Source organism: Eschrichtius robustus, chromosome 21, assembly GCF_028021215.1.
Source record: "Eschrichtius robustus isolate mEscRob2 chromosome 21, mEscRob2.pri, whole genome shotgun sequence".
NCBI lineage: Eukaryota > Metazoa > Chordata > Mammalia > Artiodactyla > Eschrichtiidae > Eschrichtius > Eschrichtius robustus.
Window position 1 is genome coordinate 3,205,622 of NC_090844.1, and position 72,089 is coordinate 3,277,710.

General features: G+C 35.9%; 4 pseudogenes; 2 read left to right on the top strand and 2 right to left on the bottom strand.

The window, feature by feature from the left end:
• The window catches only part of LOC137756098 (uncharacterized), a 21,475-nt pseudogene extending 16,062 nt beyond the window's left edge, over positions 1-5,413 (top strand).
• Positions 5,414-12,523: 7,110 nt separating this feature from the next.
• LOC137756099 (uncharacterized) lies at positions 12,524-54,911 on the top strand (annotated as a pseudogene).
• Positions 54,912-67,148: 12,237 nt separating this feature from the next.
• LOC137756100 (uncharacterized) lies at positions 67,149-68,114 on the bottom strand (annotated as a pseudogene).
• A 13-nt stretch (positions 68,115-68,127) lies between these two features.
• LOC137756101 (uncharacterized) overlaps positions 68,128-72,089 on the bottom strand; it is a 7,984-nt pseudogene continuing 4,022 nt past the window's right edge.

The window sequence follows — 72,089 nt, forward strand, 5'->3', positions numbered from 1 at the left end:
TTCCTCCAGTTTCTCTTATATAGCTCAGTGGCTTTATCCACAAATTCTTTGTTTTCATTTGTCTGAAAATTTTATTTTGCCTTCCTTCTTAAATGATATTTTCCTTTAATGTAGAATTTAGTTAACTTTTTTTTTTTTTTTTTTTCCTTTTTGCACTTTAACAGTTCTGTCCCTCTGTCATCTGGCCTCCATTCATCCTAAGGAGAAGTCAGCTGCCATTCTGAATGTAATATGTCATATTCCTCTGGATGTTTTTAAGATTTTCCGTTATTGTTGTTTTCCAACATTTTAACTATACTTTACCTAATTGTGCTTTTCTTTGTATTTATCATTCGTGGGTTTTGATGAGCTTCTTGAGTTTATAAATTTATGTCTTTCAAAAATTTAAGAAATTTTCAGCCATTATTTATTTAAATATTTTTCCACCCCATCTCTCACTCCTCTTCTTCTGGGCCTATAGTTACACATCTGCTAGAACTTTGAATATTACCCCACAGCTTATAGTGGCCTTGTTAATTTCCTTCCTATGTTTTTTCTCTTTTCTTCATTTTGGATAATTTCTATTTCTTTATTTCGAGTTCACTCGCTGAATATTTTATAACAGATTTTCTATTATATAGAATATGGAATTTCTAAGATTTTCTATCTGTTCATTCATAATAAGCATATTGAATTTACGTAGTTGATATAGTTAAAATAGCTGCTTTGTAATACTTAACCACTATGCTCAACATCCAGACAATTTTGGTGTTGGTCTACATTGATTGTGTTTTCTCTTAAGTGTTGATCATACCTTTGTGTTTCCTGTATCTACAATTTTGGATTCTGTCCTGGTTATTGTGTCACTGTGAATAATATTTTTCAGAGATACAGGTTTGTTTTAATTACCTGAAGAATGATATTGGTTTGTTTGTTTTTGAGAAATTTTGCTTAATTCAGACTACAAAGACTGTCTCCTCTCTTGTGGGAAGCAACTGAAATATCTTTTCAGTTTTTTAATATTTGGCTATGTTCAGTTGGAGTATACCTTGAGTATGTGTAGTTCAGGGGTCATCCAGACATCTGAGCAAAATTTTGAATTCCCCTTCTGTGACTTTCTCCATTCTGAAACTTATCCTATCCCTTTCTAGCTGCTCTGGTAGCAACTAACCCTAGCTTCTGCTTCTTAAAACCAGGAAGACTGTGGTTTTCTATATAAATATTAGCTGCCTCTGCTAGAACTGGCTAGCTCATGCCTTCAGGCAAAAAGCTATAAAAATGGGAAAATCATCCAGTGCGTTTTCCTTTTTCCCAGGCATCTAATTTCTACCTGATTTTAATTGCTTTCAGAGGTCTACATGTAGTTTTATTGTGGTTGTTATTATTTCATTTTATTTTTCTGTTCAGAGTTCATGTATTATCAGTGGGAAGGTCTGTCTGATATGAGTTATTCTATGAGTACTGAAAATAAGAACACAATTTTTGTACTTTGACATTTTTAATTCTAATGCTTAATATATAGATTTCTTAGGAACTTCTAAGTAAACAATTATTAATTTTCAATTCTTTCTTTCTTTCTTTAGTCTTTCAATTCTTTTTCTAGTTTTGTTTTATTTACTAGGCCCTTTAGAATAGGGGTTGACAAACTGTGACCCATAGGTCAAACGTGGCCTGCCATCTGTCTTTATAAACAAAGTTTTATTAGGACATATAAATACTGATTCATTTATGTATTGACTCTGTTTTGCACTACTAAAGGCCAAATTGAGTAGTGTGACAAAGACCCTATGCCCTACAATTGTTTACTATTTGGCCTTTTCTGGAAAAATTTGCTAACCTCTGTTTTAGTACCATGTGGAATACAGTTTGTATTAGTGGGCAACTATATCTAGATATCAGAGGTAAAACTTTAAAAAAAAAAATCTCTTCTTATACGACTTTCCCTTAGTTTTCTGTATATACTTTAGACATACCCCTCTATTTCTTGTTTCCTAGGAGATAATATCGAAGAATGTGTGTTGAATTTGTTTCAACTGCACTTAAGAATCTGTTGAGAATATAATATGATATTTCTCCTTGTATTTGTTAATGTAATGTCACAAGACAGCTCCCATAGGATACATATTCTGAGATATAGATTTGCCATTCAGAGTATTTGTAAAGAAGTGTTCTTAGGATCAAAACTGTAGACAAGTAAAGAAAGCAGGGATTGGGCTGTGGGGCAATTTGAGCTGCAATACAGTGAAAACAAAGGTTTTAGACATCCCATAGGAAGATGTGGAGCTGTAATGACCTTATAGAATTTTCCTGAATTGAGGCAAAAGTGACATAGGCTTTAAGAGGCTTCTAAAAGGGGTTTTGAATAAGGTGACTCTCTACATCCAAAGGCAATTTTCATAGAGGAAGACAGCTAAGATCTGTCAGCCATCAGTACTGCCAGCAGCTGGCTAGATGAGTGCTTTAGTTCGGTGGATAGATATATTTAGAGGACTCACTACAGTACACATTCTTATACTGACTGGTTTACAAATATTTAACCAACCTCACATAATGATATTAAAACTCTAAATGAATATGATATATTATTCTTTTTATACATAATTGGAATTATATTTTCTAATATTGTGGGTATCATTATTGCCTCTATATTTATGAAAGTAATTAGTATATAATTTTCCTTTTTTGTTGTTGTTCACATTTTCATATCAAACATATATTTCCTCATAAAAAGAGTTGGAAAATGTGTTTTCTATTTTTGCTCTCCAAAAGGGCTTGTATATAATAGCATTGGTTTTATTTCTTCCTTAGAAAAGTTTGAGAGGAATATACTTATGAAACTCTCTGGGTCTGGAGTTTTCATAATGGGAATATTTTTTTAAGTTCAATAAAAATAAACTAGTTTAAGTTAACATAACAAATTAGTTAATTTACATATGTGTAAGCATAAGCATACTAATTCCTGGAGACCCAAGACATCAGAGTAGGGACTTATGAGGATCAGTTGATCAAGGAACTTTAGTTCAGATCAGTCTCGTATTGGACCCAGTTGGCTCCCAAACTCATCCTGTGATTACTGGCCCAGTTCCAGAATGCACATTTGGAGTAGACACATGGGCAACTGGCAGAATCCCCACACTATTTTAATCACTTGTGCATTAAGGACTTATTATGATAGGAAAGGCCAATTAGAAATTAATACAGCTTCCTTTACCTACCAAAAAAAAAAAAAATAGTAAATCAAAAGCCATGGCACATTCCTGGAGAGACTGCAGGGATGAGAAGCACCATGAAGAAACTGAAGGATGTGGGGTGGTTATTCTCAACATATTCCCATCTCAGTGATCTGTTTGGCCTGTGCGGAAAACAGATAGACGTTGGAGAATGATAGTGGACTATTGTAAACTTTGTCAAGGGGTGTCTTCCACTGTAGCTGCAATTCCACATGTGGCTTTATTGCTTTAGCAAATTGACACATCCTCTGCTACCTGGCATGCAGCTAGTCATTTGCCAGATCTTTTTTTTTTTCTCTCTAGACCTTTAACTAAAGACTATCAGAGGCAGTTTGTTTTCAACTAACAAGGCCAGTAATACACCTTCATCAACCTGACGTGGGGCTATATCACCTCTTCTGCCCTTTTTATCATAATTTAGTTCACAGGGACCTTGATTGACCTTCCCTTCCATAAGATGCCAAGGTAGTCCATTACACGGATGATATTTTGCTGATTGGACCTGGAGGCAAGAAGTAGCAACTACTGTAGACGTGTCAGAGACAGGGAATAAAACCCAGAAGGATCTGGGACGCTCCACATCAGTGAAAAGTCTAGGGATCCAGCGGTGTGAGGGCATGTTGACATTTACCTTTTAAGGTGAAGAATAAGTTATTGCATCTGCCTCCCAAGAAAGAAGCACAGCCCTTTTGGATTTTGGAGGCAACATATTCCTCATTTTTTTGTGCTACTCCGCTCCATTTACCCAGTGACCCCCAAAGCCGCTAAATTTGATTGAGTCCCAGAACAACAGAAGATGCAGCAACAGGTCCAAACTGCTGAATAAGATTCTCTGCCATGTGAGGCAGAAAATACAGCAGAACCAGTGGTACTTGAAGTGTCAGTGGCAGATAACGCTGTTTGCATCCTTAGCAGGTTCCTATAGGTGAATCACAGGGCACACAGTTAGGATTTTAGAGCAACACCCTACCATCCTCTACGATTATTATTCTCTTTTTGAGAAACAGCTCTTGGCCTGCTACTGGGCCTTGGTAGAGACTGAATGCTTAACCATAGGCCACCAAGTTATCATGAGATGTGAGCTGCCCATCATGAACAGGCTGTGGTCTGATACACCAACGCATAACGTTGGCACACACAGAAGAACTCCGTTATCAAATTGCAGTTTTTTGTTTTTTTTTTAATTTAACCCTATTATTATTATTATTTTTTAACATCTTTATTGGAGTATAATTGCTATACATGATGCGTTAGTTTCTGCTTTATAACAAAGTGAATCAGCTATACATATACATATATCCCCATATCTCCTCCCTCTTGCGTCTCCCTCCCACCCTCCCTATCCCACCCCTCTAGGTGGTCACAAAGCACCGAGCTGATCTCCTTGTGCTATGCGGTTGCTTCCCACTAGCTATCTATTTTATATTTAGTAGTGTATATATGTCCATGCCACTCTCTCACTTCATCCCAGCTTACCCTTCCCCCTCCCCGTGTCCTCAAGTCCATTCTCTCTGTCTGGCAGTGGTTTTTATGATATTGGGTCTGAGCAGGTCCTAAAGGCATAAGTAAGTTAAATGAGGAAGTGGCCGAAATGCCCATGTCCCCACCACGGTTGTGGCGTATTTTCATAATACAGTGGTGGAATAGTGTAGGCATAGAGTAGTCAAGAAGTGAAAATTAACCCGGTATGGTTTTGCCAAGTACATGCCATCTCTCATATGATGGCATGAGAGAGAATGATAATAGAGAAAAAGAGAAACAGACAGACACACATAGATAGAGAGACAAAGAGATAGAGATGGGGAGAGAGACAGGAGAGAGAAAGAGACAGAGAGAGATTGGAAGCAAAGTAATGATTAAAATAGTGGTTGGCAGAAGTATGGTTGAGAAAGATGTTTCTGTTTGGAATAAGAATGTCAATGAAGTGAGAGTCCGGGCATATTAAGTTCATTAACGATCTTGAAAATAACAGTGGTGGAGAGCGTGAGTCACTTGTCAAAGCCATGAGTGAATGACGGATAGTAACCAGGAGATCTGTTGATACCCACAAGAATAAGTTGTCATTGGTAAAGGCTGATGATCCTTGTTTCAATGTAGCTGGGTTTTTGAAGGAGGAAGATGAAGATGTGTTTTGGAAATGGAAGGAAGATATCAACTGTACTCAAGCCTTTGAGAGGACTGTGGCAATATGGGAAAACCTTTAATAATCCCTCTGTGATTTGGAAAGTTTAGGTAAACGTCTTCTGAGATTAGCATGTGCATTGTGAATGAACTATTTGTGTCTCTCCAAAATCAACACTCTCCGTATAGACTTACGTTAGTTATCAAGTTTCCATTTGATTCTTTAGCTTCTGTTCTTTTATGAAGTTCAAGTATCTTATCTTTCTCCACATTTCTTATTATACCACTCAAATTTTTAATTTTCCTGTGGCACAGTACCTTGTAAATCTCATTGCATGATAAAATTATTATATTATTTACTTTTCATATTTTATTCATTCATTTAATATTTATTGAATGCTTACTCTGTGACAAGGATTAAAGTAGTCAGCGGAGTAATAAATACACACCCCTTCCCCTTACCTATATTGGTGTTAATCCAAATTATTAGTTGCAAGCAACAGAAACTACTGTGGTTGGTCTAAACTGAAAATAATTTATTAAAATTGTGTGGAATCACAAGTTTTATTGAGGCATGGGTGCTACAGAGCTTGAAACAGCACCCACCTTCATGACAGACATCTACTACTATGAGACCATTAGTAGAAACTGCAGTTTGATCATCCATACTGGATCCCACTGGATGTTGTAGCAATCCATGCCGCTGCCGGAGATGACTCGCCGTTGTTCCTGTATTTTTACACACCGTGAGCGCATCTGAGTGGCAAAGCCTGTCGCCTAGCTGTCAGGGAGTCTGGGAATGTGAGCAGAGGAAACTGAAAGCTTCTTTAGTGGGAGGGGTCTCTTTCCCCAAGTAAAGGCATACATTTTATAAGAAAAGCTATGTAAATAACTAATGGTCACACAAATGCCAGATAATGTGTGACAGTGTTTATTCTTTCTTTTGACTAGGTTTTCTTCCCTTTCTGTTCTGACGATCTTAGCTTATTTTTTCCAACATGAACTCTTTTTTCAAAATAAATTATATTAATGGAGAATATTGAATTCATGGTTTTTAGCAGTGAAGTACATACTATCCCATCATTTTTGCTGCATCCACTCACCACTTACATGTTGCTTAATTAATGTTTTATTTTAAAGTAACATATGTTTATTACTTATAAAGACATATAAGTAATATGTCTTTAAAATGGTTAAAGAAAACTGTGAATTGCTAGTATAAATAAAAAACTAACGTATTGTGCTGTAAAGTTAACTCTGAAAACAAAACATTATCACATTTATTTCAACTAGCATTGCCCATGGAATGCTCTTCTCCGGTGGCTGTCTCTCTCCCTTTTCATATTCCTTAGTAGAATATTAATTATTTATTCCCTGTTCATTTCTGCCCCCTCCCCAAATATTATTGTAAAAGGCATTGTTTTACTTCAAGATGTATCCTCAGAACCTATATTAATGCCTGACAAGTAGCAGGTCCTCTATCAATATTTGTTGATTAAGGTAATACAAAAAATGGAAAATAATGTAAAAGGGAGGAACTTTCTCAGTGTGTAATTCACATCTTTAGTGTTGGGGGTTTGGCACTATGTACTATTATTGTCTACACATATTTTGAGAAAAACATATTCAAATTGTAGGAAACACTGAAGTATTTGGCATAATATGTAGTTACTTAGTACCTTGTGCTAAGTGAAATATGAATTTCCACAGAAATCTTGATATTTAGGTTAAGTTCATATTTCTTTGACATTACAAGAATATAAAATCTGTTCATCTCCTCCTTAATTTCCTAAGTAATTATGAAATACCTAATTAATTATGGATTATTTATGTATGACAATATTATGCATCCATATGAATATCTTACAACTTCAACTTATCATTCCATTATTTCTTCTTATAAGAAGAATAAAAATTAGTGGGTGTTGAAACCATGAACCAGATAAATACAAATGCAAGGCAACACTTGGATAAGGGCTGAAATATGTTGCCTTTCCTAGGGCAAGCATTAAATAAATATTTGCCAAATAAAAATAAAAATATGTTTTTCTAAAGGTAACAACTTTGAAAGGCAATGTTCATTGAATGTTTAGGTTTATGTTATTAAATTGCTGATCTTGACACCTTAAAGCATCATTTTACATGTTTTTTTGAAATGTATTATGCTAGATTAACACTTTGCCTCTAAGTACTACTTATACTTACTACATTAGAACAAGTGAATTTGTTAGGATATCAGGAACAATTAGGACATTGAGTGTAAATTGTGTTTATAAAAGTCATTATATTTGTTCAGATTTAGAATATATATTGATGAGGTTTAACTGAGCTGAAACATTTACGTTAGGAAACACTAAGGATAGTATTTGCTTTATGAATTTAGAGCAAGTTGTCTCTATATATAGAATTCCAGGATCATTTTTTCAGGGTACTTTAAGGAAAAAAAAGACTACAAGTTGTGAATTTTTTCCCTCTGAATTGCTCTGCCAATCTCTTTAATCCTAGTGTATCTGAGACAATATAATAACTCCCACATAAAGAGTTGTTTGGATAACTTACTTGCGATGTGACAGGTTCCAATTAAATAACGGAAGGAAACCCTTGACAGCAGATGCCAGAGAGCATTCTTCATAATAAATGTCATGATTTCATAGAAGATGTATCATGGAGGCAAAGCACCTTTACATATTAGTGTGTTATAGTCCTTTAGTGAGATTGTCACCTGATTAAGTGACCTTGTCTACCTTCAGCAGATCTTTAAGTGAATTGCCTTTTTATCCTCAGATGTCTTTTCCTATTACCCTCTTATCCATTAGACGGAATATTGAGATGGAAGTGGAGACGACTTGAAATTTGAGCTCAGCCACTTACTTATGGAATTACTTAGCCTCCCTTAGATTAGTATCCTAATCTGAGACTCAAAGGTAAAATTTGAACTTGTGAAATTATTTCATTTCTCATAGTCTCAGTTTCCTGAGATTAAAAAAAAACAGTTTCTTTATTGAAGTATGGCAGATTTATAACACAAGTTAAATCTAAAAAAACCCCAAACAAATGAATGAATGTAACAAAACAGAAACAGACTCACAGATACAGAGAACAAACTAGTGGTTACCAGTGGGGAGAGGGAAGGGGGGAGGGGAGAGATGGGGAAGGGGATTAAGAGGTACAAACTACTGGGAATACAATAAATAAGATACAGGGATGGAATGTACAGCACAGGGAATATAACCGACATTTTATAATAACTTTCAATGGAGTATAATCTATAGGGATAACAAACATTATTGATAGGTTTGTTCTGAGGATTAAATGAGATACAGCTTGAAAAGCATCTCCTGTGTGCCTGGCACATTATAATTGACAAATCAGTATGGGCTACCAGCCTTTTATTTCTTAAGGCATAAGGAGAGACTGTTCTAGGTTAACCAACCAACTGACGTATCCAACCAGGATAACTGTAAGTGATATGGTTATTTACAACCGTGCGTGTGCATCAAAATTACTTAGAGAGCTTTCAAAAAATTCAGAGGTCTAGATGTCACATCAAATACTCAACAGAGTTCTTGAGAAAACAGTAGCCACCAAACAAACAATGAAAACTTGCCTGTTGGTTTAATGTAGAGTTTACAACAACTATTATTTTTTTATTATTTACTATGTGCTGAGCACTACATTTGAACTATCTCAATGTATCTTCCCCCAAATTAAGAGGAAGGTGCTGCAATTATTCCCATTTTTCACATAAGGAAACAGCATCTCAGAGAGGTTAAATGTCTTCCCCACATTCACACAGCTAGAAAGTAGTTGAGGTAAGCTGGGCTCCAGAGCCTATAAGTTGTTCCATTCTCAGAAATATGAAGAATTTGTCATGAATATGGGCCCAAAGGAACAGAACTGCCTAGCTGGACATTAGGTTCCTATTTTTCCTCAGCGGGAACTCTGTTAGCTAATATCACCGTTTTCTCCCCATTCATTCCCAAAGCACACACAAGCTATAAAAACTGCAGCAGCTTTGTCACGTTGGAGCATGAAACGGTTCCTTCTCTTCCTTCTGTCTTGTTTTACTCATATTGTATTCCAGCCCTCCATCTTCTATTTGCATATCTGATTTTTTTCCTCTTCACATAATTAGCCCCTTCAGACTGTCAGTGACTTTGGACAACTTGACTGAATTACTGACTTATGGTAGCCCCTATTTTCTGTCTTAAAGTCTCTTATTACCTCCATTCTTTATGGCTCAAAGACACTAGGTCCGTAATTATTTGCAAAGTTATTACATCAAATTTCTAAATCCAGTGAATTACTTTAAGTCTCATTTTACTTGGTTTTTCTGTAACATTGCTTGATGTTATTTTCTTTAAGCACTGTCCTACATAGATTTCTTAAATACTTCTCCCTGCCACCTAAATCAGTATCTGAGGTTTTCAGACATCTGCAAACGATAGCCTACTGAATGCATCCTAGACGGCCTCCTAGGTCACTTCATGTCCAGTTTCATTATTATTCAGCTTTACTCTTTATATGTTCAACACATCGGCTGCCCATGCAGATGCTCAATTTACAAACCTTGAAGTCCTCTTCATCTCTCACATACTAAACCCACCTCTGACTCTGGTTCCGTTTATCACACTTTTAATACCACTTTTTCTGATCCTCTTATTTTCAACTTTACCGATAGTGACTGGTTCTTGACACAAGTTGCTTAGTACGTATTTATTTGAAAAATGAATAAATAATATATTACTGAGAGAATACTATTGCCTCGAATTTGGGTTTTAAAAAAAAAAGTGTTATTGGTGCAAAGGAAGGAAAGTTAAGGAGGGACAATAGAATTTCTTAAATTCTCAGTAGTGGAAGTACAATAAGAGGGTGGATGAAACCTGTTATCTATATTATCACGGACAAACATAGTTTTAAGGAACATGATACTGAGTTTATTACTTAATGTATTGTTTCCAAATATTTGCCAAAATATTTACTTTTTCTGCCTATGCATCTGCTGAGCTTCTTGTGTGGCTGTAAGGTTTATTTACTAATGTTTGCTGCCAGCTTCCACTTAATATTTATTGAATCAGATACTTCTCAGTGCCTGTGTTCCCCCTGGAAATATAATAGGTCATTCATGAATTTTTCCTTATTAAAGGTATAATTTAGTTCAATTCCACACAAATATATACCAGTAGTGACCTCCTCCTTTTTTTTAGTCTTCTCTCTTGCTTTCTCTCTCCCTCTCTCTTTCTCTCTTTCTCCCTTTCTCCCCGCACCCCTTCTTTCTCTCTATTTAATAACACATACATCATTTGATAGAAGAGAGTTTATTAAATATTTGATACTTGCTTGGAAATCCCTAACACAGATCTATTAATTTTTTAACATTCATTCTTCTAACACATGCTTGTGAATTCTTGATCATATAGAGAATTTTAAGAGTCTTTGAATATTACCTTTCTTCTTTCTTCAAATGATACAAATCAGTATTTTAGTCTCTTTTAAGCTCCAAGACAATTTCTCATTTGAGAGACTCAAGATATAGATATCTCTGAACAACTGGGGTAAAAAGAAGATCTGATACATTATTTTTACATTATTAGAAAACCTTGTAAAAATCTTCCAGTCTAACTTGGATTGTTAGACTTCTTGTCTGAATATGAGAAAATACATAAATAACTTCAAAAGGATCATGCTTTTATATTTCAGGCACTCTTAATCATTTAATATTACTTGCAAACTCTTTACTCTGAGCAAGTCACTGTGTTTATGGCTGGTACTCCATGTGGACCAATAAAAGATATAATTCTTACCTACATGGAGCAAATTGTCTATTGGGGAAAGATGGGCATTGATTAGAGAATCATATGAGTAACTGTGGACTTAGAATTAAGATGAATGCAGTGCAGGAGAGGTACGCAGTTTTGTGAGAGCGTAATCATTCATGAAGCATTTATTGTGTGTCTTGCGTGTGTCAGGCTCATCTGAACCCTGTGGCTACAGAAATGAACCCCAGATTACCCTCCCTTCTCAGATAGATCAGAAAAGGCCCTACTTGGGAAGGAGTAAGTGAGCTAAGATCTGAAAGAAGTGTCGGATATAACTAGGTGAAAGGGGTGGAGCTAGGAGAGAAAGTGTTATAAACAAAGATAATAATGCTTGAAATGGCACAGTGGAAGAAAGAAACCAAGTGCCTGGAGTGTAAAGGATAGTCAAAGTTGCAGATGGAAAAAATAGGTAAAGGGTAGACTATGCAGGGTCTTAAATAGCTCATTAAGGAGATCTGTCTCCATCCTGAAGGCATTGGGAAGCCAAGCCATTTTAAACATGATGAAAGTTGTTTTTCTTTTTCACTTATGACTGCCTTACAATGTAGCAAAGACTCGAGAAGGATACAAGTGGCAGTGAAGAAACCCTCCCACATAATACAGTACTTGGTCAAGTGAGAAATGACAGTGGTTTGGACAAGGATGTTGGTATTGGAGTTGAGTGAACTAAAGAGATTTTAATATATTTAGAAGATAATGACAGGATCTGGAATATACTGGATGTAGAGAAGAAAGAGATGGTGTCAAGAACAGTTCTTAAGTTTCAGACTTGCCCTGCTAGATTAATGGGACTAAGCTTTACTAAGAGATGGAACAGCAGAAAAGGACTGTATTTGGTGGGTGAGGGCAAGGAATTCGAATGTTATTTTTTGAGCAAGTTAAGTCTGAGAGTTCTTTTGTGTATTTAATTCAAGTCGTTATATAGATAGTTGATTATCCAGGCTTGTGACTTGGAGCAGCTGTGTAAGCTAAAGATATAGGGAGCCAACCATGTACATGTGGCAATTGAAACCATAGGAGTAAATTAATGGAAGTGATTATCTAATAAGGGGAGAAGATAGATGATGATGCCTAACTGCAAAAATCCCACATGCAATGGCTAAATAGAAGAAGACAAGATGCCAAAGCACTAGCCAAAGATAGAGGAGCAAAACAACAATAGTGTGAGCCATCTGAAACAAAGACATGGGAGACACGATAACCAAGGGAATAGTGTTTAGAGGAAATGGGACTAGTTATGAGTGTTGAATGCTATTGAATGATCAATAAAAAAAGAGGGCTGAAGAATGTTGATGGGTTTGGAATGGAAGTCTATGATTGAGCTAAGTCCTAAATAATGAAAAGAAGCTTTCAGGAGGAGGGGAGAGAGTGAACATGTCACAGAAGAAATACTATGTAATAAAATACAGGGATGAAAAATCTCATGGCATGTTGGTGAGTTACATGTGTGTTTAAGTGAGTGAAGCTCAGAATTATGGTATTTGACTGCAGAAAATGAGTGGGGGGTACAAGCAAGTGACAGACTATAAAAACATTGAAAGACATGCTAAATACTTTCATGTATATAAACCAGTGTGTGTGTGCGTGTGTGTGTGTATGTATGTATACATATATATATATATACATATACACATATTCATTTATATATTCATTATGTACTAGCTTGTTCTAAACAGAAATTAAGTGATAGATCATACTGAGAGATAGCTATTATTAAAATAACATTAAAAGTTTGAGAAAACCAGGACAATAGCAAAAAATAAGTGCATAAAGATACAAAGGAATAGTGATATCTGAAAACAAAAATGAAAATTCTCTCTAGGATGGCACGCTTACTTGCCAGATGGTGACTAAAATGTTTGTTCAAGTGTTCTGGCAATCAGTATTAAAATAGATACACATCTATGTATGTGATTGAAGAGCATTTATAAGCTGTAAACAAGCTTAGACTTTTATTTTAGTTGCGGCATTGTAATCAACCTTAGGGGGACGGTTGGTGTTACCCTGTCATAATCTCTGACTTTTCTTTCCTTTCACCCCTCATATCCCTTCCATCCAATAAATTCTGTCACATCTACCTCCAAAATACATCATAAAAACCACCAACTTCTCTCCGTATCCTCTGCCACTATTTTAGTTGACAGTACAAACTCTATAAGAGTTGTAGTAGACACAATTCTAAGATGGGTACCCAATATTCCCAACACTTTGCATATAAGCCCTAGATGATGATATAGATGATAATATTGTAATTGAAATAACAGTATAAGATATTTTGTAGCTTATAACATCCTTCCCTTGAGTGTGGACACAACACTTACATATGATGGATCATCTTTACTATGATTAGGTTACATTATATAGCAAAGCTAAAAGAATTTTAAAGATATAATTAAAGACCCTGATCAGTTGATTATAATATAATCAAAAGAATGAAGATTACCCTGGGTGGGTCTGCCCTAATCAGATGATTCCTGTAAAAGGGTAACGAGGTAAGAAACAAGAAGCAGTAAAGAAGCTTTCCGGACTTCCATGGTGGCACAGTGTTTAAGAATCCACCTGCCAATGCAGGGGACACGGGTTCAAGCCCTGGTCTGGGAAGATCCCACATGCCACGCAGCAGCTAGGCCCGTGAGCCACAACTACTGAGCCTGTGCTCTAGAGCTCTCGAGCCACAACTACTGAAGCCCATGCACCTAGAGCCCGTGCTCCACAACAAGAGAAGCCACCGCAATGAGAAACCCACGCACCACAACGAAGAGTAGCCCCCGCTCGCCCCAACTAGAGAAAAGCCCGTGCACAGCAACGAAGATGCAGTGCAGCCAAAAATAAATTAATTAAAAAAAAAAAAACAGCTCTTCTATTGGCCTTGAAGAAGCAAACTGCCATGCTGTAAAGAAGGCCATGTGTTAGAGATTGAAGGGCATCCTCTGGGGGCTGAGGGCCTCCGTCAGTCCTACAACCATAAGGATTTCTGCCACCAACCAGTGAGCTTGGGAGGGGACTCAGGTCCCAAGTGACATCACATCCCTAGCTAACACCTTGACTACATTTTTATGACCATGAACAGAGAATACACTTAAGCGTTACCAGTGTCCTAACCCATGGATACTGTGATATAGTATATGTATATTGTTTTAGGCTTTCAAATCTGAATTCGAAATTCGAATCGAATTTTTTACTCAGATTTTGGTACTTGGCAGTGGAGGCAACTGTAACAAATATCTAAAACGTTGGTGCAGTTGTGGAACTGGACAGCAGGTAGAGACAGGAAAAATCTTGAGGAGTGTGATACACAGAGTCTAAATCACTTTAGAGAAGGCCTATATCATCTTCATCAGACCTGTAGCCATAATCTGGACCTTTAAGGATGCTGCCAGTACAGGGTCAGAAGGAAGTAAGGAACATCTTCTGTTACTGGAAACCAGAAGAAGGGGGGTACTTGTTACATGGTGGCAGAAAGCTTAGAGAAATTGTGTCATGCAGTTACGTAGAAAGCAAAATTTGTGATACATCTGGATATATAGCTAAGGAGATTATCAAGTAAAACGTTAAAGGTACTGTTTCTTTTCCTTTTTTGCTGTTTATAGTAAAATATGAGAGGAAAGAGACAAAGTCAAGGAAGAACTGTTAAACAAAAAGGAACCAGACTGGATAATTTTAAAACTTCTCTGCCTCTCCAGATGACAAAGATGCTAAACATCAGAGATGTCTGCACAAATTGTAATATAGAGGGAAAAAAAGAGCAAGTGTAGTATAGAGAAAAGCCTACAAACTTTTGTTAAAATGTCAGATTGATCAAAAGATCAGAGTAGTCAGTCGCAGAGAGGATCTTTTCAAGAGACTAAGGACATGGCTTCTACCTTCTTACCCAAACCAGAGGGCCTCTCGAAGCTTAAGGGCATTGTCCTTCAGCCATTTTAGCAGAAGCCTAAGATAGAATCAGGATTATCTCAAAAAAGATCTGTGAATATGACTTTTACCTAATGCAGTGAAACCCAGTGGAATATATTGATACACAAGACCCACAAGGATTTTGAGAAATTTTATTTCTGCAGAAACACTGCCAGCTTACACAAAAATAGATTGAGGGAGCACAAAATGAAAGAAGGTTTTTGGACCCACAAGAATTCTACTGGCAGGAAACAGGCTGTGAAAATTACTCACCTGCAAACATGTTCTTCCTTTCATGAAAAAGAGAGGATGATTCAGAATTCAGGACGATTGAGCCCAGCTGAGAGCCTAGAGGATTATACCCAAGCATTGAAACCTAATGGAGAGAAATACGACCCTTATCCACTGGATTTCAGAACTATTATGGATCAGTGACTCCTTCTTACTCTTTATTTACTCCCCTTTTGAAGTGGAATATGTACAACTGCTATCCTAGGTCTTTCCCCTCATTGCTGTTGGGAGTGTTAAGGGCATGTAAATTGACTTTTTAGTCTCATAGATGTACAGATAGAGAGGAGTCCTGCCCTAGGATCTGAACCTATATATTATCCTTATGAGCCTCATCCACACCTGATTTAGATGATGAGATTTTGGACGTTGAGTTGGTAAGATTTAGGTGAGATTTGGGACATTGACCTAGCTGCTGCTATAACAGTATACAAGGCTCGGAATCTTGGGAGGGAGTGAACATACTTTGCATGTGGGAGAGAAGTGAGTTGTTGGGTGCCATAGGGTGGACTTTAGTTGCAAAATTCTCAGATGGCCCCCAGGTTTGAGCTGCCTCGTGTACATGCCTTGTATAATCTCCTCCTCTTGGGTATGCAAGGAACCTGTGAATATGATAAGAAATCATTCTCATGATTAGGTTTTGTCCTGTGGAAAAGGCAAAGGGATTGTGCAAATTCAATAAATGTCCTTGTCAGTTGATTTTGAGTCAATCAAAAGGTGGTTATTTTGGGTAGACCTGACCTGATCAGTTGGGCCCTTAAAAAAGTGTCGAAAATAGACTCTCATGCTGTCTTTGTAAAAGCAGACTGCTGTAACTTCTACAACTTCATGGAAATTAGTTCTACTAATGAACATATGAAATTGGAAGAACACCCCAAGCCTCCGATGAAGTCCACCTTTATTTCTGCCTTGTTGAAACGGAGCGGGACCCTGTGGTCCTTGCCACCCAGGCCCTCAGCCTGCCTTTTTGTCTGTGGAAGAACTTTAGCCAAAGAATAAGTTTAATCAGAGAAGTGAGAAAATGTAGAAACAAAGGAAAATAATCCAACAAGACTAAATAATAATATTTAGCCATTAAGCATAGTCAAGGACCTTTAGTTCCTGTTTAAGGGCTATAGATGATATTCTGAGCCGTGTCCTGTGAGCTGTCTTATAGATACTAAACCCCACCAGATGGAAGAAGTTAACTACGTGATGACCAGGCTGTAGCCATGATGTAAGCTGCCACAATTCCAAGAACTGGCCTCAAAGAAACGGGAACAAACCGACCCTGGAACTGAAGATTAACTGTACTTGAAACAATCAAGATGCTGCTGATTAAGACCACCGATGACCAATGTCAAGATGACGTCAGAGCTGACTGCTGTTTCTGCAGGTAGCCCCTCCCTCCGCCTATAAAAGCTCTTGCCCCCTGACTGTCAGTGGGGGGGAGTCAGCTTTTGGACAGGGGTCCGCCCTCCCCACCAAGGCTGCGGGCATCCAAAATAAAGCAAGCTTTCCTTTCCACCAGTCTGGCCTCTGTATTGGCTTTGGAGCTGCGAGCAGCCGGACCCCGCTTTCCGTTACATTGTGAGACTCCTCGCCGAGGATCCAGCTAAGGCACGTCCTGACTCAAGGAAACAGTGAGATCATGGCTTAATCTTCTTAATTTGTGGTAATTTGTTCTATGGCAAGAAAATAACAAATAAATGGTGGATTATTATAATAACTTATTTACTGGTTTTCCCATGGCCATTATCTATTTTTACCCAATCTACTCCTTATAAGGCAACGTATTTATGCTGTGAAAATAAAATGAACGTTATGTCACTTCCTGCTTAGAAGTCTTCAATGGCTTTACATTGAACTGCAAATAAATCTTATCCATGAGAAAAACCGCGAAGGTCTAGCTTTCCAGCTTCTGCTGACCTGCCCAAATTTAGGTACAACTACTATTCTCTTCCTTCAATGCTTCAAATGCAGGTAAGTTACATTCAGTTACCTGATGACAGTGAACTCTTTTCCAAAGAAGGACTTTCACACAAGTATACCCTTTGTCAGGAATGCATTTCTTAATTATTTGTTGAGATATTTCTGTTAACCTTCTAATACCTTTTCTCTGCTAAGTGTTACCTTTTGGAGAGCCTTCCCTATCTCCTGTATGTAACTAGATATGCACCAACAATCAAAGTCAGAAACTTCTCCTCTATCTTGTTCATTTCCTTCGAATCACAATCTAACAGTGTGTTGTTATTAGTTGTTTCATTTACTTGCATATTGTCTGTCCCTCTACTACATTGTAATCATATACCCTGTCCTTTTTATTGGTAACTATATAGTAAAAAAAAGTATTTCAATTGAATGAAATCAATTTTTCAAAACAAAAATTACTGAAACCAGAGAGAAATTTTGTCTGTGAACCTTAATAGAATGGAGAGTGTGCTGCAACGGACCATGTCCTCAAAAATATTCTTAGAGTGACTATAAAGTCACATGTTTCTTGTAATGTCATTTAACATAGGTTAATGTTATCATGGCAAATTTCAGTTCTGTAAAAGTGATTCCCTCACACCCTGAGGTGATAATTAATATGATTCTATGTAAGTGTCAAGCTTACTTATACTTAATCAAAGAGTGATTCCTGGTGAATCTCATTGAGCTGACAGAGTATATAGCCTTCATAAAATCTTTAATATTTTTCTTCTCATTTGAGATTTCGTTAAGCATTGTGTGCCAGAGAAAAATAAAGTTCTTTTATATTGTTAGTTAAAGGTAGAACACCTGATTTGTAAATTAATGATACTGTTGACATTTTTTTAAACATCTTTATTGCAGTATAATTGTTTTACAATGGTGTGTTAGTTTCTGCTGTATAACAAAGTGAATCAGCTGTACATATACATATATCCCCATGTCTCCTCCCTCTTGCGTCTCCCTCTCACCCTCCCTATCCCACCCCTCTGGGTGGTCACAAACCACCGAGCTGATCTCCTTGTGCTATGCGGCTGCTTCCCACTAGCTATCTGTTTTACATTTGGTAGTGTATATATGCCCATGCCACTCTCTCACTTCGTCCCAGCTTACCCTTTCCCCCTCCCCATGCCCTCAAGTCCATTCTCTACGTCTGTGTTGACATTATTAAATTAAAATTTAAAAGAACTCATGCTTGATTCAGTTTCTGTAAGTGGGTCACAAGGTATTTATAATCAAAGTCAAAATTGTCTTAAAAAAGTAAAGGTTTAATCTATCAAAGGAAGAGGGTTTCAGTTCCACAACATTAAAGCAGTGCTCTGCAAATATTTCTGAATAAGTACTAATATTAGTAAAACTTTGACCACAGACTCCCAATACAGCTATATTATTAATATTTATAGATTAAATGTATCTGTGGCTCTGCTAATATAAATTGAAGATGGTATGTATTTCATGAAGGATTAAAATATTAAAATAATGTCATAAATATAAAATGAGACATTTAAATAAATGTTTAAATTAATTTAATTAATTTATTTACAAAACCCTTTCACTCTATTTTGTATTTGTGTTTTGGATACTTGGTTTTTAATGGGCATGCCTCATCATGATACCTCTGTCAACTTATATATGTCAAGGAATGTTTTGGGCCTTGACCAAGTTCACCTCTAACAATAAAATATTTAAATCTACATTTCAAATAGACTTTTAGAAATGTTTACCATATTGGCAGACTTCCTTTTCAGATCTAATTTTATTGTCATTATTTTTATTTTATAATATGGCAAGAAAAGAGATAATTTTAGGAAGAGAATAATTTTCATCGAACTGCACTCACATCATTAATATTATATTTTCAATTTGCCTTTTTTTGGTAAGATTATTAAGTCATTTGGCTACTTTGTTATGAGTAGTTTAGCTAAACTAGAAAATGCAGTCCACACAGCCACTTCAACCTTGATAAATTAAAATATGCTAAAAAAAAATTACAGTCAGAGTGCCACTGTCACGTACTGTCCATGGCACATGGCCATCTGAAATAGGCCAAGTGTACATCTCTGTTTTGATTACTGTTTTAAACATCAATAGATATTTTTATTGTCATTCTCTTTTAGGTAAAATATCAATATAGATTAAGCTTCTAATACTTTGTGTTTCCTACAAGGGAATGAAATAGAGTGTGAGAGTCTGCAGGGCCTAACACACTGTGGGGCTGCTCCCCTTAAGTGGGGTGCCAGTAACATTCCCTAGATACCAGTCTCTAGTGTGCAAACTTTCAAGTCAAAATTCGAGAGGTCCCTCCCACGTTCTTCACTGGGGCCCTACTCTCTGCGTTGTTAGCATATGCTCTGGGTAATTATGATGGAATAGCTCTCTCAACCACAATTTGAGAAGTGTTGCTACAGTACCGTTGAGATAAGAAAAAAAATGTCAATAAGAAGAATATTATCAGTTCTTATGCAGAGAATGGTTTGAAGGAGAGCACCATGGAAGCTTGAAACATCAATTAGGAGGTTATAATAACAGAATAGGATATGAGAAAGGATGAATCCCTGGACTAAGGAAGTTACTTTTGTGTGGCAAGAAGTATATCTGCAACATTTAGGAGGTAAAATAAACATGAACATAGGATTGATTAATTTTGAATGTCAGGGGAAAAAATGGTCAAGAATGTCTCCCAGGTTTCAAGCTTGAGTTGAGGCACACCACACTGTCAAAACTGGAGATGAGGGAACTTGCCTATGTTAGGGAAAAAGAATGAGATTACAAAAGAAGAACGTGCAAAAGAGAAAAAGATCAAAACTGTAATCTTAAATTGCTCCAGTATTCCATTGGATGGGATGGAGGAAGATAGTGGGTAAGAGTGTGAGAAATAATTTTCAGGGTTCTGTGCAAAAACCACTAAATTTTAGATTTTAAAACAGTAAACATTATATCTTGGATGCCCACTAATTAGACTAAGAAATAGTGTTGTTGAGAGTTACACATTTAAGAATGGGATGCCATTAATATGATGGGATTGAAAGCTAGATTACTTTTGGTTGAGGGAAAGGGAAGTTGTGTAACGGAGGAGTCAACTTGCTGAATATAACCTCACCCTTTCAAGAATATTGACCGGAAGAAAAGATAGGAAACGAGATTTTGCTAAAGGGAACGATGCAGGTTATAAAGTAGTGGAGAGCATAGAGCATGTGTGCAGACTGAGAGGGGAGCAGTGGAGTGGAGAAGAGGTGGTTGGAAATATAAATGTATGACAGACATAAATTTGCTTAGGACTCCAAATTAGATGCATTTCCTAGAGCTCTGAAGTTACTGCTTCTTCAGACTCTGAGAAATGACTGTAAGGAAGAAGGAGAATTGGTAGATAAGGCTGGGCTGTTTGGACACTTAGGTTGCTTCCATATCTTTGCTGTTGTAAATAAAGCTGCTATGAACACTGGGGTGCAAATATCGTTTTGACTTAGTGTTTTTGTTTCCTTCAAATAAATATCCAGGAGTGGAATTGATAGATCAAAAGCTAGTTCTATTGTTTTCTTATCTCCTGTTACTACTGACAAGTTATATAACCTTCAGGAATTACTCTTTTATTGCCCGTTGCTCTGCCCATTGCTTTTATTGCTTTGGTTCAAAGTCAGATTTAAACAATATCCGTAACAGTACGTAAAACAATAATAAACTTTTCCTTTCTTTTTCTTTTCCCTTTTCCCACATTTTCCTTCCTTCTTTCCATCTTTTTCTTTCTGAATGAAAAGTTGTGTGATAAAGATGTCCAATGCAATTGAACTAAATTTCAGTCCCTGTGGAATAGCAAAGATGACAAGTGATAGTGAAATGTTTTTTTCTGAGGCCTTGCTAAACCAGGTGTTAGAAGATTCTTTTTTTAAATGTTAAGAAAAAAAACTTATTTCTTTATCTTGCAAACTTTTGTACAGTATAATCTAGATAAATATATTTATAAATACTGAGGTATTTGAAAGAAAAAACATTTTCATGGGTTAGGCAGCTGGAGTCAAGAGCCATAGTTTTTTTTTTTAAATAAAAAAGCTAAAATTGTTATGGTGTTATAGCAGTATACAAGGTGATATTTTCAAAGATCAGGCTATTGACAGTTGTAGAAGCATCAGCCACAGACAGGATTTTCGACATTACTTCAAACTCGACATTTGATAAACTGTTAGGCACTGCTATGGTGAGGAAATGCTGTCAGATGCCATGCGTTAAACATAAATAAACTGATTTTCATGGTGCCGTAGTGAAGTATGTCAGGCATAAAGGTGGAGAGATAATTGTGCACCAAAGTGGTTTAAGAGTCTTGCCCAACCAAGAGATTATAGGCTGCTGATGAGATCTTATCAGGTCACAGGTAATGTGAGCTGAACTTCACAGGAAACCAATATGATAGAGGCAAGTTAAACTGTTTTCAGCCATGTGATGTGCCAGTGATTTGTAACCCATTAGTAGACAATGCAAATTAGAGTCTTTAGTCAGGGTAAAAATAAGTCTTCTTCAGAAGATCTGTATTTCTTGTCTCAAGGAATAAAAATGACAATGATTCTCTGTTGTGTTAGAGTATTTCATTCATTTCTCTGAGAAATATTTTGTAGATGTATCAAATGACATATGTGCAATACAATATGTTCATATTTCAACACCTGTTCTAGAGGAAAAGAAATAGCAATTTAATGAGAATTTCATCAACAAAGTGAAATAATATAGGTGGTGTGCATATATGAGGACATCAATTGACATGCAGTCATCAAACTACTGACATAAAATGATTCTTTGTCCATAAAGCTCTACATTCAAAGATATTTTTCTCTGAAGATAAATTACTGATTCTGGGATGCATTTTAGAGTATTGCAATAAGCCACCATTGTAATTTGAGGAGGGAAAAAAATCTAAATAGATTGTCTTATTAAACTTAAAAATAAATAGGTAAAGGGAAGATAAATTCAATCTTATCATGATAGGTATTTTTGAGTTCCATCTTAAATTGCAGAAAAGCACCTTATCTAGTTTCTAGTATGTACATAAAATGAAAAAAATCGCCTGACAATTATTTAGTGCCATGAGGCTTTCTGTGTATATGAACTTGAATTCAGCTGCTCACAAATCACTAGTTAAACAAATAATCTAGTCTCTAAATCAAAACCACCTACAGATTTAAGAAATGTGGATGATATAATGACTGTCATATTTTGAAACAGTATTTTGACAAACAAAGATCACAACTACTAGTATTTCGAATGAGCGTGAACTGGCATTACTGGAAGTTCAGCTTCTAGTGAGCAGTGTGAGGGGCTGTAAATTCTGGAGAGGAGTAAAAGGCTGTTGTAAAGGGTCATCAAGAGAAGTCAACCTTTAGAAGTAAAAGATAAAAAATTTGCAAAAACTATCGAATATGATGTAGGTTTTCCAACATGTTTCTTTAGAAACACACACACATTATTTTCAAAATTGGATAATGGCGTACATGAGTCAAAGTCTTTAATATTAGAGTGTAAGATCAAAACAAATTCATAATAAACATGGTTCAGTTGGAAAATTTAAACATAAACAAAGCAATAAAGAGAAATTCAAGAATCATCAGTGAAAACAATGACAGCAAATAGCACTTAATTTCATAGACTGTGAATTTTATATGTGTGTTGAAGAGTTCACAGTTATTAATCTCGGTACAATATTCATCATGTTGTGATGAGTCACATTTTTTTCTTATTCTGATAAGAGAAATAGTACCATGCTTATTTTGTTTCAGTAAGATACTGGTCTGAATTCAACATTAAGGCATACTTGATGGTGACGTTAGTATTGTTTTATGACAAGCTTTCATGCTTTTTTTTAGATAGTTGCTACTTATTTTGGAAGCAAAACTGAATCTTTAATGATTATAAGGAAAGCAAGCTAAAACAGTATTATCAACCTTTGTTTTCACTCTACACATTTTTATTGACTATCATATGCAGATTTGCTTATCACTATGGTGGTCTTTCTAGTGCTGTAATATAAACTATTAGACTCATTTCTCTTTATCTAACTACCCCATGTATATTTCATAGACGGCATTTGTACAATTATACAAGAATAAATCCTTTGTTGTTTATAGGATATTAAGTTTGGGTTGGGGAAAAGTTATTTAATATAACATAACTAAAATTTTTAAAAGACCAGTGAGTTAGAAGAATCCAAGATATATGCCACTGATTTCAATAGCCACAGAATGTAGACAGGTTAAGTATTGCCAGAGAGACTCTCTGGGAAGCAGACACTGAGTTGGAGTTAAGAGTACAGAAGGTTTGTTGGGAGGACTACCTGGTGCTCTCAAAGTGTCAGGTAAAAGCCGTAGGTTGTTCAGTTGAACCAGCGCTGTGCCCTTCAGGGGAGAGTGTCTTCTGTGTGGACCACATGCTCTGTGCTTGAATCACTTATAACTGTAGGCGTGGGGATTGCAAATTCGGTCACTGAGAGTGATAATAAGCGGGGCCACTCCTCCTTAACCCCATGTCCTCAAACCCATGCATTCTTCCTCTGACAAGACGATTCCGTACAAAGTCTCTGATTCAATATGCATACCATTTCCTAGAGGATAGTGACTCATTTTCTCATGGCATTGCCTCTGAGCTTGCCTTCAATCAGGCCTTTCCCATGCTTTATCCAACTGGCAGCTTCTGGGTGGTGTGGTATGTGATAAGCATAGTAGATCCCAAGGTCATGGACTAATACCCACAATCACATCAGGATAAAGCACATTCCTACTCACAGCCTGGTATAAGTTATTTTTTGAGGGGGGCCTAAGTAAAGCATCTTTGCATCTGCCTCATTAAATAATCTGTTTATGATTTCTCTCCTTTCCAAAAGGGATCTGAGCCCAGTCATGACATATGAAAAAAAAAAAAAATTGGGATGCGAATTTAAAAATGACTTGGAAGGAAAGAAATAAGAAGAAGTCATTTTGTTCACCATAAGGGCAAACATGTTGCTGTAATTGAGGATTAAATATGGCCCTGAGGTTCCTGACAGCCATATCAAAATTAGTGATGGCACACATTCCATAACTCTCCTCCAGAAAGAGGGCAAGCACTCTCTCAAGGGTGATGGCATTTTGTTACACCACTGCATTTTAAAATTTATTTCTTATATGGTACCATTTAAAGAGGATATCTATTAATAGAAGGAAGAATATTCTCTCCTGTAAATATTTAACAATAAAAATGGCTGTAGTAAGAAAATTTTCACAGCCTCTGTTAAAAACTAGAAACAGAGTTGTTCTAAAACTACTAAGGAAAATGAATTAATAATTTTAAAACTTCCCTAGAAATAAATCTCCAAGCCAAGTGTTTTCACTGGAGAATTCTACCAAATGTTTACAGAAGAATTAACATGCACTCCACTTAATCTCTTACAGAAGATAGAAGAGGAGTGGAAGTTTCCTAATTAATGAATGAAGCTAGTATTCCACTAATATCAAAACTAGATAATGACTACAAATACAAACTAACAGAACACTATTCCTGATGAACATAGACTTAAAATTCCTTAAGCAAATATTAGCAAAAAGAATTCATAAACATAGAACTATAAAACTTTTAGGAATAAAGAAACATAGAAAATCTTTGGAATCTATGGTTAGGTAAACAGATCTTAGACTGGACACTAAAATCACTAACCATGAAAGGAAAAATTGATAAATTAGACTTCATCAGAGTTTAAAACTTTATTCTGTGAAAGATCCAATTAAAAGGGTGAGAACAAAAGCTACAGAGTAGGGGAAAATATGTTTAAACCGTATATCTATTGAAGGACTAGTATCTAGAATGTATAAAGAACCATCAAAACTCAACAGTAAAAACAAGCAATTCATTTCAAAAAAGAGCAAAAGACATGAACAGACATTTACTGAACAGGATATACAGATGGCAAATAAGCACATGAAAAGATGTTCAATATCGTTAGACACTAGGAAAATGCAAATTAAAACCACAACAAGGTTCCACGCCACAGATCAGAATGGCTAAACTAAAAATAGTGACAACGCTAAGTGCTGACAAGGATGCAGAGAACGTGGATCCCTCATATGTTGCTGGTGGGGATTCAAAATTGTGCGTCCACTGTAGAAAGATTTTGACAGCTTCTAAAAAATAAAATAAACATATAGCTACCGTAAGACAAGTATACAATCTTGAGAATTTATTCCAGAGAACCTAATACTTAAGATTATTAAAAAGCTTGTATACGAATGTTTATAGCAGCTTTATATATATTTTCAAAAGAAGGTAACAACCTAGAGGTCTTCAACTAGTGATTGGTTAAACCGCAGTGCATCCGCACTGTGGGCATTACCCAGCAGCACACAGGAACCCCTGTGAACCTGCTGAGAACACTGCTCATTGGAAAATCCTAAAGGTTATATACTGTACAATCCCAGATATATAACAGTTTCAAAATGACAACATTATGGAGACGGAGAACAGATTAATGGTTGCCAGGGTGAGGAGGAACGAGGGCAGGTGTGAAGAGGGGCTGTAAGAGGACAACAGGATATAAAAGGCTATAAAAGGCCTTGTGGTGATGGAAATGTTCTGTGTCTTGACTATATCAATTCCAATATGTCATATGTGCTATTGTACCTTAGTTTTGCAAGATGATACCACTGAGCAAAATTAGATAAAGAACATTACATATTTCAACTGCATATGAATCTACGATTACCTCAAAATGATGAAGTTTCATTTAAAAATATTTTTCTCAATATATCCTTTAAATTCTGGTGGTATTAAACCCAAAATACTGCATTAAAATATCTTGCAATTTTCACACGTAATTTACTCTCTCTCTATATATATATATATTCATACATACATGAATATATATTCATTTAAAGATAAAGTTATTTGTTTTGTGTAATTATTGAATAATTTCACATTCAGGTCCAAAATGTACCAAAGCTTGTTATGTCTTGGTTTATTTTAAGAGATGACAGTAAAACTTAGCTTTATTTATTTATCAGAAGTTTTTGGGTTTTTTTTTGATTTGTTCTAATGTAAGACAATTATGTAATTGCTTCTTGTTACAATTTTTGCACTGTTGCCTGGGATATTAGGAAAATGGCAAACTACATGTAACTTTTTAATGGAAGGTACTCATCCATATAGATCAAGATTTTTATGAGATTTTTGAGCTTCTAAAGAAAACATAGTTCACAGTAATGACTTCCAAATAGAAAGCCTTCTTTGAAATATGTATATGAATAAAATGATTGGAAATGGTGAACCAGGTGGCCAAGATGAAGCTCTGCAAATAGCAGCAACTTTACCTGCAGGAAAAAGTAAGTTCAGATGTGCTCTTTATATAACCAGTTCTGTCACAATGCTAAATAAGACATCAAGATCAAAAGTCGTTACAGTTATGGAGCTGAGGAATGTATATTTATAAAAGTCATCTCTACACAGGCATTTCTGGGATTGGATTGCTATTATTTTCATTTCATATAATGCAAATACGGTACGATTAATGTTTATTTAGGGATTTTTCTTGAAGTCTATTATTTGACTTTGCATTTCTGTGATGTGGCAGTATTATCAAGTATCTTATTACAGCATATGAAATATGCTCATAGTCACATTGGAAAATGCATCTAATATGCTTTTAGAAATAATATATCATGCCCCAGCACAAAGTGGCCTCTTGTGATATTTTGTGCTAATCAGAAACCCTAAAACCTAGTCACCTGGAAGAATCCTAATCACTTCAGGTCACTAGGTGTTTGGTAATGGTTCATTCAGAATTGATACTCGGGTTATTGATTTTTTTATTGAGACCTTAAATTCTATGAGATTATACACAATCTGTAGCTTGTCTTTGTATTATCTGCTGCAAAGCACTTTTCTTCAGGCCATATGTGCCAGTGTAAATACTGGTTATCCCTTTTAAACTTCTCTATTCCTTCTTGGTATGTCTTACTCTCCAGATCTAAAAATGATTATTTCTCATTTACTCTTTTTATTGTTTTTAGATACAGAGATCTAGATAACTACAGTCATCTTGATTAAGATTAAACCAAGGCTAACCTTATCTTAGGCAGTCATTGTCTATATTTTATTGCTTGTTTCTCTTTTCATATCACCACACATCTTATTTACCTGAGTGTTGGTATCATTTATCTCTCTAAAATTTATTTGCATTTAACCATCATAGAAAGTCTCAGCTAGGACATTTTTTTGCTTCTCTATTCCATTTCTCCCCACACTACACAAATAGATGATTGGATCGGGTTTGGACACATTTTCTTAGATCTGGAAATATATGTGATTTGTGACGTGGCTTATAAAAAATTCTGACCAGTCAAAATCTGAAATAGGAGCTGCAGAACTTCTGCAGTTGTGGCAACAACAGCTAGGCTGGGGGTATAGTTTAGATTTTGAGGCCGGGGTGGCCATTCTGAGTCATGTGCAAGATAAATGACTAAAAACAACAACCGGAAACCAACGCTGCAGGGTAGAGAGAAAAGTTAGCAGGGTGAGTAGGAGGAGAAGGGCTTCACTGGAGTGAAGAAAGGAAGCTACAAATGTGAGCGTGCCCTGGGGCTGGCAGTTCCTGGCCTTTTTCTCACCTTTGCTTATGCAGTTTTGCCTGGATTCTCATGAAGCTGGTATCCTACAAAATGCCCCTGTAAAACTGAATGATTTGAGAGGATTTCCTTTCCAGGAATCCCCAACAGTCTGATTATAATCAGTATGGAATCTAAATAAAATGTGTGTAGAATAGTAATATCTTTGGTAATTTTTAAAAGGCAACAATGCCAACTGAATTGGAACAAGACACAGGTGCAAAGCTAGAGTAGCGACTACTTGCTTTAACGAGCAACTCCTACCTCTGCCGTTTCCCATATAGCCTCTCCTACGTGTCCAGACATTCCAGGGGCTTTTACCCTCCCTGAAACATTAGTGAAGGCTGAACCGGACAGAGCTGAGTGGTGCATCCTTCTGTGTAAAAAACAACAGGGAAAGAACAGTTACTTATGGTGATAGGAGAAAAGAAAAAAGAAGTTTCCTTAAACACAAAAAAGTATCTTTATGTCCGCAATTGTAGCGTATAATAAGGACAAGAGAGGAATGGAAAGTCCAAAAACATGGCAACAAGATGTGGGTATTTAGAAGACTGTCTGATACAAACAAAAGAGCCAAAAAATATTGCTATAACTATTACGTGAGTCTGAGTGGTATTAATATGGAAACTGTTATTTAATTTTCACTAACACTAAGTTATTGAGACATAGTGCCTAACTGTAAAATCTCTATTTCACAAGAGATAAAAAGGACCTGGAAAAAAAATTCCAGAGACAATATATTTAAATGGCTAATGACATGGTAACCAGGAATTGGACATATAGTATAAAAAGAGATATAGTTGGTACCTGGGGCTGGGGATGGTAGACGGGGGTATTTATTTCCTAGACTTATCCTTAAAGTACATGAAGAGTTATTATGGGATATTGCTGTCCTACATTTCTTTTGACAGTATTACAGGAGGAAATGGGATTAAACCCATGTGACTGATGTTAGGTGTCAGAAAAACAGAAGAGACGAGGAAAGGTAGTTAGATCATTTCCATTATTGGCAATTGTGGGCTGAGTACATTCTCTGTAATTATTATACATATGACAACATTCAGTGACAGGAGTCTGCATAAATGAAATTTCAGGTCCCCTTTTGTGGCTCTATAACCTAATTGTCGTGAGGGTGTCTCCTTATCAAATGTGTCTACTAAATTAGGTCATGTAGAGTGAACTATCCTTCATGGTTCTAAACAGAAATTTCTGAATGAATCAAATATGTGGTGTCTCTTTTAAAGTCAGCCTATTTAGAGATGATAAATTGCATCTAAACCTGTTCCTGGATTAATCATTTCTAGTACCAACACTATCTCTTGTAGCCCTCCTGAAAAAAATAACTTTGGTTCAGATGTCAACACACATCATATCAAGAGGGTATGAAAAAGTGATTCACCTAAGGAGGTGGAGAATAGCATAGCAGGATTCCCCAGCTATTCTGAACACGGCTTCAGAGAGCCGGGAGACTGAATTTTGGGGAATTTTTTTCTGTGGGGCAGGGCTTTAGGGTATGAGATAGGGCTAGGATTCCCACTCCTGGGTAGGCAGGGGTATGCAGTGTTTGTTAGGAATGTCCCTCTCCAGGGTCCCCTGTAACTAGACCTGCCTTGTGCAATGCTGGGCTTGCACTTTTCTCAGAATACCCAGCCTGCTTATCCTTGCTCTTTCTTACGAGCGGTCATACAGTTCACTAAATATTTCCAAAGGTGTGCTTTCCACACTTGAAAGATCCTGTGAGAAACTACTGAGGAACCAACATTTTCATTTTTATTTAATTTTCAGTAATTTTTAAACTTGAATTTAAACAGCCAGATGTGGCTGGTGGCTATCTTACTGGAGATTGCAGCTCTAGGCTTCAGATGTTCCACCAATTCTGCGATGTCTGACAAGTGACTGCCTGCATGTTTGTAACCGCATCACAGAGGTGCCTTGCTACAGGAAGTCTGAGTAAAGTAACTTATATTTGATACTAGGTATTGTTGCCAGAAGAAATATTGTCAAAACCTTCCAGAAGCCCGCTATTCATTGGATTCTGTGTCAGCTTTGGAAATATCTGAATCCAAAATGTCTTAGTGGGTTATTTTATGATGGTTGCATCCTAACTCATCATGAAAATATTGACTGAGATTTGTATGTTCAATTTCCTCTCAGATGCCTGGCTAATGAACCTTTTTTTTTTTTTTTTTGTCTGAAGATTGCCACTACTGGCTCTAGGAAATTGTAACGATGTTGATTCTTCACACTTTATTGACAAGCTGATATTGAAACTACTCATCTCAGATGTTTCTTGTAATGAATGTTGACTAGTCTCTTCCCATTGCTAGCTTATTTGAAAGAATTAGTGGCAAATTTACAGATATTGTACTTTGCTTATTACATTTAAAGAGAAGCAGATGGAGAAGAGGATAGTATTTGCATGTATCTTAATTATGGTGTAGGGAAATTGACTAGATATAGTTGTTTATTGCTGGCAAGTAATGCATTATGAGAAATAAATAAAATCTTTCCATTATCTAATGTGCTCTTTTTGATTTATCTAATACTATATTTCTTTCCTTTTATGTTTCTTGTCACATATAATTGAGTCATGATAGATTACATTTGACATTTTGCTTCTGCTTGCCATGTTTTGCTGCTTTGGGTATAGAATAAAAAGTAGCCACTAGTACTTTGTTGCATGAAACTGTGTAAAACACCATTCTACTGACAAGCTCATTAGTCACTGTGTGAGGGAAAAGCTATATTTCCATATTTGACATGCAAAAGTAAATCAACGCTTTCCTAAGTGCCAGCCATGTTCCAGCTGTAAAAAGTAAGATACTGAAATCCATGCTGGAGACATTAGAATGTTCACAGATGTGTACATCGTCACACAGAAAGACACACACACACACCATTACACAAAAGCGCTAAGCTGGGAAAAAATGATCATTTGCTACTTAGTATCTAAAACTTGTTTGAACTGTGAAAATACTGACACAATTTTTAGGATTGTTCTACTAATTTTGTTAATAAAACTCAGGAATCCTAGGTAAAAATATTTTACGTTGAAGTTTCCTAAATAATCAATGAAACAAACCCAATAAACCAGAAAAAAATGTCTGACGTATATTTAAGTTTAAAGAATCTTTACCTGTTCATTTGTATTGTAATCATCAGATGGCATGCATGGTATTTCTAGGTACTGCTTGTTAAATTGAGGAAATGAGCCCTCTGTTTAGGTCTGAAAATCTTTCTGTGAGGATTCTGTGAGTGGCATGGGGCTCTTTCAACGTCCTCCAGTATGGGAGGTAAGGCAAGAGAAGCAGGCTGCAGGAGCACATTATTTTCTCAGTTGAAACAGTTCATGCAAATAATTTGCTTGTTTCGTCTATTTCTGGAACATCCTTTAGAAATGTACCTCATGGAGCGAAATATCTTTTTCCCCAAATCAAGGCAAGATCCAAACAAAACAAAACTATTTAAGGTTAAAGAACATAATAAGCTTGGTAACATGTCTGTCCCAGAATGATGACTCAGTGAAATGTCGCAGTAGCCCAGACGGTAGCCTGTAGAAATAAGGATGGACCCTGATGGTAGTAAAGAATTCAAGATTCATCTCCCTGTATGAGATTTTTGGAAAGGAGAGTATTTTGTTTATGTCTTACACATTCAAACAATTGCATGTTTTAGATATGTATATATATATAATTAAAATGTTTATATATTTTAGGTTCTAGAATTGTCTATTATCAAAATTATTACAATTTTCATCTTCTAAAGAGACTGTTCTGTCAGTGATAATTAAATGTATACATAATGCACATTACATAAGGTATTGATTGTTTTAAAAGAAGGTAGATTTATTCCTTTTCGTCTGTCCTCTCATATCACACAAATACAAATTTGTTCCTCAAAATGTCTCTGAAACGATAGGTTATATTTTTATGGATTTAAAATATATTTACAATCATTACAAGTACATTAAATTTGAAATTTTACTGCTGCATAAAGTAGCTGCCTGGTGTATATCTTCCAAGGAGTGTAGGAGTTGGAGACTTGTTTTATGCTCCCGAAAAATGAACAAGGTTTTTGAAATCAGATAAAAATTTGAACATTACATCCTTCTTTAATTTGGTATGTAAACTTGCTGAAGTAACCACATCTCTCTGAAACTCAGTAGATTTGTTCTTCAAATGGGGCTAATTATGCCATCTCTCAAACGCTTTATGAAGATTAAATGACAACAAAATCCCTGACTTAAACTTGGTATGTTAATGCCAATTGCTTCATTCCCCCCCACAAATATTTCAGATATAAAAGAAAAAACTGAATTGATAATCATGCTCAGCCATGCTTTCTTTCATCTTTTATTTTTATATCTTATTTATCTCCTAATTCTCGTATTTCATCATTGCTGACTTAAATCATATGGAAACACTTTTAGGCTGATTAGAGTATGAATGTACCCACAAAAGGACTCTACTGGTACAAACCAGGATAGATGAATAATACCGTCTTGGGGGATGAGAGTGGGTGATGGGCAGAAATAGAGAAGAGAAGGTGGCCACACAAACTTCCATAAAGCAATGTGAGTTGCCGGCTACCAACTATATGTGCAAAAAGTAATAAATACTTAGGTATACAAGCATACCTTGTTTTATTTTGCTTTGCTTTACTGCACAGATACTGCATTTTTTACTAACTGAAGGTTTTTGGCAACCATGGGTTGAGCAAGTCTATTGGCGCCATTTTTCCAACAGCATTTGCTCACTTTGTGTCTCTGTGTCACATTTTGGTAATTCTTACAATATTTCAAATTTTTTCATTATTATTATATTTGTTATGGTGATCTGTGTTCAGTGATCTTTAATGTTACTGCTGTGACTCACCAAAGGCTCAGATGATGGTTAGCATGTTTTAGAAACAAAGTATTTTTTAATTAAGACATGTACATTGTTTTTTTTAAGACATAATCCTGTTGCACACTTAATAGACTACCATATAGTATAAACATAATTTTATATTCACCGGAAACCAAAAGAATTCATGTGACTTGCCTTATTGTGTTATTCACTTTATTGTGGTGATCTGGAATTGAACCCACAATATATCCAAGTCATTCCTGTAAATGACTGAATACCATATGCCATAAATGCGATTGCTGGCTCTTGATTCTGTAAGTAGAGACCTGCCTTTTTCAGTAAAGGTGTTGCATTAAATGGTTATTAACTTGAAAATATCTCCTATGTAGGTAGACAAATTATATGGCTGCATGGTGCATCTGACTTTATAAAAAATATAGTTATCATGATGATAATATTAAAAGAAAGTCATTCCATTTGAATTTCAGTGATAAATGTTAATGCTTAGCTTTGTGTTAATCTCTATTTCATAGGTTATTTGTTTCGGTCTTATGAGATTAACTTTTGTTAATGTAGTGTAATGTCTCTGAGTCATCCAAACTCTTGGTATCATCTCTTCCTTAATGCCTTGGTTCCCATTTCACATAAACCCAACACCTTCTTAGAGATACCTGCCAGTACTCTTCTGGAGCTGCGAGTCCTTGTATTTTTCTAGGAGGCTCCGGTAAAGTCTTGCTCTGAACCCAAACCCTAAGGATTCTTTTAATCATTATGGAATCCTATTATCATCAGTCCTTGATATTCACACTGCTTGTGATAATTCTGTCCCAAAACGTAAACATAATCCTTTCACCACGTAATTTAACAAAGAACCAATAATGAATGCAAAGCTATTGTATGTCACAGATATTTCCTAAATATTTGAGATTAATGGATGTTAATTATACCCTAAGAAAGAAAATAAATTTAAACCCTGATGGCAGTCATCACTGGTCCTAAGATCATTAGAATTTACCTATCATAGAGAATTTCTTACTGGCCATCTGTTTCCTTAAAATCCAGCCCACCACCATACACCCTCTCCTTTTAGAATTTTTTTTTTTTTCATTTATTTTCCTTCAACTCAGAGGCCCAATTTCCTTCTCTAAAAATTCCTATTACTTTATCGGCAAAGAAATTTAGTTCTCTCTTATGTCAGTTTCTCCATTCAGTCTAAGTTGGGAAGGTATGCTTTTTTAAACAAAAAAAAAGTCAATAAAGTTGTGTTCTTAAACAAATATGTAAATTTTCCACGAAGATAAGTTATAAAAATCCCAAATACTCACAAATGGAAAGTTTCCTTCTTGCTATCTGATCATTTTTAAAAGTTATCTAATATGTGAAAATTTTTATACTGACAGAGGGTTTTCATAAACATCAATCCAAGTCCATGTGATCCTCATGGTAACCAAATGAGTCAGGCAGAGCATACATCAGTGAGCTCCTGTTTACAGAGGGAGAAACCGAGGATTCAGGAGGCTTAAGCAACTTTCCCCAAGCTACGTAATGCCAACTGGCTTCCTTCATTCCTCTCTAAGTCTTTTTTTTTTTTTTTAACATCTTTATTGGAGTATAATTGCTTTACAATGGTGTGTTAGTTTCTGCTTTATAACAAAGTGAATCAGCTATACATATACATATATGTTTATGTCATTCCTGTCCAAGTCTTTTTATATTGCATCACTTAAGCACAAAAACATTCATTCTTCTGATGGAATCTGTTAGGATTAGAGTCTGAGCTGCTTTTGGTTATGCCCCTTTTTATCTCATTAGAGATAACAGAGTGAACACATAGAGGTCAAGTTAAGGGGTGGTTTCTGTTGGAAAACCACCAATCTTAAATCCAGATTAGCTCTTGCCTTTCTCAAGTTTGGGAAAGTGAAACAAAGCTTCCTCCATTTTCGGCAAAGTTAATGTCATGTTAACCATGGATGCCTAAGAAATATGTGAGGATTTATTGTGGCAGTGCATTTTTGAAAGCGTCTAGCAATACCTGACATATTGTTAACATTCAATGAATTACGTCTCTTCCTTTTTGAGATCATGTGGATTTTGTCTTTTATTCTGTTAATATAATGTATTATACTGATTGCTTTTTGAGTGATCAACTATCCTTGAATTCTTTGGGTCAATCTCATTTTATCATGTATATAATACTTTTTATATATTGCTGGATATGGTTTGCTTATATTTTGGTGAAGATTTTTGTGTCTATCTTCACAGAGATATTCATCCAGAGTTTTCTTGTGATGTGTTTGTCTGGTTTTGGAATCAGAGTAATACTGGCCTCATAGAATGAGTTGAGAAGTATTCCCTCTCTGCTATATTTTAGAAGAATTTGTGAATAGTTGTATTAATTTTTCTTTAACCATTTGGTAGAATATACCAGTAAAGCTACATAGGCCTAGGCTTTTCTTTTTGGTAGTTTTTTTGATTATTAATAAAAAAATTAATTTTTAAAAGTCTATTCAGATTTTCTATTTCTTCTTGAGTCAGTTTCTGTAGCTTATGTTTTTCTGAGAATTTATTCGTTAGTGATCTAATATGTGATCTAATATGTTCGAATACAATTGTTCATAGTATACTCGTAATGATTTTTATTTCTGTGAGGTTCATAGTAGTGTCCTCTCTTTCAGTCTTGATTTTAGTAATTTGAGTCTTCTCCCTTTTTTTCTTGGTCAGTATAGCTAAAGCTTTGTCAATTTTGCAGGTCTTTTCAAAGAAAACTTTTTGTTGTCGTTGATTTCTCTATTATTTTTCCATTCTCTATTTCATCTCCTTCCTCCAGCCTTTTTATTCTCTCCCTCTGTTAACTTTAGGTTTAGTTTGTCCTTGGAAGCTTACGTTACTGATTTGAGACCTTTCTTCTTTTTTAATATAGATGTTTATAGCTATAACATTTCCTCTAATTACTACTTTAGCTACATTCCATAAGTTTGGTATGTTGTCTTTTTGTTTTCATTCATCTCAGAGTATTTTCTCTTTCTCTTCTCATTTCCCTTTTACTCCCACTAGGATGAGAACTCTTAATTATAATGAAATGGAATAGTAGTAGTAGTAGTAGTAATTGTGGAAATAATATTGTCATTTATTAAGTGCCGTATTTTGATTACTGTACTTTGTTCAAGATATAATGGATAAAAATATATAAGATAAACTTCAAATTCCATAGGCTAAATGTTCTATTATGTACCTAATCTCATTGCCTCCGAAGCCCCAACTTCTGCCCTTACAATATCAAATTCCTTTAACCTCTCAGTATTTATTCCTTTGTGTGTGTCTTGTACACTGTGTGGAAAGCCTCCACTTAACAACCTATCCCCTGATTAATTTTTATTTTATTCTGTGTGTCTTAATCACTACCTCCCAGAAGCAGTTCTTATATGGTTCCATGAAAAAAAAATATTTTTCTTATTTACTTAATTATTAATAATACTTTTATTTGTTATAATTTTATTATGTATTAATTCATTATATATTTTATGTATCTACACACATACACATTTATAACTAATAATGTATCAAAACACATACACAACCCTGCACAATAGAATTTTTGTACATTTTCGTATATCTTATCATACTGACTTAAAATTGACTCTTTCTTTCCCTAGATTTCGTGTTTCCCTTTATCCCCAGTATAGTCCCTGGCCCTTAGAAGTCATTCAGTTAATGTCACGTATGGATGGATTAATGATAGAATAACATCAATGAATATTTAAATATTTCAACATTCTAGTAGATATGGATTAATTCTTTGATTCTTTGAAATGGAGGACTAGTATTAACTCTTGTTCAACTTCGCTGCCAGATAAAACTTTCCAAAGTAAAAATTCATGACCTCTTTATTTCTTTCCTACTCTCTGTGATTTTTATTCTTCACAATGATTTCTCTCAGGACTAGAAAGATTTAAACTGGATATGAATAATCAATCTCATTTCCTTATTGGGACCAGTGTTTGGGTTTTAACATTGCTATAGGATTGTGGAAGCGGAGAAGCGGGATTGAATTTTAAATCAGCTCACCTGTAAATTCAGTAGAACTTGCTGTTTCAGGGTCTTCCCTGTGTTATGCTCTTTCTTTGTCACTTAAAAAACTTCTTACATTCAAACAAGCAAACATTACACTTGTTTTGTAATTGCAGATATTCTAAATAGTTTTATTTAGGTATGTTTAAAATTAGTTCTAAATGAATGGTGTGCTGTTTGTTTTTATAATGAAAATACATCATCCAGACTTTATCTGGCTTAGCCTTTTCCCTTCTTGAAAGTACTTTGTTATGAATGGATGCCTTTTGGATTAAGTTCAGGACTGAGCTCTTTTCAGAAAATTACCTCCATTTTGGCTGACATCCAGGGGTATTGTCATACTGTAATGACATTGTTGTACATGGGCTACTCATATTTTTTCGTGATCAACAATTCTGGCATCAATTTAAATGTCTTCAACAACATCCTGTTACCCTTATCTTACAGAAAGAGCATTTTTAGAGTATCCAAAACTTACTGTGCTTCTTCCTGTGTTCTCCCACTGAAGATTTAATAGTCTTATATATAAACCATATTTTTTCTATTATCAACTCAAGGTAGTAGGTTTTTTTCCTATTTTGTTTTTCATGTTTACATAATTTGTTCTTTGTGGCTGTAGTTTTAATGGCGGACCTTATCTATCACTCTCCGCATATGTTCATGGTACTCGAAGCCTGAAGCCACAGTTGCCACTAGCAACCCCAGCCTCTTTTTAATACTTTCACTGAGGAACCCATAAAGCACTCAGTGCCTTGATACCAATCATGTCCCCTATATTACACGATTCCATAAAGGACCCCTTCTCTAGTAGTTTACTGAAAATAGTTAGAAGAAAGAGAATATCACAGAAGGTCAAAGGCTTCCCAAATTTTAATTTACATAAAGGTTACCTGAGTGATTTTCTGGAAAAGTAGACACTGGGGGTCTGTCCCCAGAGATTTTTTTTTCTGAAATTCTGAGATGAGGAACAGTCATTTACATTTAAGTAGCTCACCAGATATTTCTGATAATGAGACGTGAGTTATTCCACTGTCTTATTCCAGTGACTTAAATTGCATTACATTTGTTGGCTCTCTGGTCTTGCCAGGGATCTTTCTTCCTGAACTCTCTGGTATCTTGCTTTTAAATCTGTATATACTCACCCATATAATTTGTTTTACGTTTTATTCATGAGCCAGTGTCACAGAACTATTTCAAAATTAGCTTTAAACCTTCCTTTTGTCACTTTTCTCCTGTCTGCTTGACTAACTGATGTCAAAGTTTATAGAGCTAGATTTGCCTACAACTCTAATGGTAGGGAAAATGGTTATAAATTGCAACAGCGAAGCCAGTCCCTGAAAAATGGCTATAAATTGCACCAGCCAGAGACAGTCCCTGAATATCATGTTGTGACTGCCATTTTTGAGCAACTCATTTCCATCACTGGAAGTTTAGCAGACATGTAGGATACAGCTTTGGTGCTTAAATCATTTTTTGCATGTAAAAATAAAGTCTGCTATGGACATAAGACCGTTCTGGGTTAAAGTTGATAGGAGTGCCTTTCAGCCTCAAAGAAAATCTGAATGTTGAAATTTTCCCTATCCTTGTTCAGGTAGATGGCTCTCTACACTCAGATACTTAGGAAAGGCTCCCATTAAGAAATCCCACTGTGTACTCATGCTCTCATTTCAGCTGAGAAGAAAAAGGGGGAGTGGTCCTCCAACTTTCTTTCTTTGGTGGATGGATATGGATATAAACTAACTTTTATCTTGGAAAGTATAGAAGACTCTAAGAAAACAGAATGCAAAACAGAAGATAATAGCAAAGAAAGCAAGCTAGAGTCAAGCCAATAACAATGAAGCTTAGTGGAGTAGCGGTGAGAATATAAGCCAAAATGGTACAGGTCAGGCAGCCTGATATCCTGAAAAATGAGGGGCACAGTGTGTGTACTAATACCTGGGGAGCAGGTTTAGGATTGCATGGAATGTGCCTTCATCCCCAGGAGTGAGGTATGAAAGTTTTTCCAAAAGGTCAGGCAATGGTTTTTGATCTACAGAGCACCACCTTCTCTCTCTCTGTTATTCGCATCTTTAACTCTACCATTCTCCTTTTACCATATTTCAAATCAGTTAAAGCTCCTTCAATCTGAGGTGAACCTCACTTTCTTGGTCCTTAACTCTGTGTTGGTAGCAGTTAAAAGTGGAAGTTCTTTCTTAAAAGCATTTAAGATAAAATGGCCAAAGATGGTAAAATTCTGAGGTCTATCAATTTCACTCCTGTCTCAATCCTGAATATAAGAATCCAATTAAAAATGAATTGTGGAAAAATTACTCAAGTGTAGATTAGAAAGAATAATTAATTTCTACTCACTATATGCTACTCAGAATACACCGTATATTCACAATATAGGTGGTAATAAGCAGAAACTTTGTAAATTTAGTAACTATTCTGTAGTGTATAAAGAAAGATACATGAAAAAGACATTTACTTTAACCAAATGTATTAGCATGCAAACTCTACACTCTCTTTCATGGAATTTATTAATCAAACAATGTGATACACCATATTAACAAACTGAAGGAGAAAAACCATATGATCATCTCAAAAGATGCAGAAAAAGCTTTTGACAAAATTCAACACCCATTTATGAAAAAAAGTCTCCAGAAAGTGGGCAGAGAGGGAACCTACTTCAACATAATCAAGGCCATATACGACAGACCCACAGCAAACATCATTCTCAATGGTGAAAAACTGAAAGCATTTCCTCTGAGATCAAGAACAACACAAGGATGTCCACTCTCACCACTATTATTCAACATAGTTTTGGAAGTCCTAGCCATGCAATCAGAGAAGAAAAAGAAATAAAAGGAATACAAATTGGAAAAGAAGAAGTAAAACTGTCACTGTTTGCAGGCGACATGATACTATACATAGAGAATCCTAAAGATGCTACCAGAAAACTACTAGAGCTAATCAATGAATTTGGTAAAGTTGCAGGTTACAGAATTAATGCACAGAAATCTCTTGTATTCCTATACACTAATGATGAAAAATCTGAAAGAGAAATTAAGAAAACACTCCCATTTACCATTGCAACAAGAAGAATAAAGTACCTAGGAATAAACCTACCAAGGGAGACAAAAGACCTGTATGCAGAAAACTATAAGACACTGATGAAAGAAATTAAAGATGATACCAACAGATGGAGAGATATACCATGTTCTTGGATTAGAAGTATCAATATTGTGAAAATGACTATACTACCCAAAGCAATCCACAGATTCAATGCAATCCCTGTCAAATTACCAATGGCGTTTTTTACAGAACTAGAACAAAAACTCTTAAAATTGGTATGGAGACACAAAAGACCCCGAATAGCCAAAGCAGTCTTGAGGGAAAAAAGCGGAGCTGGAGCAATCAGACTCCCTGACTTCAGACTATACTACAAAGCTACAGTCATCAAGACAATATGGTACTGGCACAAAAACAGAAACATAGATCAATGGAACAAGATAGAAAGCCCAGAGATAAACCCACGCACCTATGGTCAACTAATCTATGACAAAGGAGGCAAGGATATACAATGGAGAAAAGACAGTCTCTTCAATAAGTGGTGCTGGGAAAACTGGGCAGCTACATGTAAAAGAATGAAATTAGAACACTCCCTAACACTATACACAAAAATAAACTCAAGATGGATTAGAGATCTAAATGTAAGACCGGACGCTATAAAACTCTTAGTGGAAAACATAGGAAGAACACTCTTTGACCTAAATCACAGCAAAATCTTTTTTGATCCACCTCCTAGAGTAATGGAAATAAAAACAAAAATAAAGAAATGGGACCTAATGAAACTTCACAGCTTTTGCACAGCAAAGAAAACCAAAAACAAGACGAAAAGACAATGCTCAGAAAGGGAGAAAATATTTGCAAACGAATCAACGGACAAAGGATTAATCTCCAAAATATATAAACAGCTCGTGCAGCTCAATATTAAAAAAAAACAAACCAACCAATCCAAAAATGGGCAGAAGACCTAAATAGAGATTTCTCCAAAGAAGACATACAGATAGCCAAGAAGCACGTGAAAAGTTGCTCAACATCACTAATTATTAGAGAAATGCAAATCAAAACTACAATGAGGTATCACCTCACACCAGTTAGAATGGGCATCATCAGAAAATCTACAAACAACAAATGCTGGAGAGGGTGTGGAGAAAAGGGAACCCTCTTGCACTGTTGGTGGGAATGTAAATTGATACAGCCACTATGGAGAACAGTATGGAGGTTCCTTACAAAACTAAAAATAGAATTACCATATGACCCAGCAATCCCACTGCTGGGCATATACCCAGAGAAAACCATAATTCAAAAAGACACATGCACCCCCAGTGTTCACTGCAGCTCTGTTTACAATAGCCAGGTCATGGAAGCAACCTAAATGCCCATCGACAGACGAATGGATAAAGAAGTTGTGGTACATATATACAATGGGATATTACTCAGCCATTAAAAGGAACGCAATTGGGTGATTTGTAGAGATGTGGATGGATCTAGAGACTGTCATACAGAGTGAAGTAAGTCAGAAGGAGAAAAACAAATATCGAATATTAACGCGTACATGTGGAACCTAGAAAAATGGTATAGATGAACCGGTTTGCAGGGCAGAAATTGAGACACAGATGTAGAGAACAAACGTATGGACACCAAGGGGGGAAAGCCGCGGGGTGGAGGTGGTGGTGGTGTGATGAATTGGGCGATTGGGGTTGACATGTATACACTGATGTATATGAGATTGATGACTAATGAGAACCTGCTGTATAAAAAAAAAAAAAATTAAAAAAAACCCCTTAATTTAATGATTACCTATATAATTATTTTTTTAATCCCATCCCCTTCCCCCAAATTCTTAGATACCTTAGAATCATGGTGGGGGGGGGGTACGTGTGTGTATTTTGTTATGCTATTACTTTATTCCCAGCAACCAATTAGAAACTAACACATGAGTTCCTCAATGAATAGCTCTTAATTGAATGACTCACTGAATGAATAAAGAACATTTCTTATCTAATTTGTTATGGTATTTCCCATCTGAGTTAATGCATATGCTTGTACAGGACATTTCATTTAAAGCCATTAGTATTTCCACGTAGGACAATTTTAATCCTGCCACTTATCTTAAACTTCATCTTTTTAGGAAAAAATAAATAAACTTTATAAAGTTGAGACAAATTGAGTAAGTAAAGTTGAAGCTTGTAAAGATATAAAATGGCGATCCTGAGTGTTCTTTTACACAAGGACTTTAAGTAGTATGACAAATCATGTTTAATTTCTTAGTGACTACGTTTAGCAAAGTAAGAAACAAATTTCATCTTGTAATCCAGAAGCTCAGTGTCCAAATGCTGCGGCTGCTAGAAATAAGAGGATCTAGGAGTGGAACAGAAACAAGATTTGAAATGTGTTGAGTCAGAAAGTAGTTTACAGAAAAATTTTCCAACTATTAGACATGGAAATTGTCAGCAGAGTTCATTCTCATTAAGTCCTAATAAAAATGGAGCTGATTCCAATCAGATAAGAAAAAACATAAAACTCAGGGAGAGGGTCTCCTACACTCGTCTCTGACAAACCGATTAATGAACATCACCTATTCAAACAGTAAGGAAGGTTAGACCCTATACAAGAAAACTTGAAATATCAGAAATCCTAACATAATTATGAAAAATTAAGGTTTTCTCTAATTTGAAAAATTCCAAACAATTATCTGAAACTTTTTCAGAAGATTTAAAAAATATAAATTAACAGAAAGAAAAATTAAATTTATACAAACAATGCAAGAGGAGAAAATGAATTTCTTTTTCTCCTTACCAAAAATATTTTATGATGTTGTCATATGAAAGACTGGTAGAAAATTATGCAACCAAAAATAAAAGGGAAAAAGTGTTATAGAGTTGCATCATTCAGTTAACTAATGAAAATATATACTATTTTTTGGGATATTGTGGTATTTTGGAATTTGTCAGTTTTGTAAAATTTTTAATCTGTTGTAATTTTTCCTCATTCTAAAGAAATAGAATTTCATTAGAAATTTCCACACCTACTTTTTCCATGTGTAATTTGAGTTACTATTCTTAAAGATTGCCTCTAAATTTTGTGAGCTTCAGGTCCCAAAATACCTATAGACATCTCAGGCTAGCAGGATTATAGACTTTCAATTGCACATACATGGAGATTAGTCACTAGCAGCTGAGCATGTAGAATTTTAGTAGTCCCGTCAGACTAATACAGTTGGAACCATATCAGAAGAATAGTTGAAAAGTCAAAGAAAAAATTTTAGAGGACTGAATGTTTATATTCCCCCCAAATTTATATGTTGAAATTCTGACCCCAAAGGTGATAGAATTAGGAGGTGGGATCTTTGCAGGGTGATTAGGTCAGGAGAGTGGAGCTCTCATGAATGGGATTAATGACTTTATAAAAGAGACCCCAGAGTGTACCCTCACCCCTACTATGACGTGAGGTTTCAAAGAAAGCCATTTTGAGGAAGCTGGCCCTCCCCAAACGTCGAATCTGCTGGCACCTAATCTTGGGAGCACCAGCCTTCTTTGTTGGTCGCTGTCCTGGTTTTCCTCCTATGTAGACGTGTGTGTAGGCTCAGCCTCCTCTAAACAGACACTACATGTTGGAGTTTCTGGAGGCTCTGAACCAGACCCTCGTGGCATGACTGTATCTCTCTGCCCATTCTCACAGCTGTGATTACCACCCAAGCGTGAAGGACTCCAATATTCATGTCTCTTGGAAAGAACTTTTCACTGTGCAGCACTCGCCTGCTTGACATTTTTTACAAAGTCAAACTCAGCTCCTAATCTTTACTAATATCTACCCAAATATAGCTTGTTCATTTCTAAGAATGTAATTAGCTTCAATCCAGAAAATTAACCTGTGAAATCTTTGTAAGTCAGAAATTCAAGTGTCTCTTTTGATGCCTCTCTCTCCTTTATATTCTCATACCCAATCCATGAACAGGTTTTAGCCATACTTTTTCCTAAATATACCCTAATCCTGTCTATTTCTTTCCATATGTATTGTTACTTTTCAAATCTAATCTTCAATCATCTCCATATTCACTACCCACCACCCTAACTTTTTTTTCTACGTTAGAGCCGGAGTGGGTATTTTGAAATATAAATCTAATTGAATTGCTTCTTTTTAACATTTTAAAGTTTTCCATTGCTCTTAGAATGAAAACCAAAATACTCAACCTATCCAGAAATGTCATGTAAAGTCTAATTTGTGCTTAAATCTGCAGTTAGCTCTTGTACCATACCCATCCCTAAATTGTGTGTTGAAGTCACACGACTTACATTCAGTGTCTCAGAATTACTTTGCTCCTGTCATGAGGCCTTACACATTGTTACTTCAGTCCAGAATGTTCTTCCTTCTTTGCTTAGTGAACTCCTACCGATGTGTCAGCTTTCAGCTCAAGCCTGATTTCATTAGTGGCATCTTATTATATGATTATGATTTTATAGATAAAGATATAGGTACATAGATATATAATTATCTAGTTGTTTATATGCATACAGTTTTATATCTTTATAGGAATAGATCACATTTAAATATAGGCTTAGATTTATAGAAAAATAGAAATAGATTGATGGATACATGTATAGATATATTGTTTTATACCTTTACAAGAATAGGTAGGACTAAAATTATGATCACCGTCCTTAAGAAATCACCCATTCCAAAAATACAAAGTATTGAAACAGAGAATGAGCAGAATCTTCACATCATTTTTAGAAAGATATAATAGCCTCTCCTCTGGCTGGGATGCTCAGCTCATGTGCCCTCCAGAGATTAAGTTGTCCAGTTATCACTGAGCAGGGGCCCAGGACCATTCAGTTGCTGAACTGTTTCAAGTAGATATTGTTTGGACATTGCATTTGATAGGGGATAATGCAATGCCTCTCATTTTTCTTTCTTTCTTTGTGGTGTCCTTAAAACTCGTGATACACTGTAATTGAAAGACCCCAAACTGGAAAAGTTGGAAGTTTTTTCTCAAGTTTTCAGACCTACTAAAACAATTCAGACTATAATAATATTTATATTAAAAAACAGTGTGATCCAGCGTTAACAACACCAGTACGCTTGGCAACACATTCCCCACAAGCAGAATTTATTGGTTGAGACTATGGTTGTCTTTTCAGTCTTCCATGTAAATTGCAAAATTGCTTTCCAGAAAGGGTGTAGTAATGCACATTTATACCAGAAGTGAGTAGTAGTGTTGCTTCAAATACCCTTGCCAATGTCACTTATTATTCTTACCAATTGAAATTTGACATTTGGATTATTATGAATGTTACTATCAATTTCTTTGATCAATACTAAGTTAAATATTTTTTGCACCTGCTTATAAGCTATTTGTGTTAGTTCTATTTGTGAACTCCCTATTTAGGCTTTTTATCTATTGTTTTCTGTTGCTTACACACCTGGGTTCATTTTGTTAGAGAGAATGTGTTTATGTAATTGTCAAAGAGTCACATCTGTTCCTACCCTAGTAAGGACACCACCTTGGCATGCACCTTGAAAGGAATACCTTAACCTGTCTCTTCCCTTTTTTTTCTGAACTCACATTTTGCCACTATCAACCTCAACCACTTTTCGCCAAGATACCAGCCTCATTTCCATTCCTCTCTCCGTTGATATTTATATAAGTGTGTTCTCACTGTCATTCGTATCACAACTTGCATAGCTCCTCCGTACAGATGTTTTTCCAAACCACCCAACTTAAAATACCCAACCAGTCACGCCTTGTCACATCACTTCCATCACTTCCTTAGCCTCTAATTTTTAAATTTGTTTTTCAGCATATTATCTGTTTCCTGCATTAATTTGTAAACCCCAAAATTCATAGGGCTTTTCTATCCTGACTGTGTACCAAATCTCTAGAGCACATGCGCTTAACAATACTTGCTTTATAAATGCATTAATAAATGTTCACAAGTTTTAGACCATCAGTGAAAAAGCAGGGTTTTTTTTTTTTTCCCCATATCTTTAAAGTCTTTTTGGAATGCCTACTGACTACATGGGTCTAGGTTTATTCACATAAAGTGAGCACATTTATGTTTATTTTTATTTCCTAAATTTTTATTGCTTTTCTGAATGTAATTTGTTTCATTTTGGGGGAAGGGGGTGAGTATTTAATATGAGGATAGGGCAAAACTAGCCATTTGATCTTGAGTAAATGGTTTAATCATCTTAACCCTCAGTTTCCTCTCAACTTAGGAGTTTAATAATAGTCCCCACCTCATGTTTTGTGCATGTATGAGAATTAGATAATATACATAATGTTCTTCGTCTGTTGTTGACTTTCTTTTCTATACATTCTATCCCTTTTGAGTGGATGAGACACATTTTGGGTGCAGCAGGAGATCAGCAGAATTTACCAAGCTTCTTGCAATCTAAGTCAAATCCCGTAAGTCACTACACCAAGAGAAGGACATGTGCTGTCTGCAAGTCCTCAATTTCTCTTCCGTAAAGCAACAGCCCCCCCCCAACCCATGAAATAGGGAAGCCTGTGTGGATTTACGTAAGATTAATTTATTTACACTGTTTCTTACCAACTTAAAGATGAACACAGTAATTCTGCAGCACCAGAGAATTTTCCAAGTTCTTTTTCACATTTACATTGCAGAGCTTCTGCTTATTTATGTTTTTCCTCACTGCACAAACCCTCTTTAATTTCACCAGAGGGTTTAGCCATTCTTCTGAAAGGCACATATGGCATGCAAAACCTACACAAAAATCTCCCTTATGGGGTAAAACTCAAAACACATCATCTATTAGTACTTGATAACATTAGAAATATCAAGCCACTTCTATTTATTGCATATAAATAGAATCTAACATACCATGCACATCCTTGTATACATTTCTAAGACCTTCAGGCAACGTGAAATTTGATTTAATAGACTAAAAGGCAGAATATAGGTCAGCAGAACTAGCCTGACCAATGAGAATACCAGTTTTGTTAAACTATTCAAGAAACAGCTAAGTAAAGTAATATTTCATGGAAGGGGGCAGTTATACACATAAGCAGCATGAACAAGATGTTAGCATGTTGTTTTCAAATTTTCTAAATTTGACAAATGCTTCTTATAGTGAATTCATCATAAATCTATTCTTGTAAATTTAGCAGTTTATAAAGAGAATTTTTAATAAGCAAGAAATACCTTTAAGCTGTTGTTTATACTAATTGAGAAAATTGGCTGCAAGGCCACACATAAGACCTGTTTTTCATGTGATGCCTGAAAAGATTTTACCTACATAGTTCATCTTTTTTTTTTTTTTAATTTTTGAATTTTATTTTATTTATTTTTTATACAGTACATAGTTCATCTTTGAAAAATGAGTTTAGACATCTTCCTCTTCCCCCGCAAGTAGCATATTTAAAAATACAGACAAAATCTATTCCGTGTATGACTAGTGCATTTCACAACCTAGCCATTCTGTTCCTTTGAACTTTGATTTACTGAATTAAGAATATATTTTTTTCTAAATATTTCTAGTTATTCATTTGATATCACAGAGAGTGGGTCAACTGATAGTCTTCCACGGGGTTTGCTTGTTGAAGCCAATGTAAACCTGTTCTAAGAGGAAAACTAATGGATAATATAACATTTAATTCAGAAGATTCCCTGACACTATGACATATTGATTTTTTTGTTCTAAAGTGTATTTAAATGCAACCAGAATTAGAATTATGTTCATTTTGGACTTCCCTGGCAGTCCAGTGGTTAAGAATCCACCTGCCAATGTAGGGGACACGGGTTCAAGCCCTGGTCCGGGAAGATCCCACATGCCGCTGAGCACCTAAGCCCATGTGCCACAACTACTGGGCCTGTGTTCTAGAGCCCTCGAGCCACAACTGCTGAGCCCACGTGCCACAACTACTGAGCCCACACGCCTAGAGCCCGTGCTCCACAACAAGAGAAGCCACTGCAATGAGAAGCCCACGCGCAGCAGCGCAGAGGAGCCCCTGCTCGCCGCAAGTAGAGAAAGCCCGCGCGCAGCAACGAAGACCCAATGCAGCCAAAAATAAATTAATTAAATAAAAAAAAGAATTATGTTCAGTTTGAAACGTGTACCTGATAAGCTTTGACAGAACTATATCAGTTTGCACCAACATTATTTTCTACATTAAAAAAAAGGGAAAATAAATATACTCCAAGATCGTTATTCTCTTTCTCCTATAACTTTATGCTATGAATGACCTCAATCTTACTCCGCTTCTCCGTATTTGCTCACTAGCAGTTAGGGATTCTTTGATCTTCAAGGCTGCTATTGTGTAATTGATCAAAGGTTTTGAACCTGAAGGTAGATAATAAGAGATTGGTTTCTGAAATATCAGTTCATCCACTCTAACTTTGACCAAATAAATTTCTGGGTAGATTATTAAATTCATTAAAAAAAAAACCCTTTTTTCTCAATTAAATATGTTTTGAAAACAAAAACGCAGTTTAATTGCCAATTACAAATGACAGGCACATATACTTGGATTTCTTAAAATGCATTATTTAATGGACTTTTCTGGCAATATTCAAATAATTAATTATGTTTCTTTTATTATTAAAATTAATAACAATGCCAAAAATGTCATAGTAACTCTCATCTACTGGTCTGAAATTAAATCGTGCTTGTTGAATTTTAAAGAGTTTGGGCGTTATGAATAATGCATAATATTTCTTGCCAGAACAGTTCTAACACAGGTCATTCCAAAACCTTGGAAATTCAATGTTAGCCTTCACTCTGTGCAAGCAGACAGTGTAGCTACGAAAAAAAAAAAGTGAACTTGCAAAGCAAATGTCATTCTAACCTCAAAATACTCTTAGTGTGTTTGAAGATCCAGCAGTGTAACTGACCAATGGTAGAAATGATACATTGCTCATGCCACTACCAAGGAAACATTGATTTCATTGCCTCAACCAAGCTTAACTAAGCTGTAGTGAAAGCTGTTACTGAAGCCACTATACTGAAGTCTTAAAAACCTCATTGTCCTGGAGTTCGGTCTAATGGTAGCATTAAGGACAGAAACAGAATTTCCTTATGTTTCCCCTAATTCCTTCTGTTTCTCATTCATTTCCTTACATATCATACTTCCAACTGCTCTCTTACTTTTTCAGTACAATTTTGAAGATGAATTCAGTGTTGCTGAAGTGTGAAAACCTATCCATAAGCTTCAGCAGCATTTAGTACATTGGAGAAAGTCTCTCTGATTTTTCTATTTGTAGAGATATCAAAGTAACATGGAGTAAGTGCTACTATATTATGGGAAATACGTTGGTATAGAAACCACAAGAATTCTTCTCTAAAATAAAATTGAATTTTCTCAAAGTGTTATTGTTCCCAGTGAAGTTTCTCAAGATATTTTTTCTGTACATGTTCTAATAAACCAGTTTATTTTTAGAGTCACAGTGATCAAGACGAGAATAAACACCAAGTATGTTATGTTATCTTTAGAATGCAAAATGATAAAAGCTCATATTCCATCGAGGCTTTTAAAGCATAAATAAGTAGTAGAATGTAAGGTGGGGAGATCTTCGGCTCCATTTACTAGCAAAATTTTTGAATACACATTACTGAGCTCCTGTTTCCTCTGTGGTTCTCCCTCTGTTTTTTAAAGAAATTCATTCCATTATTTTCACTTTTCCATAACTTGTTTCTTTTCCCGTGATAATAGATTTTAGTAATTTTACATAGCATGTCTTTTACCATAAAGAATGTATCTATGCAAGGTTAGAAGTATTGTCACAGTCCTAATAAAAAACTGAGTTATTATCTTGAATGCCATTTGATCCATTTGCAGGCGTTCAGAACAATTTAGACTTCACTCATTTAGTCTTCTCATGCAGGGCTGACACCATATTATTATCCAACGTAGAGATCTTTTACAAATCCAAAAATAAGTCCTGACTTGGTGTATAACTGACTTGCACCACATATTTTCAAAAACTGTACAGTAATTACACTCAGATGGCTGACACACACTACGTAGTAGATCTCTGAAAATGAATACCAGTTTAATGGACATTTTATTTCTATGTTTTCAATTTTATTCTATTTCTTGCTATTAGTTCAGCATGGCTATAGTGCTAGAAAGAAAATCTCTTTCTCTTTCTCTTCTCTAAGTTTGGAAGGAAAATTAACCTTTCCAGTAGTGTATTTTCTAACTTTCTATAACTTCCCAACTTTAACAACAATTAATATAAATATTTATATTATAATGGTAACATTTTAATTTTGTTGTAATTTGCCTTTAGACAAAATGTGAACAGAATACAGAAGCCACAAAATACTGCTGAGGTAATAATACACATAAATATACGCCCTCCCCCCAATGCACATACACTGGCATAATATTACATGCCATGCAGTAAGAAAAATAGTATCTGAAAATGTTAAATATAGGGCTGAGTTTTATTGTACAGGTGGCATTCCTGATTTTTTTCAAAAGACATTTAAAAGCCATTCTTTAAAGATAAATACATCTTAATTATAAATTATAATATTTGTATCATAACCATGCGAAAGACTATTTATTTAAAGTTTTTTATTCTTATAACAGCCATATGTCATTTAGAAATCCATTGATTAAAAAATAAGCACATATTACTTTCAAAATGGGAAGATTAATAGACATTTTTAAACAAGACAATAAATGAATGGATTCATCCTTCACAGGTTACGTATATCAACTGACAGAACTCTTAGAGTGCCATTATTCTTGATATGTGAGGTTGGTGCAGATTTGAGGTAAAGCACCACTCCTTCATCCTCTCTATTCAGCACTTCTCTCCTTGGGAGTTTGGGAGAAGAAAGGGTCTGTTCTGGTTTGTTGTCTTTCACGTTTCAGTCTTACTTGAGGGAATGGTATGTGTATATCTCTAATTTGCCTGCACAACACACTCTTACGTTAAATGCCTTGGATCTCTGTGTTCCCACAATCTCAGGACCATACCCTTTGTTGGTTTGTTTGTTTGTTTCAATGTGTGATGCTCAGACTAATCTCACACATGGGGCTGCGCATTGAAAGGCGACTAATTGTTCTGTTAAAGTCCTATTTCCCGAATATAAATTTTCATCCTTTTGGCCTATACTATCTGAGCATCCATTACTCATTCATTCACACAACAAACATTCTTTTTTTTTTTTAAAGTTTTTTTATTGTGGTAAAAGCCATGTAATATAAAATATACTATTTTAACTGTATTTAACTGTACGAAAAGACAACCCTCAGAATTCGAGAAAATATTTTCCAATGAAGCAATTGACAAGGGATTAGTCTCCAAAATATACAAATAGCTCATGCAGCTCAATATCAAAAAAACAAACAACCCAATCAAAAAAAATGGGCGGAAGACCTAAATAGACTTTTCTCCAAAGAAGACATACAGGTGGCCAAGAGACACATGAAAAGATGCTCAACATCACTACATTAGAGAAACGCAAATCAAAACTACAGTGAGGTACCACCTCACACTGGTCAGAATGGGCATCATCAAAAAATCTACAAACAAGAAATGCTGGAGAGGGTGTGGAGAAAAGGGAATCCTCTTGCACTGTTGGTGGGAATGTAAATTGATACAGCCACTATGGAGAACAGTATGGAGGTTCCTTACAAAACTAAAAATAGAATTACCATATGACCCAGCAATCCCACTCCTGGGCATATAACCGGAGAAAACCATAATTCCAAAAGATACGTGCCCCAGTGTTCATTGCAACACTATTTACAATAGCCAGGACATGGAAGCAACCTAAATGCTCATCAACAGAGGAATGGATAAAGAAGATGTGGCACATATATACAGTGGAATATTACAACAAACATTCTTGAGCACAGTATGTGCCAGGCACGGAAGATACAAAGTCAAATAGAACATCAGACCTACCCTGGGAACTCACAGACTAGTGTGAAATAAAAATAATAAATCAGTGGTTGCATTTCTGTGTGATAGGTGTTAGGTCATTATACTTGTGGTAACTGAGAGAAGGGGCATCTGGCTTCTTTTCCTTTTTGACATAGTTATTAAAGCTCCTTTGTAAAAATATCAAAGAACCCCTAGTACAGGTAACATATTAAACTCCTGTCAACTCATAACAGTTATTCTCAAGTTTGTTTAACAGGTCCTCTGGGGACACCAGACAGAGGAGCGTTGATAGAGAACAGGAAGGTGAAAATGTTACGGGCCCTGGGTAAGGGGGCTGGGGGAGAATTGTCCAGGGAAGGGGTATATCAAAGATATCGTGAAAGATATCCTGAGCATAGGAGGACTGCAAAAGCGTACTGGAAATATTTGGAAGTCCACTTGGTTACTTTGGCTCTTGCTCTCATGTAAAGCTTGCATGGGAGCGTTTATTATTGAAGAGCAAGGAGTACAAACCTTGCCTGTGCCCACAGCAGAAGCGCTGCTTACACACTGCAGTCAGATTTCTTGTCCGTGACCTTTCCTAGAAGTTATATTAGGGACTTTTTTAGATCAGCGTGCAGCTAGTGGCTCATCAGTCTGTGGGGTGGGCTAAGGTGATATTAAAGCAGGTAGGTCACCTGCCATGTTCTATCAAAAGAAAGGAGCCCATTGCATCATCAATATTTCTCATGCAATAAAGCAATTCTTGTAGCTGGTACCACTAGAGAGTCTAAAGCATCTAAAGAACCTGGATGCAGAAGCCGGGAGAAGGCTTTAAATATCTAGGCCTAGTGATATTAACAAAGAAAAGGGTTGATGCAAACATTGCATTGAGAATTCTCTTCAGTCCATAGTTGGAAGCACATAAAATACACGGCCTTCTGATGTGTGAATGGTAAATTCAGAGTGGGCACATTTCGTGATGTGCAACAACTGTAACTTTCAAGGCCATAAAGGAACCCTATGAACAGAATCTTGACAATTTTCTAGCACAGAGAAAGGACACATAAACAGCCACCGATAAAAGAAAACTGAAACTCTTTATTTAATAAGTAAATATACAACAGCCCTTCTGGTTTACCTTTAAAAGATAGACTTGGTTGGTTAATCAGGCCAAATATATTTTCCGAATGCGGCTAAAATGAGCTTTGGCAAAGCTCCAAAGAGACTTTATTTTCTATGGAAGTGGTGCCCAAAAAAGAAAGCTTTAGAAACTAATTAAAGAGCCAAAAGGAGAGTCCTTCACATCGTCCACTCTGCAGATTCTCAGAAATTCTAATCCTTCAAGCAGGCCATGACCAGCATGGTCTCAGGCCATGAACAGCTTTAAACACCAGAACAAAAAATGGACACAGAAGCACAATGGACCGGAAGTGTGTACCAAGGAGGAATTAGTGGTCGGTGTTTTTGGCAAAGACCTTCATCTACAAGTGTGCATTCCTTTCCTTGAGACTCATGTTTTTTCAGTAGTTTTTAAATCTAAATTTAAATGGTGCAGAAAACAACCATGTAAAAGAAATGCACGGAAACTAATCCTAGTGTCTAAAGCTATTGCCAGCTTTTTGTTTGTTTGTTTGGTTGGTTGAACATTGATCTGATATATTTGACATTTGATTTTACTCAAAAATTCATTTGCATGTGAATTTTGAATGGTAGCCATAATGATAATCAAGTCCGCTATTTATTGCTTGCCAAGCACTCACACAGCACTGTACAAAACATGTGATTACATTTCATTCTTCACAACATCCTACAAAGTGTTATTATCCTCATTTAACATTAGAGAAAACTGAGGTTATAGGAAGTTTTAAAATATACTACAGTTAGACTGCTGGCAAGGACAGAATCACAAACAAGTCTGTCAAATTCTGAAGTCTAGACTCTTCAGACTGTATCATCCTGTCTTTGTGGCAGAGAATGTACTTAATGTTTTTATGCATGCAGTTGCCTTGAGTACTTGATAAACTCTGTGAAGTAGACACTAATATGTCCATGAAACAGAGGTAAATAGAAGTTTTGCAAAATGCCACAACACACCCTGCTACTTAACAGCACAAATTGTATTGGAAGTCAAGTTAGTGTTATTCCAAAGTCCATACTCAATTTAATACCCTGTGTATCTCTCAAAAATAAATATTAAACTGAGATAAACTATTCTTGTGAGTTTTTCAGACATGACAAACTTGAATTGAAGAATAATACATTATCTGGTTAGGTGTTCCTTTTCCTTTTTTTTTTTTACCTCTGGAAGACTTATCTGTGTATATTTCTGAAGAGAGAGAACAAGTATTGTATTCTGCCCATATTCCCCATCCCTGGTTTACTTGTACTTTGCATTTGGAAGTCTTCTCTCTATGTAACAGCCATATCATGTCACAATCCTGTCCCTCCAATTAGAGCACAGTGACTGATACTTCTGTAGACACCAGTCAGCCTCTTTCTCTAGCCACTTCTGTTATCACCCAATGGGCTCTTGAATAAAGTGGCCGTGGGAGCAGTGATTCACGTCACGCATGAGCTCAGCAACATGGGCTTCCACTCACCAAGGCTGACCTGACTAAGGCTGCTGGCTGCTGAGTGACAAATCTGCCAGCAGCAGAAGTCAACATTGAGTCCTTGATATGGCACCATTCCTTGTGGGCAATCACCAGCTTGCTGGTGACAGGTTGATTACATTGGACCACTTCCGTTATGGGAGGGGCAGTGTTTTTGTTCTCTTTGAAATAAACACTTACTCTGGATATAGATTTGACTACCCTGTGCACAGTGCTTCTGCCAAACTAGCATCCATGGATTTAGAAAATGCCTTCTCCGTCACTGTGGTATTCACACAGCACTGACCCTGCTCAGGGAATTCACTTCACAGCAGATGAAGTGCAGCACTGGGCCGTGCTTATGGGATTTACTGGTCTTACCAGGTTCCTGGCCATCCTGAAGCAACTCCTTTGACGGAACAGTGGAATAGCCCTGTAAAGACCCAGCTATAGTGCCAGCTAGGTGGCAGTACCTTGCCGGGCTGGGCAAGGTTCTCCAGAAGACTGTGCACGTTCTAAATTAGCATCTAATATTTGGTACTCTCCCTCTCATAACCAGGATTCATGGAGCTGCGAATCAAGGAGTGGAAATGGGAGTGACACCACTTACTATGACTCTCTAGAGGTCATAGTTCCAACAAGAGGAATGGGTTCACCAGGAAAAAGGCACAATAGTTACAGGTGGATGGTAGCAGCTGTGCTTGCTAGTGAGGGGGGAAATATGTTTGTTTTGTTGATCCTTGAAATACAAAGACTCTTTTCATAGGCAAATTAAGAAACTGAAGGCCAATATACCACCCGATACGCATCGTTTGCTTTGAATTTTCAACAAGAGATAATGAATTTCTATTAGTCAGAGTTCTCCAGAAAAATTGAAATAGAATGTACTCATATATATGTGTGTGTGTGTGTGTGTGTGTGTGTGTGTATACACACATATACACCTACTATAACATCTATATAACATATATAACAGTTATATAATATATATAAAACACATGTACAATAAAAAGATATATAACATCTATATTTTTTATACACACACACACACAGAGACAGAGAGACAGAGAGAGACCGAGATTAAAGAATTGGCTCACGTGATTATGTGGGCTGGCAAGTCTGAAATTTGCAGGGCAGGCTAACAGGCTAAAATTCCAGAAGGAGTGTTACAGTCTTGAGTCTGAAGGCAGTCTGGAGGCAGAGTTCTTTCCTCTTTGGGAAACTTCGGTCTTTGTTCTTTGGACTTTCAACTAACTGGATGAGACCTCCCCATATTATGGAAAATAATGTGCTTTACTCAAATTCTGTTGATTTAAATGTTAATCACAGCAACTTCTAGACTGGCATTTGACCAAAGAACTGGACACCAAAGCCCAACCAAATTGACACATATCATTAACCATCACAGCACAATGTATTTTATATCCCTTTAAAAGATGTGAACACTGAGACTCAAATCAGTCAAATAGCTGTTCCAAAATCATATGATTTATAAATGAATCAGGATTCAAATCGCTTTCTGTCTGATTAAAATCCTATAATTCCACCCCAAATGGGCTATAGTTTCTTTATGTTGACTGCTCTTATATAAATATCTTAAGTGATAAATTTGTCAACATTTTAATAACTATGGAGCACTTAACTCTGCTTTGTGCCATTACAGTATCAGGATCCTTACCTCCCTAGCAGACACCATTCATGTCTCCCTGATGAAGGCTGATATTAATATCAAATGTCATAATGTATAGATGGATAATGAACGCGAACATACTTGATAAAGGGTTAATATCCAAAATATATAATGAGCTTCTACAACTCAAAAGCAAAAAATAACCTGGTTAAAAAATGGACAAAGGAACTGAATAGATATTTCTCCAAAGAAGAAATTGTTGGGAATGTAAACTACTTCAACCACTGGGGAAAACAGTTGGGTGGTTCCTCAAGAAATTAAAAATAGAACTACCATATGATTCAGGATTCCTACTTTTGGGTACATATCTAAAAGAATTCCTATCACGATCTCAGAGAGATATCTGCACTCCCATGTTTATTGTTTGTTGTAGCATTATTCACAATAGCCAAAGTGTGAAAAAAAAAAAACTTTCTTTGTCAATGGATGAATGGATGAAGAAAATGTCGTGTGTGTGTGTGTTTATATATACATATAAAATGAATGCATCATATATGTACAGCTATCTGGATGTCATTCATACCTCAATAAAGTGGTTTACAAACAAACAAACAAAAATAGCTGTGGGTTAGGAGGTAGAGAGTGGATAAGTGAATGAGCTGTATGGACCATAGTAGACTCAAGGAAGTTGGAAAATAAAAAGTGGTAGTGCTTTGGTTTAACATTTTTGAAAGGAAAATGTTTCTTTTATTCCCTGTGTCATTTTTTTTCTATTTCAGCAGCACAAGATATTATATATGAAAATATTAAGAATTAGATGTTCAAAGATACGTTTAGTTATTTTTTAGAATCGTGCTACCACTTCAGAAAATATTTATATGTACACATATATCTTTCAAAACTTTTAAACTAGCTTATGGTTTTTCACAGTGTCATACTTTTAGTATATTTATAACCTAGCTGTTTTCTTAAAGGCAATTTTTATTTTTTAAGTAAATGTAAACTTTGTTTTGTTTGTTTATCTTCACACTTTGATATGTTGTCTGAGTTCCATGTGCTCTTAAGACAACATTTATATGTATATTGGATGGCACCCTTGGCTTTACTCTTGACTTATAAATTATTCACCAAAATTTCTTTTCTAGGTTGGTCTTTGAAGGTGCTATCCTGTGAATAAGTAAGTTGAAATTCTGTGGTAGAAGGAATGATTTTCTTTCTCAGGCATTTGATATAGAAAACTTTAAAGGTGCGGTTTTATCCTTTCAGAATGTGCTCTGACCCCATGATATGTGGCATAGAATTATGAAGGCACAAATGTTATGCTAACATCTCTCCTTAAAAGTTGCTCTACTTTGTTTTACTTTTTCACATTATATAGAATAAAAAGTCAGTAGTCTTTCAGATAAAATTAAAGTTTTGTAATCAAAAGAACAAATAGTTATTAGTTTTCAAATATCCTATATACATATTTTTAGTCAACTTTCTTTTGAGTACAATTAATAAAAAATCAATCAATGCATATGTATGTGTGTGTGCACATGTGCAAAAAAGAATCACTATAAAGTTTAAGAATTAGGAGTATCACTAGCAAGCTAGATTTTCACGTTGAATCTTTCTATTTTATTAACTTCTTCTTGCGATTATTTGTGGACTACCCATTATAGCTTCTGTGGCCCTAGGTTTTGTTTTTAAACTTGAGATATGCTCACATTGCCTGAGTACCACTAAAAAGTGCTTTAGACAGTATTTATTGAGTATGTAGTAGCTTATGAAAATACCTTTATGTTAAATATAGGCAACATTAAAATATGAGTTATTAATGGGATAGAGATAGTACATAGTTCTTTCAAATTTACCTTTCTTCAGATAAATAGCAAGCTAGTTTAAATTCCTTATTTTAAGAGGTTCGTGGGTTTCAGTGTACTTAATTACGTGGCAACAAATCATAATCATAACAAAAATCATAACAAAAATCACCTCTAAGCTTGTGTATATATACATTGTAAAACAGACTAGATTGGTTAACGGACTGTTTGCAGCAATGCTTTTGAGGATATGAATGAAATAATGTAGCTTTTGTTAAAGGGGTCAAAGCTTGACATCCATTAGGCACAAATTATTGATAACTAGCAGGAGTGAATGAGTTATCAGAGGTGTACATCAGGAGATTATAGTGGTCAGCCAATCTTAAAATCAGTAGCACCCTTGAGATCCTGATTCCCCAGCACACAGGCATGACTATCTGTTAGTGTGACTTGACAGAACACAAAGATTCCAGAAAGAGTCACAAAGGACTTGAGTTTAACTTGAAGAAGTATGGACACCAAGGGAACTATTTCAGGAACCTGCAGGGTGTATGCTAAGTTTGTCTTTTGCCTCAGGTAGTCACCAATTATGTATGCTATAAATGCAAGCTCGTCTCTCTGCTAGGGGATGAAGTTAAAGGGCTCCAGGAGCATCTCTCTATGCACTGAGGTTTTTAAAAGGCTAAAAACCGAAACGGTATCAAGAAAGACTAAGAGAAATCATGCAAGAATAAAACCAGAAAGAAAAAAATGCCAAGAAATAGATAGTACCAATAAAAATAGTATGTGACAGAATGAAAAATTCACGAAAGAAAACAGGAAAAGAAAGTATGCATCTCTATTTACAAGCCATAAATAGTGAAATGTGAATATTATTATTATTATTAGAATTCCATGTTTCATATGCTAATAAGGATACTGGTGAAGACAAATGCACAGGATCTTTTTTGCTAACTAATATGTTCACCCATTCGTTCATTCAACCACTCATTTATTCTATTAATTCAAGTATCACCAAGTTTTATTGGTACCTCCTTGCTGAGGAACATGGAGCTTGATTTGTAGATATGACAAGATAAATGGCATGCTTTTTAATTGTAGAGGATACCTAAAACGTGAGAGAGACAGCCAAGACTCACTGAACTGCAGACTTTTAACACTTTCTCCTGATCCGAAGCATTTCTCTAGTGATTTTTATGATCCTGTGCAGCAAAATGCTGGAAGTCAGATACATTAAGTGCTTTACTCTCTTATTTTTAGTCTAAGTAATGATTTTGGAAGAGAAATAGGCTAGAGGAATTGAATATTTGTGGGGTTAAAAATGTTTGTACCATGAATTTTACTTAAAGAAAATTACTCTTGATAAAAAAAAGAAGAAAAGAAGAAAAGAAAAAGAAAGAAGCTTACTCTTGATAAGAAAAAAAAGAGAGAGAGAGAGAGAAAACGAGGTGGGCAGAAGAATCAAATGATAAACCATCATTTTAAGAAAAATTGGAAAGGAGGAAGAAATATATGAAAATACATTTCTGAAATTAGATATTATAGATGAAATCAGGTATACCAAATGGAATAGAAGAGATTCTGGTTTTATACAATGATTTTTAGAAAAGTGTAATAGGAATAGTGCTAATAATAGTACTTGTGAACTTATGAATAGTTTGTACATGTACACATGTGATATTAATTTAAATAAGAAATGTAATGCATTCTCATATAACAAAGTGAAAATAATTTTATAGGTATAGGTCTGAAGATTAGTATAGAGCAATGGGGGGAAATAACTTGTTTAAAAGAATCTCATAGGGAAAAATATCCAAGGAGGTAGCAATTTATATGTAGGGATTATTGAACAAGGGATTAAAATCAAGTAGCTATTAGTTGCTTTAGTCAAAGTAAACAAGTAATTTTGTTATGGAAACAAAATCTTAGAGACCATTCAATTAAAAAAAATAGTTTTCTAACTTTGATTATAAAATGTGTGAATGTTATATTTGAAACACTTGTCTCCAGGCGCCTACAAAATGTCTCACCCCAATGAATGTTAGCATACAATAACTCATATAATTATATTTCTATGTGTATTGATGAAGCAATGCATAGAATTTAATTTGAATCACAAATAAAGTTGGTGATTTGGACATAACGAGTAACTTAAGTTTCTGAGAGATCTCAGTACTGTTGGCCTTTTTTCACATATTGAATATTATACATAACAATATATGTTCCAAGAAGTATCATATTTGTTGGGAAATGATGGTTGAAAATATATGAGTAGTCTCTGTCAGCATCGAGTTGCAAACCAAGGAACTGCTAGAATAATCTCTATGATATGGAAAGAGTGAATTGTTATGTGAGCGCACGGCAACTACAGCTTCCTAGGCAAACGGGAATCATAGAAGGTGTGGGGCGTGCAGGCTGTGGTCCAGCCGAGGGGTGGAACTAGGGCTGGAGCCTAGCTGCTGCTCCCTGGCTAACCCACTCGCCTTAGAAGGGGCAGTATCAGCTCAGAAGACGGGGTAGCTCTTGTCATTTCCTGCCCAAAGGGTGTGATCTTCTGTTTTCAATCATACAAAAGCACTATGAATGCTAGATTTGGCCCCAAAATTATATCTAAAATTTTTCTTTATCTACATCCATAACTCTCCATTTTATAAAAATAAAAAAGATTGGCTTGCTTAAAGAAATTGTTAAAAATTTTCATGAGTATAAAAAATTGTATAAAGAAGGCAAAGTCCCAAGTGTGCTACACCTATTGAAAAACGCTAAGGCACTGAACACAAAAAGTACGTTCTCAAATATGCAATACTAAGCAGAAAAGGGAAACAAATGATATTTCGTGGTGTAGGAATAATATTTTTATGTTAACAGATGATAAAAAAGTAGAAATTCTCAACATCTCAGTTTCTCCTTTTTTATAGTAGTAGGCTTTGGAAATTACAGACTAACAGATTTAATGTTGATTCCAAGGAAAACCATAGAAATATGTGTAGCATTGGGCTAGAGAGTGGGACTCTGTAGTTAGACACATGTGGATTTGATCTCTGGCTTCATGATTTAATAGTTAATGTGTCTTTGTGAAAATTGTCTATGTTTGCTAACCTTTGTTTACCTCGTATGCAAAATGGGTAAAATAATCGTTTCTACCTAATGAGGTTGTTCAGAAGACAAAAAGAACTACTACCAGGATATTGCTTAAAATATAATTAGCACTCAAAATATGACTTTGTTAATAATAATATTAACACATAAAATATTTACAAATGTATAGGGGAAAAAGGGAATCAGAAATTCCTAACAGTTAGTATGAGGTCACTAAAAATAAGTCATTTTAAATTGAACTTATTTTCTATCTTTGATAGGGTTGCTAAATTGATAGATTAAAATGAGGCCATACACATGGTACATCTTGGTTTCACAAAGACATTCGACAGGGCCTTGTATAGCACAGAAGTTTAGGGAAAATAAAAGTGTGTTATTTATGTGGAAGTTAAGAGTATTTGTAGATGACAAGACAAAGTACAGTAAAGTTACTTTGATGACCAAAGTTAGCACAGAATAATTTTTTTTCTGTGCTGTGTTGAAAAGTACTTTCATCGTGTTCTAGGTAGTATTTTAAATGACCAACTTGAACTTAGAAAGAAATGCCATGCTTATCAAAACATAAAATGATTAAAGGTTAGAAACTATGGCTAATGCAACAGGAAAGAAATGAGATTTTAATGTAACTCAGAAATGAAAATAGAGCAAAACAAAATACACCTTGTTGTAGCTGTAAGTATGAATTACTGTATTTAGATGAAAAAAAGAAACCGATTATACCAAAGTCCCTTTAAGAATGGCAATTTATACAGACAAAAAGTACTCTGGAGTTTTTGGTTTACTACACATTCAGTATGATTTAACAGTATGATGTGATTCTAAAATAACTTGTGTAATCAGAGATAACATGAATGAAATCATAACATTTTACAATATTTTATTATGTAAGACTCTATCCCAGTAACCCCCTTTGTTAACTGATAAAGCAAGTGGAACACTTGGTACAATGTCTGACATAGAGTAGGCACTTGATAAACATTAATTTCCTTCAATTAGTTTGTAGTTTGACAATGTAAAATGTCAAATGTTTGACAATGTAAAATGATCTCTAACTGTGATTCTTAAGGGAAGATGATTCAGTATTTCCCAGGGCATTTCAGCATTTTTGGAAGGGTGGGGAAATTGGAAAGGAGATTAGATCTGTCATGTTTGTATAATTATCAGGAGAAGATATGGATTAAAAATGTAAAGAATTGTGTTTTTAAGGAGCAGTACTGGGATCCTTTGCTAGCATTTGGAGGGGAGCACATTTTAATAATACACATGCATTTTTAACATGCCCTACTGTTAATGTATAATATGGTGCCATAAAAATAGGGAGTATCACGTACTTGAACGTGTCCAGCTTCAAGGCTGGTTGGCCGGTTGTTGTGGTTTTCATGATAGAAATGATGTAATTAGTGGGCATGAGGTTGTCAAATTGTCATAAATGGCCTCCAATGGCCTTCCCATTTCAAACATATCTGGAGAAAAAAACCTTGCTAAAACAAATAGGTATTTGGAAGCCCTTTGTGTGTGATTTGTGAGTACAATAATAATTATACCTAACCCCATACTCTACAAAAAATAATAGGACTAATAGATGAGGATTATTGCACTCTATATTCAAATAAGGAATCTAAAGCACCATGAGAATGCTACCTACTGTAGCTAATACACCCAGAAATGAGGAAGCTGAGATAGTAGATCACTATGACTCAAGGCCTCTGAGATTTCCAGAGATCAGACAAATTTTCCCACCAACGTTATCTATCATCGTTGTTAGCAGAACATAAGCTTTTTATTATAGTGCTTATAATTGATGCACCATTAGCCATGGACATCATTAAAAGCACTTATTTTTGTTCTCTCAACAGCAGAGTCCCAAAGGGTGCTGGAGAGTTCCCTTCATCCTCCCCTGCCTCTTAGGGACCTTAGGGTCATATTTGCAGTGCCTTTCTAGAAACTGAAAAAAAACACATTTCATATTCTAAGTAAATTACCTGTTGTAGAACTTAATGTTTTTTATATTTAAATACTTCCCAAGGCAAAATAATTTCATGCTGTAAAGCCATTTAAAAGCTTAATTATAAGGATAGTTATGCTTTATTTTCCTGAAATTTCTTTTATTAAAATATATATATAATACTTCTTGCTAAGTGAGAATTACCAGTTATAAATATTCAAATTGGTCACAACTGAATAATGAAAATTAGAAAAAATTTACATAAGTAGAAAATGAGGCAGGAGTTGTAAATATATTAATTTACTATTGTCCTTATAGTGTTGTAAACAAAACATCATTGAAAAAATTAGAAAGACAGTGACTTTTATTTCCTTCCACATGTGATATTAAGCCAGCATGAATTGTGCTCCTGCCAAAGCAAACAGGAATGTGAGGTGAAAGTTGTATAATAAAAAATAAAATGATATTGGACCGCCTCAATAACTGTTGATTTTTATTGTCTTTTCTTTTCTTTTATGATTTTTTTTCTTTTTGATCTAACTTCCAGGAGGTATCCTCAACTTTATTTTCTAACTCTTAAAAAAAATATGATATGAATTATATAATATAAACATTAAATATAATAAGTATGATTAACAATATAAAATATATAATATAATAGCTGGGCTCAAACAAAAGGAATTAAATAGGTGGTGAGATAAACTACAAACTCCCTCTTTCATAATGCCAGGTCCCTAAAAGAGCTGCTTCTCAGGAAAAGAATTACTAACAGTAAATTTATCTACTGACTTACAGGGGTTACAAGTAAGCTCATTTCTCTACCTGGGACTCTCAGTTGAGAAAAGAAAATGTTATTTGTGAGAAAGAAAAACCCCAAGACTTTATATCACACGGATATGGAGTCCAGTTTATAATATCCAAGTGAGTCATGAGTCTTCAAGTTCACAAATTAATGTAAATTTTTTCCCCAAAATAGAAAAAGAGCTATATGGGGAAGGAAAAATACACTTGCTGTGTGGGACTATGTCTACAGCTCAGTAAGCAAAGTTATCCTAAGAAAAGAGGCACTGAGATATTAAGTAGAATGCATTTCAAAGTAATAAAGATGTCAACATATAAGAAAAAAAACAAGAAACAATAGAATAAGAATATTTTCTGAATTTCAGAAGGGGAGAATAAAAGAATGAAAGAATAAAGAAAAGAATAAAAGAATTTAATTTTGATATTCAAAATAATGTGGTTGATAATTTTCCAGGATAGATAAAATTTTGAACCCTCTGAATAGATAAACTCAACAAGCTAAAGACTATGAAATTATATCTTCAAAATACTGAGAAAGTATAACTGAGATCCTAGAATACTATACCCAGCTAAATCATCATTCAAGAGGGAGACTGGAAAATAATACCGTGTATGTGAAGGTCGAGGGACAAAGACTGAGGATGTACATTTTATTGAAGCCCATTTGAAGGAAACAAACAACAATTATATACTCTCAGTCTTTGCTTTTGTTTTTCCCATAATATATCTTGAGTAAGAAGGAAACTGGAAACCTGAATTCAAAAGGAAACATTGAGATTTAAGAAGCAATTTTGAGCAAATGCTGGTATGCATGTTGATTAAGCTAAATAAACATTGACTGAGAATTAATGACTAATATAATGTCTAAATTGGAGAAGAGGATAAAAATACAGTAAAACTAGAACATTGGGTAGTAAAATCATAAACCATAAATCGTACAGAAATATATAGTTATAGTAATACCTAATTTTTTGTACACTTCTTAAGGAGGGCAGTTTTTAAAAATTAAACTTAAAATTTGTTAACTTGATGTATGTTTTACAATTTAAAATTAACTTAAAATATCTACAAGAAATTAAACTTAGCAGAAGAAGAAATACAATTTTAAAATATATGCTAGAAAAAAAAAGACAGAATAAAAGCAAGGGCAATATGAAAATTAAGAAAACACAAAACTGCATCAGTACTCATAAGAGATACAAATTGGTTTACTTATTTTGAAAGACTGAGATTTTAGTAGTATAAAATTAAAAACAAAATCTATTTATATATTCTTTTTTTTTTAAACATCTTTATTGGAGTATAATTGCTTTACAATGGTGTGTTAGTTTCTGCTGTATAACAAAGTGAATCAGCTATACGTATACATATATTCCCATTTCTCTGCCCTCTTGCGTCTCCCTCCCACCCTCCCTATCCCACCCCTCTAGGTGGACACAAAGCACCAAGCTGATCTCCCTGTGCTATGCGGCTGCTTCCCACTAGCTATCTATTTTACATTTGGTAGTCTATATATGTCCATGCCACTCTCTCACTTTGTCCCAGCTTACCCTTCCCCCTCCCCGTGTCCTCAAGTCCATTCTCTACGTCAGCATCTTTATTCCTGTCCTGCCCCTAGGTTCTTCAGAACCTTTTTTTTTTTTTTTTAGATTCCATATATATGTGTTAGCACACGGTGTTTGTTTTTCTCTTTCTGACTTACTTCACTCTGTATGACAGACTCTAGGTCCATCCACCTCACTACAAATAACTCAGTTTCGTTTCTTTTTATGGCTGAGTAATATTCCATTGTATATATGTGCCACATCTTTATCCATTCATCTGTTGATGGACACTTAGGTTGCTTCCATGTCCTGGCTATTGTAAATAGTGCTGCAGTGAACATTGTGGTACATGACTCTTTTTGAATTATGGTTTTCTCAGGGTATATGCCCAGTAGTGGGATTGCTGGGTCATATGGTAGTTCTATCTTTAGTTAAGGAACCTCCATACTGTTCTCCATAGTGGCTGCATCAATTTACATTCCCACCAACAGTGCAAGAGGGTTCCCTTTTCTTTTATAGCAAATATACATTTATCGTTGTAACTCAGAAAAGCTGCACTTAAAAGGATAGAAAAATTAGTCCGTGAAAACACTATTCTAAGTAAAAATACTATATTAATATCAGAGAAGAGAAAATTTAATGCAAAACATATTATTATAGAGTTATATTCTCCAATTATAAAAGCAAACATTGGCAGAATTTTTTAAATGGACAGATCCCTCCAGTGGGATAGTTTAACACAAATAGATCAAATAGAACAAGCATAATTTAAAATTTGAAAATACAGCAAATAAGCTTTATTTGGTAAACATATATAAATCCCTATAGCTCAAAAGAGACAATAAGCCTTCGTTCTAAGTATCCATGAGAAGTGAAATCGAATTGGTCCTATATACGTCACAAAGCCAAACCTGAAAAAATGCGAATGAATCAATACCTTACTGACCAGATATTGAGCCCAAACAAGTATAATTAGTACTCAATAACAAAAACAAGCTTCATTTAAAAATACAAACCTTAGAAACTTAAAAATACAGTTGACCTTTATTATTCCTAGAGTCCATGTTTGCAAATTAGCCTGCCTGCTGAAATGTATTTGCAACCACCAAATCAATACTTGCCATGCTGCCTACCTGGTGTGTGTGTTCCTATCTGAGATCAAGCAAGGTTAACGCCGCTTTCCTGTTTTAGCTCTTAAATTGGCAAGAAGTGTCCTTTTCATGGTCTATTTAGTGCCACATTTTTTTGCATTGTTTTTTTTGTTGTTGGTGGTGGTGGTCTCACTGATTAAAATGCTCCCCAAGCATGGTTCTCACGTGCTATCTAACATTCCTATGCACAAGACAGCTGTGATGTGCCTTATAGAGGAAATATGTGTGTTAGGTAAGCTTCTTTCAGGCATGATTAAGAGTGGTGTTAGCCACGAGTTCGACATTAATGAGTTAATATATACACATATGTATGTATGTAATATGTGTGTGTGTGTCTATATGTGAATAATAAGGTGTCTTTAAATAAAACACACGTAAAACAAGGTTATGATGATCAGGTCATAAAAATGTGAACAGAGGCTCATAGGAATCCAATTTTGTATTTCCCCTAAGGGCAATAATTTAGTATTTCCTAATTCAGTGTTCATAGCAAAGTTATAGAACATAACTTTTGCAAATAAAGAGAATCAACTGTACGTTTTCAAATAATTAGAAGCCCAAAGAAATAATTTTATTTGGAATCATAGAATATTTTAGACTGTTTGGAAACAATGAAAACATCGAGAGCCATGCTTTTATTTCTATACACAGTACTTCAGTCATATTTTTCCTGAAGTAATTTAGTCTTGTAACTCAGTGGACTTAATTGTTTTCCTAAAATAAAAGTATGTCCTCACTATCACACAGTTCATAAAATCATTAATTTGGTTAATGTCTTCCCAACACCAGAAATTTAGGATGCAAATTTATTTTTGCATTACTTTCGTCATAATTCCTCTTGAATTTTCCTGGTAGTTGTCATAATAGACAGTTTCACTTTAAGCACTAAAAATAGATTATATTAAAAGCTAAGTAAGAGTGATAACAGTGAAAATTTAGTTGATCAATTTCCCATTGATAGTCAGAATCGATCACTCCAACCATCACAAGAACTCCCTTCCTTGCCGATTGAGTCAGGGGCATGAGGAATCTAAAGTGGCCAGTCAGCAGCCTTAACTTCCACTTCAGTGGAATTATTGTTACGTCTCCTGGTAGAAGCATTCCTTCCTTTGGACCTAAGACCTTAAGGCCAGCAAAGCATAATAAGGTCATGGGAACAGGGAGTAAAAATTTTACTAGTGGGTCACTAGGGGTAATAGTGAGTAGCGTCACTCCCATTTCAATGGCTGGATTCCTAGACCCATGAATCCTGGCTATGGGAACAAGAGCATCATATGTGGGAGGGTGATTCCAAGCATACGCAGCCTTCTGTAAAATCTTGCCCCGGTCCTGCAAGGTATTGCCACCCAGCTGGCACTGTAACCGAGTCTTCAAAAGGCCATTCCAACCTTCTATCAAGTCAGCTGCTTCAGGATGCTGGGGAACATGGTAAGACCAGTGAATTCCATTAGCACGGGCCCACTGATACACTTCTTTTGCTGTGAGGCGAGCTCCTTGATCAGAAGCAATGCTGTGTGGGATGGCATGATGGTTAGAAAGGCAGTCTGTAAGTTCACAGGTGGTAGTTTTGGCAGAAGCGTTGCCTTCAGGGAAGGCAAATTTGTAATTCAATGATGTCTATTCCATTAAGAACAAAACACTGCCTCTTCCACAATGGAAGTGGTCCAGTGTAGTCACCTTACTACCAGAGAGCTGGCTGATCACCCTGGGGAACGGCGCCGTATTAAGGACTCCCTGTTCTTCCCACTGGGAAGATTTCTTGCCACCACAGTCCTTCAGGGTTGTGGTAGAAAGGATCTGTAGTGCTGAAGCTGCACTTTCAGGTGGCACCTGTCTATTACTCAGAACCATGTGTAAATCAAAGCTAAATCATCTCTTCGTCTGTCAGCTGATTATAGTGAACTCCCCATGAGGTCATAGGTACAGACTGGGAGAGAGAAGGAAGTGGGGCAGGTAGGACAGTGAAATTGTATTGCTGGTCTTGCCAGCTGAAAGTAAACTGCTTCTGGGGGTCTTTACTAATAGGTATTGAGAAAAAATGTATTTGCCAGATCAGTAGCTTCATATCAGGTACCAGAGAACGTTTGAATTTTCTCAAGCAATGGAACCACATTTGGTGCAGCTGCCGAAACTGGGATCACCATCTGGTTAAGATTATGATAATCCCATGTCATTCTCCAAGATCCATCTGGTTTCTGAGTAGTCCCAATAAGAAAGTTAAATGGTGATGTGGTGACAATCACCACACCTGCATCCTTCAAGGCCTTGATGGTGGCACTAATTTCTGCAATCCCTTCAGGAATGCACTTGTTTCTTTTTGTTTACTATTTCCTAGGTGGTGACAGTTCTGATAAATTCCACTTGGACTTTCCTTCCCACCATAATAGCCCCCGTTCTACAAGTCAGGGAATTAATGTAGGATTCTGTCAGGTGCAGAGTATATTCATTCTAATTATGCATTTCAGACCTGGGAAAATAACCACAGGATGGGTTCATGGAGCAGCTGATTCCACTGTGCGATGGATTGAGCTAAACCTCCATCCGTCACTTGACCTCCATAAGCCCCTGCTCTGGTGGAGTACAGTGTGGTTCTGAGTCTCTTGGAATCAGTATCCATTCAGAGCCAGTGTCCGGCAGTCCCCACGTGGTCTGGTTACTTCTTTTTCCTCAGTGCACAGTTACTGTGGTAAAAGGTTATGGGTCCCTTTGGGGAAGGCTGATAGATTAACAGTGTACATTTTGGGCAGTGTGCAGGAGTCTTCTCCTAAAGATACCCGGCCTTCCCTTCATTCGAGGGGTCTGGGTCTATAAACTGGCTCAATTCTGGATACTGATTGAGGGACTGTGGCCCACTGCTTTTATGATTCAAATTAGACTTTTTTGTTCACTTGATTTCAAACTTTTTTTCTAAATTCTTTTAAGAGTTTAGTAGGCTTCTTATCATTTCGCCTCTAGGAACACTATAATCAACTAGCCAATGCCATAGGTCTGCGTGAGTCAGACCATTCTGATTGCTGCTTTGACTCTGCTGTCCATTATGGTAACCACGCCCACCTTGCCTTTGGCTGTTGTGTGCTGCCACTTGACTCCTGCCACCCCAGGTTCCAATTTCTCCTGTTGCATTTAGGTTTCCCAATTCAGTGACTGCAGTTCTAAGGTCTGAATTACAGAGAAGAGCGATCACAGCACTCTTCAAGGATACTGGGGTTCCCATCACAAATTCATTTCTCACAATACTGGTGAGAGGTATGTCTTTTGCGTCTCCCTGATGTATATGACTGTATCTTAAGTGACAAATACACGCTAAAATTTTCTAAAATCCCTAAGCCTTTGAATCTCTTCCTCTACATTAAACCAAGGCAGGTCCAACATTTCCAGCACATTCACTGTGGGCCACTTATTGGTCCATGTTTCAGCCAACCAAACTGTTAGAGCCCTCTGTAACTCCCCAAGCTATGATATGAAATACAGAATCTCTGCTTAGCAAGACCATATCAGAAACTGCAGCATGATCCAACTTTACGTCCCTCGGACCATTAACCTATACCCTAAGTATCCATTTCCACATATATTCCTCAGATTTCTGTCTGTATAAATTAGAAAAATCAAATAGTTTTTTGGAGTGTAGTGTACTCCCGCCCCCAGTGGGTCATCCCTGGTACCTCCCCTTCAGGGGCTTGCTAGAATTTGAGTCTAGTTATAGGTCTACAAGCAAAGAGAGGTAGTGAGGATGGGTCCTGAAGGCAACCAGCCTTGTCTTGCATGACAGCTGCCTCAGGGAAGGCCTTCTTCATCTCCTCAGGCCATGCAAGGCAGTCCTCTCAGACGGGTGGAGAGGCTTCTGCTACTGAGGGTGAGGAGGGCACTTCTTCCAGGGCTGCAGATGCTGCTTGCACTGGGCGTGGGGAGGCCTCTTTCACCGGCAAATGTGACGCATTAGAATCTAGGGTCTCCATATCCCCAGCTTCACCACATCCCTATTCCAACTTACAGGATCCTGCTCTTTCCCAATCAGTGCCCTCACTTTAACAGCCATCATCCTACAAGGCTGGGAGTTCAACCTGCATTGTAATTCAGCCAGGATAAAATTCTGAATTTGATTTTCAGCAGTCTCAGCCCTGAGGCTACAGGAGATCAAGGTCTCCTGCAGCACAAACATAGAAGCTTTCAGCACTTGCGCTGGGAATTTGAATCCCTGAGCTCATCCTTCTCTGTTACCATTTTGTCCAGCAACAGTAGTAGCAACCAGACAACCTGATGATATTCATTACATTTCCAAAAATGTTCCAAAGTATATAGACAGTCACCCAGCTCCAATGGGCAGGCGTAGTATTGTTGGCACAGAGCATTAACATACACCTTATTAACAGGGAGGTTATAACTGTAAATAAAGTCTGTCTGTCTATCTATCTATCTATCTATCTATCTATCTATCTATCTATCTATCTATATGTATATAAGTAGTTGATTAGGGGTATGCCATGGGGGTGTTGTACATATCTCTACTGCAGGGTCATGTACTATCAGTGCTCTCTTTACCACTGGAAATAGAGTCATTAGCATCTTTAAATCTAATCAGATTAGAGAGACAACTCAGAAAACTCACCCCTAAAATTCTGTTTCTCCAGAACTATTTGTGGTACCAAAATTTATCTGTATTAGTCTGGGTTTTCCAGAGAACAGAACCAGAAAGAAAGAGAGACAGAGAGAGAGAGAGACAGAGAGAGAGAGAGATTTACTGTAAAGAATTGGCACATGCAACCATGGAGTCTGATAAGTCTAAGATCTGTAGTTAGTTAGCAAGCAGGAGACCCAGGAGAGACTACTGTGTAGTTCCACTGAGTCCAAAGGTCTGAGAACCAGGAAAGCCTGTGATGTAAGTTCCAGGCAGAGTCTAAGTCAGAAGACAGGAGAAGACCAATGCCCCAACTTGAAGACAGTCAGATGGATGTTAGCATCCCAACTTGAATAAGACAGTCTTTCTTATTCAGCCTTTTATTCTATTCAGGCCTAAAACAGATTGGATGAAGCCCACCTACATTGGGGAGGACAACATGCTTTGCTCAGTCTACTGATAAAATGTTAATCTCATACAGAAAACCTCACACAGACACATCCAGAAATAGTGTTTAGCCAAACATGTGGCATCCTGTGGTCCAGTCATGTTGACACATAAAATTAACCTTCATGACATGCAGTAATCAAATTATCAAAAGCCAAAGCCAAAGAGAAAATTTTCAAAAGCAGCAAGAGTACAGTGATTCATAACTTACATCTTTAGAGTCCAGGGAGGCCAGAGTCAGAGGCATATCATAACCAATGTATGAAAGAAATTAAAAGTCATCCAAAAATTTTATACCTGGCAAAACTACCACATTCCTGAATGAAGAAAAACCGAGAGAATTCATTGCAAGCAGAGCTGCTCCACAAGAAGCTCTGAAGGGAGTACTACTAGAGAAGGACCCTGGCTAGTAACTCAGATCTTCGTGGAAAAAAAGGAGCACTAATTAAAACAACTACATAGGTAAATATAAGACACTATAAATGATTTGGTAAATCTCTTTTTAACTCATGTGATTTAAAAGACAAATTCATAAAGCAACACTTATATATCTGTATTGGTGGGCATATAATGTATAAAGATGTAATTTGTGTGGAAAAAAAAAAAACATACAAAAAGCCGCAATGGAGAGGGAATAGAACCAAGATATATAGAAACAAATTTTCTTGTATACCATTGAAATTAAGTTGGTATTAACTGAAGTATTTGATAGATTGCTATAAGTTAAGATGTTAATTTTGATCTCCAGGGCAACAACAGGTAAT